The sequence below is a fragment of the Nicotiana tabacum genome, chromosome 7, assembly GCF_000715075.1.
Source record: "Nicotiana tabacum cultivar K326 chromosome 7, ASM71507v2, whole genome shotgun sequence".
Classification (NCBI taxonomy): Eukaryota; Viridiplantae; Streptophyta; class Magnoliopsida; order Solanales; family Solanaceae; genus Nicotiana; species Nicotiana tabacum.
The window spans coordinates 126,344,249-126,416,337 of NC_134086.1; the positions used below are offsets into that span (position 1 = coordinate 126,344,249).

Genomic DNA, 72,089 nt, shown 5'->3' on the forward strand with positions numbered 1-72,089 from the left:
TGCGAACTATACTTAGAAATGCACACTTCGGAGGTTGTCCAATCACTTCTTCCACAACGGAGGAAACTTGTACAAAAGAACTCCTGATTTGGGATTGCTAAGGTGTGTTGATGCAAAAGAAGCTTCTAAGCTACTTAAAGAGATACATGCTGGGACTTGTGGCCCGCATATGAATGGTTTTGTCTTGGCCAAGAAGATACTTAGGGACTGTTATTTTTTGATGACCAGGAAGACAGATTGCGTCCAGTATGTCCGAAAATGCTACCAATGTCAAGTACATGCCGATATGATAAAAGTGTCGTCAAATGAACTCAATGCAATAAGCTCACCTTCGACATTCGCCGCATGTGGAATGGATGTCATCGGTCCGATTGATCCCACTACTTCAAATGGGAACAGGTTTATTCTAGTGGTCATTGACTACTTCACAAAATGGGTAGAGGACGCATCCTACAAGGCAGTAACTAAGAAAGTCGTGGCAGATTTTGTCCGCGACCTGATTGTTTGCCGGTTTGGAGTTCCGGAATCAATCATCACTAACAATGCCTCCAGTCTCAACAGTGATCTGATGAAGACCATGTGTGAAACTTTCAAAATTAAGCACAAGAATTCTACAGCATACAGAACTCAAATGAATGGAGTTGTGGAAGCTACTAACAAGAATATCAAGAAGATACTAAGGAAGATGGTAGAAAACCTCAAACAATGGCACAAGAAGTTACCCTTTGCCCTGTTGGGATACCGCACTACAGTCCGTACATCAACTGGGGCGACTCTCTACTTACTAGTTTATGGTACCGAAGCTATCATCCCAGCCGAGGTAGAAATTCCTTCCTTAAGGATCATACAGGAAGCCGAACTCAGCGATGCAGAATGGATGAGGAGTCACTATGAGCAACTGTCCCTTATAGATGGAAAAAGAATGAATGCAGTATGTCACGGTCAGCTTTATCCGAACAGAATGTCTAGAGCTTTCAACAAAAGAGTCAAACCAAGACAATTCGCATCAGGACAATTGGTATTAAAGAAGATCTTCCCACATCAAGATAAAGCCAAAGGGAAATTCTCTCCCAACTGGCAAGGTCCATACATGGTTCACCGAGTGCTAACAGGAGGAGCACTCATACTTACAGAAATGGACAGAGAAGTCTAGCCAAAACCAATCAATTCAGACGCAGTCAAGAGATAGTATGTTTAGACTACCTACATTGCAAACTCAAGATGCATCGTATTTTGAGTTTGCAAGTGATCCCGGAGGTAACCATTTTTCAAACAGGAGCAACCTTTGCTCCGGTTTCCGCTCATACCATTTTCATATCGCCATTCATAACCGATTCTCATCAGTTACCCATCCTACCTCGTGATATCCAACTATCTGCCCTATAATACATCTGATACACTCCAGATCCATAATCATAACTCCATTCGACATTACCCTTCACAAAGGAACCTTTGTTGAAATTGGCTACCATTCCTATAATAACTCCATCGGCTTCATTCACCGGTGGATCCAGAACTACACATGGAATGATTCCTATAAAACCAAGGATAGGAAGGCAGCTCAAAGACAAAGGTTCGGCCTATATTTTCCAAAACGCCTGTTCGGTCAAAATTGGCCATCATTTCTTTACCCGAAAACTCTTTCATCTTTTTTGGGTAAAGAGGGGCAGCTGTTGATACCCAATTTTTTCCTATAATACTTTTTTAAGTGCATACATACCTTCAAAACTATACATTAGCATCAATTGATATTTTTCCATAATTTTTATATTTTTTAAAAATTAATTTATCCTGGTATTTTATTTACATAAATAATTACAAAATTGCATCACAAATGACTTTATAGCATTTCATGACTTAATGTTGCTATTTATAGTTATATTAAGTTCAAGTTATTTCACAAATGGCCAGATTCACACTTTTGGTTACAATTGCAATAGCTTTGCAATTATAGCTCATGCATACATTATCACATTATTTTAACAAAAAATAACTCATTGTATTTTCTAAATATGTAGTGATTGTTTTAAAACATTTCTATGCATGAAAATTATTTTTTATAATCTGTTAATTATTTTATAAAATATTTTTTTATAAATTGCTTGGGTATTTAATAAATAGCCCCTTTTATTTTCATATCTAACCTTTTTAAACCAGCCCAAAACCCCTCGAAAATTGGCCTAATTCCCTTAAGCCCAAATACACATCTGCCCGACCCAAGATCCTCATTCAATCGTGGTCGTTGATTATTTTGATCAACGGTCTACAAAAACCATTACCATAAGTAACCCTAAATGACCCCCCCCCCCCAAACCTCTCATTTCTCACCTCTCACCCGCCGTCATCATCTCCCTCTTCTCTCAAACTCTCTCGACCTAACCCTATTTCTAACACGCCGTCACCGGCGTGAATCTTCTCCTTATGAAGCTTTCATGGCTTCTCTGGCCAGTCATGACCATCTACGCGCAGTGGCTTTTTGATTATTTAGATCCTTGAGAAGATCTCAAAGAACCCAAGCAATTCTGGGTTCAAACTTCGCTCAATAGCCTGTCTCACGCCATTTTTCTCAACTATGAGTGAGAACTTCTCTTTATTTTGTTATGAATCTATGGTTTCATCTTTGTTATATTTTGTAAAAAAAACCTAGTCTACTACCTTCGATCATTTCCAGATCTGAATAGATCTGAGATGAATTGAGCACTATTACATGTTTTTCTCTGAAAATTTCTAGTTTTAATTGATTATTTTTGCTTTTCAATAAAAACTAGGGTTCATTACGAGTTGTTTTTTTCCAAAGGTTTTCTGACTTCTAAATGTTTAATTGATTCTCTTTTAATCTTCTTGACTGATTTGTGCAAATGATACTCAAACCCTAGTTGATTTCATGAGATACTTCGATTTTCTGATCTTTGCTTCGATTTTGAGTCTTTCAGTGTTACCAACTGTATTAATTCACCCTGTATTTTCTGACTTACACATTTTTCTTTATCAAATCCATTATTCTGTGGTTATTGCCCTAATTAATCTCTATAAGGTTTTGCATCTGTTTCCGGCTAATTTCTGTACTTTTTTGTAAAGTTTAACTTAGCTTATTTTCTATTTGTGGAAGTTGATATTTCTTTACAGAAATCAGTATTACTTTGAAATTCTGGTTGATTGATTTGCTCTTGATTGTTTCCTTGTTTATTACCTTATTTTTGTCATTCATGCCTTATTTAATTGTCTGTATAATTGTGGATCTTTGTTGATTCTTTACATAGTATGATTAGGGTCCTTTCCTTAATTAGGCCCATGTATTATCGTTTGATCAAGGAGTCTATTCTGAACTCCCTTATTTGGTTCAAACTCCTTGCCTTATTTAATCCCTATTATTACCGTTTGGCTAATTGCCCTTAATTAAGGGAGGTCTATGCTGAACTCATTTGTATGATTGTTTTCTGTGACCTCTTAATTGCTGGTTTCTGATTCCTTTATCTTATTTGCTCTACTCTTGAACTGCTATATAAGTACTCTTATTTTACCTCTCAACACACGAACACTAAGTTCAAAACACACACGAACACTCAAACTCTCTCTTCTTTCTCTGCTACTTGTGATAACGATTGATCTAGCCAGCTGAAAGTCAAGGCTAGGCATTGGAACTATACCTGCTTTAAATTCTGCACTTTCTTCTTTAACTGGCATGTCTCTAGTTAAATTTTGAAACTCAAACTCCATGTGTTCCATTCCTGCACTAGTTTAATTGGCTATGTTATTTAATTGTTTCCCTGTTTACTGCTTTATTTAGCATGTCTAAATTCTATCTTCTCTTGTTCAATGTGTAATCAGCATGTCTAAACTTCACTTGGTTATTTGATACTTGTCCAGCATGTTTACTTAGTCCTTGCTTACCCCCCCCCCCCAACTAGTGTGACCATGTTAGTACTTAGTCTCCTAATGCATTCGAATGGCCCTAATTGTATGTCCAATTCTGTTGAACACACCCTTGTCTTCAACATGATTCTGCTACATTCTTTCTCTATGTTTTAACTATCTATTACCATGACTGACTTGTTCAGTGGACTCCTAGTTGTTTTGTGCATTTGTTGTCCCAAATATTTTCCTGTTTATGTGGTTTCAATTCTATATGTTCCCAATCCATTTCACCCTTGTTTGTAAATCTGTTGGTTAAGTGCCTGTGAATTTGAGTATTCTATGATTAATAGGTTGTTTGCTGAATTTGCTCTCCTCAGAACTGATTTCAAAACTGTTTTTCTACTCTTAGTATTCTCCACAAACTGGTCACTCCTAGCATCTTCTTAAAATTGTTTTCCATTTCTGAAATTCTTTTCACTTCTAAGATTGTCTCTACACTATTTTTTACTACATCTTTCAAAATGATGTGAAGCACTCTCACTTTACTCTTAGACTATTAGGTTCTGCCCCTCTGGTGTGTGTACTGCTTAGGGATCCTTGAGATTCCTCTGAACTTTGGCACACCAGGGCTGGCCCTTCAACACTACACATAACCAATCCCTATTTGAGAAAAGGTCTTGGTATGAGCATTGTCCGGGATCCTTGAGGTCCTTAGGGAACTTTGACACACTAGGACACCCTGTTATCTATGAGACTTTTGGCATCTGAGATTGTGTTGAAGGCCTGGCATTCCCAGGTTTACTTTGGTCCTGATTCGGGCTCCCTATAGTATAGTTTCATTTATTTATGTAATTCATTTGATCCTGGTCTATAATAATATTCTTTGTAAACAGATATTGGGGTAATTAGTAAATGAGAGGGTTCCTATATGATTTTTGTATGAAACCGGGTAGAAATCCTACCTTAGGTTCATATTATGATTCGCAATAGAAATCATGCTTTAGGACTATATTGTGTTTATCTGCAAATTGGAATCATGCCTTAGGTTTGTGTTGTTTGCATTAGAAATCATGTCTTAGGATACTCACGTTTATTATCTTTGCATATTAGAAAACATGTTATAGTTCATCACTTCTTTTTTTTCTGATTCTACATAAGTTGTTATCACCAAACGGAATCCTGTCACTAAATTACTGTTGTAATCATGCTTAATAAAATGACCACCTCTCTCTGTGCATTAGAAATTTTGCCTTAGGACTATGTGTGCATTTGCTCTAAATCGTATCTACGTCGCTTAAATGAATAAAAAGGTTTTAAAATAGTCCAACACATAGATATCATGTCCTAGTATAAACATGCATGAAATCGGCTTTTGTAACATTAATCGCCTAGATCAGCATGCCTATAGGACTGGATAACTTCAAGTTGTTTTAATTAGTTCCCAGAATTATGATTGCATACAGACCTGCGCCTAGGCAAGCCTTAGGTAATTAATGGTCTAAAACTGTGAAATTATGCTCTGTTTTATGCGTGAAACTGCCCAGGTTTAACAGGTTTTAAAATCAGTAGGCAAACTAATTAGGATTCTGTCACTTCGCCTTAAAACAAATGTTGCATATTTTGTGTTTGTAAAGCTTATCTAGATACCATGTTCTAGGGCCTTCTAAAATTCTTTAAAAATCAGTTGTTTGAGACGTGCTACTTATTTATTTATGTGTGGAGGTAAACATGAGCCCCCTTAATTGCTTCCCCATTTGATAGTCCTATATGTTATTTGTTGTCGCTTAGATTTTACATTTTTAAATACCTTAGGAGGGTCTAGTACTACCCAAATTTAGAGGTCCTAAACACCTCCAGGACCACAACGAAGGGACGGGTAAGTCACGCTTAGAGTTTGTTAATTAAACTCGCTTATATAACCACTAAAGGGAGGGTAATGGGTAGTAAAAGGATATGATGACCTGTGCGCTAATGCCACGTATAACCCCTCTATTTGAGGAAGGCTTACCGGGTATTGTACATATGTGATCCTATATGCTAACCAACTTAGGACTTTCCTTCCATTATTTATATATGTGCTTCACCTGCCTAAACTTCCTTTATTTATATATATGCACTTAAACTGCCTAAACTTCTTTTATTTGCAAATGTGTGCTTAGACTGCTTACCTTTTAAATGACTAATTCACATAACTGAGTTTGGCCGGGACCCACCGTTGTGGACCTCGAGAGGTGCCTAACACCTTCCCCTCAAGGTTATTTCGAGCCCTTACCCTAATCTCTGGTAATGTAAACTAGTCATATTAATTGCTCCAGGTGCCATAACGCACCTTAATCCGTTAAGTGGCGACTCTTCAAATACCCAATTCCCAAAAGGAAACGAGTTGTTCCCAATGAATATCGAAACACCGAACTTCCACGAGGAAAAAGGGGGCGTGACAAAGACCTAATAGGCAACTCCCCGATTTCTAAAGGCCATGGCCACCCCACTTGGGGATTGTTATCTCGGGCAAGCCTGGATAAAATAAAACGAGAAAATGATCCCGATGGGAAGATCCTGAACTAAAGGACTACGACCAATTTAACATGGCTCGGAGACGTCGGAAACCCGTAACAAAAATAGGCCTTCAAATAGGAAAAATAATTCTTTCACAACCGGTTCTAAAAGGCTACTCTCAGCAGAATCTTAAACTTGAGATATTTTCGGGAGAAAATTTAGGTAACTTCGAACCTCGATAACGGCTTGACCCAGAAAGGAAATAAAGGCAAGATCTTGTTCGAACCCTCGAACACAACCTAATTATTCCAATCTTTGTGAGTACAATCAATAAAACAAAGGAAAAATTTTAAAGCCAAAAAGGGTAAAAGGCCTTATATATATATATATAAACAATACAAAGGCCAGATCGGCCAAATACAAAACTTATGACGACCAAAATAGCCTCGAAAAAGATACAAAAGAAAGCAAAAATACAAAGGAGTAAGGGCTACTTTTACTTTAAGTTCGAGAGACCATTCTCACTCGATTAGAAAGCTAAGGGCTACCTTATTTCGAGTTCAAGTGAAACCTCACTCGACTATTAAAGCCTAAGGGCTACTTTTATTTTCGAGTCCGAGAAACCACTCTCACTCGGCTATCAAGCTTAAGGGTTACCTTTATTCAAGTTCAAATAAATGATCTCACTTGGCACAAAACCGCCTAAGTTCGAATTCGAGCATTCAATCGAGGACTACCGATCAGAAATGGTCGAGGACAGTACTTACCATCGGCCCTTACCATCTCAAAGCTTCGAACGCGACATCATTACTTCATGTTAAGGCACTTTAACCTTTGTATAAATTAACGAAAGGCAATAGATTCGTAAACTATGGAAGAGAAAAAATTACATAAACGCCTTTTTACAAGGGCCATGTGGCCCGATCAAGAATTCTTTACAAAGGCCGATCGGCCTTAACATAAAACCAAAAATTACAAAGCCTAAGTAGCATGGTCCTTATCGAAGGAAGCATCTTCGCCCTCGGAGTCTTCTCCACCAGATTCTCTTAAACTCGCGGAGTCTTCCGCAGGAAAAGCCAGTTTTCAATCCCTTGTTTCTTCTGTTCTGGCAATCTCAATTTCAGCGGATATATCAAAACCCTGAGCACGGGTTCCCTCGAGGGCCTCCCTTCGAGATTGCCATTTCGCATGATCCACCATGCTCCTAGCCAGTGCCTAGGTAGCTTCAACATCGATCGTGTATTAGGTCGCATTAGCTTGGGCCTTGATGTTGGCCACTGCCGCCACAGATTTGGCCACTTCGAGTTCTTTGGCCTAGTTGGCTAAATTGGACTAAAGCCCCTTAATTTTCTTTGCTTGTACCGAGGCCTTCTCCCTTACAGCCTGAAGCTGAGACTCAGTCGACTCCAGATCTGCTTGGACGACCTCATTTTTTGAAGGTAAGATATCCATACACCCCTTGAACTTTTCAGCTTCGGCTCGTATTTCATCTATTTGTCTCTGATGGTCTTTGATATGTTCGAGCCTCTATCGAACATGCAGTATTAGATCATTAGTTTTTATCTCCAACTCATCTTCGCTATCATGAAGCACTCAGAATAGCTGCTCGGCCATCTCAATATGCTCATCTTGAGTCGTCAACAAATCTTCCTAAAGCTTCTCACCGAGAAGCTTGTAGGTATCTCTTTTCTCAATGAGGCCCCGAACTCAGCCTTGCGCTTCTCTTGGATTCAAAGGAAAGCCTCGTTATGCAATACTGAAGCCTACAAGTAAAGAAGAAAATATTAGAATTATCTACAATTCAAAGTTTCAAAAAAGATAATGGAATGGCCCTCAAACTTAGCCGATTCAGAGCGTGATGGGCCTCGTTGAACAAACAAGCATCTCCTACTACATCCATCATGGCTTGTTACTCTTTGGTCACCAAGCATCTCAGGTAGCTAGCGATCCCCATGGGAGGATCGAATACCCAGGTGTCCTCCGGGATAGTAAGCACCATGGTACGCCTACGATCGGGGTTAGCATAAGGGTCGAGAACCGGTCCACTAGTTTTGGGCTCGATGAAGACCCAGTGACATCCGATGACAGTGTTTTCTTCGGTACCGGTAAGCCACCAAAACTGGTGTTATCACCCCAAGATTCAAACTCCACCCCATCTAGGAAGGTGTGGATGTCAACTGTCCCATGAAGACCTTCACAAGGGTGACTTACCAAGTTAGCAGCTTCGTGGATCGTGCCGTCCGAAAATTGAGAGGACTCGAAGATATTAATCACTCTGAGATCGTCCCTCGGGACATCTTCAGCTATTCGAGAATCCTTTCCTCTGGTTCCCTCCTCGATCATCTCAGTTTGGGATGGAGCGGCCTCGATCTTTTCTGGCTCCGAAATTTCGGCCGAAGCTCCCTTGTCAAACTCCTCTGGTTCGGGGGACTTTTGTATCGAAGCACCAACACGCACACGGGCTATCACATCAGATCCTTATTCCTCTTCGAACTCATCCCTTAGTTGACGGATCGAGTCCGGATGCATAGCAATGGTGTCCCTCTTAGGCTTACGGGGCCTCCTCACCGGTCTTTTCTTTTTCGGAGCCGGAGGGCTTGGAGCCCTTTTCCTTTCTTCTCTTTGGCCTGCTTGGGGGCAGGTGGAGAGGGAAGTGCATCTTATTCAGCAGATATGGGCCTCATTGCTATATCTTTCCCGAGGCCTACAAAGGAAAAAAGACGAGTAAGCTCGATACGAGACCCGAACAATAACTATTCTAAGAAAGAAAATTACCATGGTTACGGGCCTCCCATTGACCCTTTAATAACTCTATCCAAGCATGCTTGGAGTATAACTTCTGCGATACTAAGCACTCAACCCATTGTCTGAGATCGGGGATTACTTCTGACAAATGGGCCACAACTACAACACAAAAAAACATAGATGAGTAAAGAAAATGAGAAGTAAAATGACAAAGTTAGTCATTCAAGGTGAAGTAATACTTACTATTCATGTTCCATTTTTTGGGAAACGGCATGTCTTCAACAGGGATTAGGTCTGAAGTTCTTATTCAGACAAATTGGCCCATCCAACCTTGGTTTTGGGTCTCGTCTATGCTCGAGAAGGGGGGCTTGGTGGCTCGGTGGTAAAAGCTTGATCAATCCTCCCCTACAAAGCCGAGGACTGTAGAGATGCATAAGGTGATCGAGGGTAAAAGGATACCCCTCGATCTTGTTTACAAAAAATCGGAGGAGGATCTTTATCCTCCAGAAAGATGCATGGATCTGGCCAAGGGTCACATCGTACCTCTTGTAGAAGGCAATGATGATGGGTTCTAAAGGATCCAATATGAAAGGGTAAGTGTAAGAACTTAGAAAGCCTTCCACATGGGTAGTGATCAATTCCTCAACGAGGGCACCACCACGTGCTTATCGATCCAATTGCAGTCTTTTTTAACTTGGTCGATGAGATCGTTGGCAATTGTGCATATGTACCTCAAGACCGGTTCATATCGATCCAGTACCGATGGTGTATTCTCTACCTTAAAATCAGTAGCAATGGGGCACTTTGCTGGAACAAAGTCCTCTAGGGGAGGTTCCACCACAGCTCCGTCGCCGGCATGCCTTGATGAAGAAGCGATTTCCTTTTGCAAAATAGTTTTTAAAGTCTTAGCTATTTTACTTTTACGAATAAAGAAGAATGGAAACTGAGAAGAAACACTTGGTATTTTATGATGAAACTAGCGAAAAAAACACCAGAGATCTTAAATACAAAGCTTTGGGGAAGGCAAAGGATTTTGAAGATTAGAGCAAAGAAGATTTGAAAGTTAAGTTTGGGCAAAAGAAGAAAAATACATTTATAGGTTTAAGATGACGGTTAAAATCCGGTAGTGGCCGACCGTCGACTAACACGCATTAAATGCCTAGGAAACTGTACCAACAAGACGTTTCGGTTACCTCTATTGCTTAGATCATGATGCTTGCATCATGGTGAAGATCGAGGGCTCAAATCGTTTCTTGTCATTACTCTCCAAAAAACGAGGGAACTATCTGTATACAATCAAAATCGGGTTTGCTCCTTTTTATGATTAATCGAGACTAGGGCATGACAGGCCAGGGTTCGATCTCATGTCATACTGGACCGAGACACGAAGTTATATGGCCAAGCTCGTGACTCAGGGACCGATCGAGATCGAGATCAGCCAAGATGGAGATCGAGCGGGATAGAGATCAAGCAAGATCGAGGGAAGCCTGCCGAGCCAAATAATGAAAAGCCAAGATATCCGCTATTAAGCGAGGATCACGGCTGAAATCTCGGCACATATCAAGAAGAGGCCGATTAACCAGCTAATCATAGGATTTCTTACCATATTTAGGATTGTATTAAGGGTAGGACTCCCCTACTATATAAAGGGGGTCTGATCATTCGTAAAGCTCATCATATTCACGCTACATAAGGCAATATACTCTCTTTCTCTTAAGCTCTCAATACTCTGTTACTATGTTCATATTTTCCAGTGAAATATTTGTTTGATTCGAAGGCGGCTTAGCTCGAGGACAAAGCTATACATTTCTTTTGGTTTGCTTTATATCTATTTGCAGTTAATTTTTATATTAATTTGCATTTTTTCTCAGTTTGCCAAGTAAAATCACGTATACTTAAAACCACAATATAAATTCAATTGTTATCCGTTTTTAGGGTAAACAGATATATTTGGTATAAATATTAGGTGCGTGTAAGTTTTTTACTGGGCTACAACCAAGACTCTGAAATGATATTCAGTCGTACAAATAATAAGGTTTTTCCTCCCATGCAGCAACATCATGTCGATTAATTGCAGATTCATATTATGTCTTTTGCCCGTGGATATAGTGAATTAATTATTAATTTTCAACGAGACAAAATGCATATAGAAATATTAACATGGCATTGAAAACATCGAAAGATAAGAAAGATTTTGACATGGGAATTACATGAGTTATATTTTAGAAATATATATTATGAAACATGTCAAATTTTGTCCATTGAAAATGTGGAAATTTGGAGGCAAATCGGAAATCAAAAGGAATTTGGAGGGAAACGAGAGATGCCAAATGGAACATGGTTAAAGAAAAATCTCAAAAGCCTGTGTGAAATAATGGCCTTTTATTTTGGCATTTAGTATAACCACTGAAATTGAAAGGACATAAGCATTAATAAGACAGATTTCCTAACCTAAATGAGTGGGAGCCGTGACTCGTGGGACAAAGCTAATACATCAATTCTCTCTAATCTCTATCTATAATTAAATTTCAAAATTGACTGCATGATACTCCCACTGATCCACTTTAATTAATTTTTTGGCCTTTTTTATGGTTCATAATATTTGATTTTTTCAGATATAAAAATGAATTAATTTTTTTTCTCCAAAATTATCCTTGGAGTAAAGAGCCGAGGAGTATTTGTTATATTTTCAATGAACAAATTAAGTTAATATGATTAATTTAATTGTGAATTAATACTAAAAAGTGAATTCCTTAATATGTATGAAAATATCTAAAAAATCATTTAAAGTGAATCGGATGAAATATGGATTAAAAAAGAAGTTGAAGCCAATACGTAGATTCTGGATAATAGATAGTATAAGTCAACATGCGGGAGTCGTCGCTTAATATTTGCCTTTTATGTTAGTTTAGAGAAATATATGTATGAAGGATTTCAAGGAAGTGCTAATTCTCCAATTATACAGTACAAACTATAAAGTCATGTTACATTAACTATCATGTCACCTTAATGATAATTAAATATAACTCTCCATAATTTCTGGATCTAATAACCTAATTAAGAAATACGATAACAAACATTGTATAACAAGTTAAATTGCATTGATCAAGTAACCATTAATTTACACTACCAATGAAGTTATGGGTTTTTTGGTTGCCGGATAGAGAAGAATTATTCATGTATTAAAATTAACATAACTTTATACATTGTTTGGTTATAAATTTTGTATAAAAGTAAAATAATCTCCACATAGAATCTAGCATAGGTTATATAATATTTGATTGGTTTTTTTCCCTACAGAGAATATAGCATAGTTAATGGAGTACAATGTTTGGTTCATATTATTCTTTTTCTTATAACGAATAAATATATAAGTTATGAGAGAATATATTATATATCATTTTATGCATGGTAGAATGTAACGATTTGATCGGTTGTTTTGAGCTCTAGCATGTCGTTCAGCGGTTTGAGGCCCTGAATAGCTTCACTTCAAGTATTATGACTTGCATGTGTGGTCGGAATTGAATTTCGGAAAGTTCAGAGTTGATTTGGAAAGAAAATTCTCATTTCGGAAGCTTTAAGTTGGAAGAATTGACTAAAGTGTGATTTTTGAGTAAAAGACCTCGGAATCGGGATTTGAAGGTTCCAATAGCTTCGTATGATAATTTTGGACTTGGGCATATATCCGGATCGGATTTTGGATGACCCAGGAGTGTTTCGGCACCTATTGTGGAAGTTGGCATTTTGGAAGAATTTCATAAATTTAGGTGAGGTGTATTTCAATGTTATCGATGTCCATTTGGGATTCCGAGTCTGAGAATAGCTCCGTATGGTGATTCTAGAATTAGGAGCGCGCCCGAAAGTAGATTTGGAGGTCTGTAAGTCATTCGGGGGTCATTTGGCGAAAGTTAGAAATTTGAAAGTTTTTGAAAAGTTTGACCGGGAGTAGACTTTTTGATATCAGGGCCAGATTCCGATTCTGAAAGTTGGAATAGGTAATAAAGAATGTGACTTGTGTGCAAAATTTGAGGTCAATTGGACGTGATTTGATAGGTTTCGACATCGAATGTGAAAGTTGGAAATTCTAAAGTTCATTAAGCTTGAATTGAGGTGCGATTCGTGATTTTGATATTGTTTGATTTGATTTGAGGCCTCGAACAAGTCTATATTATGTTATGGTACTGGTTTGTGTGATTGGACGGGGTCCCAGGGGCCTCATGTGTGTTTCGGAGGTATTTGGGTTGTATCGCGCTTTTATTTGATTTTTCAGCGTCGTTTCTTTGGGCATAAAGGGAACTATATTTAGAAACCAACCTTTTATTTGTGATTGGATTGAACCATTAGATCCGTATCGTAATTATGGAGTCATAGCAATAAGAATTGTCGAATTTCGATGTCATATGAGAGAGTTATGCCCATTCCGTGTCGGACAAAATTAATGGTTTTTGGTGCGAAGATTTATTCTTTGCGAACGCGAGAGAAGTTCTGCGAACGCGAAGAATGATTTTTTGGTTGACCGTCAACGCAAAAAATTGCTCTTCGCGAACGCGAAGTTCTCCCACAAAGGCGATAAATAAAAATCGCATGGACAATATTTTAAACCGAGAATTTTAGTATTTTGGGCATATCTTGAGTTCTAGAGCTCCGTTTGAGGTGATTTTCACGGTATTATTCTCGTCTCAACATGCGGGTAAATATATGACCTTCATTTTGATATTTCTCTATGATTATTTCTATTGATTTCTATTTTTATCCGTATTTGGATTGTAGAAATTCGGATTTTGAGCCCCAAAGTTGAAAATTGGTAAATCCTTGATTTGAGGGTCGATTCATGGACGAAACTGGATGAATTTCTGGATATACACCATACGAGTTATAGGTAATATTTATTTTTAATAATTTTTGAAATACGGGCATGTGGACCCGAAGGTTGACTTTATTAACTTTTCGAGTGGAGTTGGGAGTTGTTACAAATTGATTTATTATGAGTATTAGAGTATATTTTTATTTTTTGCACATTGCTTGGCTAGTTTGGAGCGACGGACACCGGTTTGAGGTGTTAGAGCGATCTTGGAGCCGGTTATGAAACTTCGAAGTGAGGTAAGTCTCCTTTCTAACATTGTAAGCGGGAATTTACCCTATAGGTGAAATGATTCGATTTGTACTTCTATTTGTGGGGGCTACGTACGCATGAGGTGACGAGAGTCAGTACGTAGCTACTATTCCATTTTATATCCGCATAGTTTTAGGTTTACACCATGCTTTGTGGACACTGTTACTTGATTATATTTGTTAATTGTATAAAATGGAACTAAGTTGAGGAATTTTAAGGATTTAAAAGTTTAGAGTTGAATTGTCTTTATTTTGAAAAGAATCAAGAAAGGGTTATGATTTAATGATAAATTTCTATTTGACCGCATCGCAAGTATGATCCGCGAGCATGGAAACTCCTTAAATTTATATTTGATCGCGTCGCATGTATGATCCGCGAGCGGGGAAATTCCTTAACCGCGTCGCATGTATGATTCGCGAGCGAGGTAAATAGATACATCTATGGTTTGCGTCATTCGACCCTCGGCAGTGCACAATTTAAATATTATGTTGGATCGGGTCGTATGACCTCGCATCATTTGGCATAACTTAATTGAATGTTTTGAAATTTTTGATAATTGATGTGGCCTCATTGGCCGGAGATATAAATTGTTAAAATATGAAAATAAATTTGGAAATCTCTTATTAACAAAAGAATTGTTTACCTGCTTCATGTTATTGAGTTTACAGTCGCTTTAAAGAAAATCATAATTTATCATATTATCGGTATCTTATTATTGGCCATAGTAAGTGTCGGAGTCGACCTCTTGTTACTACTTCTTCGAGATTAGACTGGATACTTATTGGGTACGCGTTATTTTCGTACTCATACTACACTTGCTATACATTTTGTTGTACAGGCACATGTACGTCTAGTGGCCTTGTGGGCGCAGCGACATGGTTGATATGGGGACTTAAGTGAGTTGCATCTTATGAGACGATCCGCAGCCAGCAGAGTCTCCTTCAGAGTACTTGTATTTTTCTTTTCTGTCCAAAGTTATATTCCGGACAGTTATTGTATTTTATTTTAATTCCTAGTAAATGCTCATGCACTTGTGACACCAGGTTCTGAGATGATTATGGTTAGAAAACATTATTATTATTCTGTAAAGTTCATCTTTTACTAGTTAAGTTGAAGAAAATTTATGATCTCAAAAATATAAAAATGAGAATTTAATTTAACTATTTAGTGTTGGCTTGCCTGATGGCGGTGTCCAGAGCTATGAAATAGAAGATGAAATAACTAATACATATATTAGTAATACTTGAATTAAAATACAAAATAACAAGAATACCTCTATTAAAGCTTGTACTTTTTTTTCGCTTAACAAATATATTTAAAATATACATATAATTTTAATAGAATAAACTAGACAAACAATAAATAATACTCACATCACATTTCTATATTACTAATTTCTACATAATAAGTATCCACATAACTAATTCACGTGTAACTAAATTATGTATAACCAATTCATGCATAAATAATACCTACATTATTAATCCATGCATAACTCTTGAACCAAGCTACACCTTAACTCGTGTTTGGTTAGTCTATATAGCAAATGAAACCCATAAATGTGAGTAATATACAGATGCGGACCTATGTTATCAAGTGAGGGATCATTGATATCCGAAAAGTTCGGTAAAATTTTCATGAATACATGTATATGTTTTTAGAAAATACTGATATATTAGTAGTGACATTCTGTATATAAAGCAGATTTTGGTTGAAAGTAAAAATGCACCCACAATCTTCAAATCATGGGTCCGCCTCTGATAATATATGTAGTAAAATTCTACAAAAATGTGAACAATACGTGATAAACTTTAGATTAATTTTTTTAATTAATAACGAAATTGTGTTGTGGTATTTTAATCCAATATTAATGACTGGTGTTTCATGTGTCTTACAACTTGTTTGGATGGTTGTTACCCATTGTATTGTATCGTATTGTTACTCTAAATACGATGTTTGTTTTGATTGTTACTTAAATTTTAGTATATCGTATCGTTAAATCGGTCGTTACATAACGACGAAATGTGCCACTTTATGTAACGACCGATTTGGTGTGGTTGCGTCGTTACCTTGTCTTTTTCTCTCAATCTCACCTCTTATTATTATTAAATAATTTTATTTTATCATTTACCCTATTTTTTATATAGTAATTTTACCTTGTATCATAATTTTTCGTTATAATATTACAAGTTTATTCCTCATATTGTTGGTGCTTGATATCATGAAACGATGGCAAACGATACAATCTATCCAAACATTATTTTTATCAAACGATACAGTAATACGATTACGATACGATACATTATAAAACAATGTGTAACAACCATCCAAACAAGCTGTTAGGGTCTACACGTTAGTATTTATGTTTAAATTTATAGAAGGCGATGTCCTTGCAAGTTGTCCCCATCATTATCTAACTCAATTTTGCAAATTTCACAATGTGTATATATTATCCAAATTAAACATCACCACCAGAATCACAAAAATGTGATACCCCATCGATGTAGCCTTACTAATTGAAATTCAAATAATTCAAAATCTCTACTATAATTCCATAACAAATAATATTTCAACAAGAATTTATTTTAGACGGTTGCAAAAAAATGCAATGATAAATATAATTAAATTGTGTATTAAATATACTCTATAAGATAAACTAATTTCTGAACTGGAAAAATGTATTGTCAATCACGACGGTTTGAATATAGTTTTGGTTTCCTTTTATCTTAGAAGAATTACAAGAAAATAATTTCTGGGCAAAGTTTGTTTGAACCAGTTTTGAGAAAATATTTGTAGACAACATTTTCTTTTCTAAAGCCTATCTTTTGGTTATAATTAAACTTTGTCCTTATTCAGACACTATACTTATTATTTTTAGCTTTCTTAAACGTTAAAAACTTTTTCTAATACTAGAGCCGTAAATGTATAAAAAACTCATTGAAGTAATTTTCTTTAAAATGTGCAAAATGACCATTGAGCAAATTAATTCAAATAAGATTACTTTCCATTCGATTTAAGTTATTACCATTATCAATGTAATTTTTTTTATTTTTAATGAATTTTAAGCTATAAAAGTAAATTAGTTATCATTTTTGTCAAATTATCAAATAATGTTTACTAAAAGATTCATTCCTATTTGTTCAAACCAAACACAGGAAATAGTTTCAGATTTCTTTTATATATGTAAAAGGCCCAACATTAGCGCTTGCTAGAATCCCCTCGACATATTATATACGAGAAATTATTCTTTTCCTTTTGCGCCAAATAGAAATATCTCGAAGAGAAAAAAGAACCAGAGAGATGGCGGAGTCAGGGTGGCGGCGATCGTCCACGTCAACTTTCCGGTGGCTACGAGTGAGTTTCTCACTTCCGACGTCGTTTATGCGGTGGCCAAGGCTGTTTACTTCGTATTTGACGCCGAATTGGAGTCCGAGAAGCCGGGACGGCGTCGTTTCGGCCTGGAGTGGCATCAGCTTCGCCTTCTCCCCTAGGTCATGGTCATGGCCGGACCTTGACTTGCCTTTCTCCATCGTTGATTCTATCGTCTGGTCTATCATCTCCGCCGTTGAATCTGTTGCTCTCGTCTCCATGCTCTGTTTCTTCTTCCTTTTCTGTGGCTGTACTATCTAAAATTACTCCTTGAAGTTTCTCATTTATATCTAACGTAGTTATAGAAGTTTCTACAGCGGGATAGCCGGAAAATTAGTCGGACGATGACCGGCTTTTGGACATTCCGGCTAGTAGTTTGATGATTGGGGGAGGAGGCTGAGGTCATATCCAGCACGCGAGAGGCACGTGGAGAGTGCCTTGTAGTGGTGAATTCAGCCGTGATTGGACTGGTGTACTGCTGCTCAGTGGCTGAGGGTAATTTTTGTCAATTAGGTAAGAGTACCCGGAGTACTCAATAACTTTTATTTTTTATTTTTTTCATTTCATTTTTAGCGAAGCTAGTACTCAACTCATTGTAAAATTATATAGGTCCCATTTCACTATATTTAGATACTCCTTTTTCTAATTTCCTCTGCCCTTTATATAAAAAAAATAGTGGTTTTCGGTATTCATAACATTCCCCCTATCAAATTAGTATTAGTTACTTTGACGGATATTTTTTTAGCATTAGTTACTTTTACAGAGTGAAATTGAAAAATTGATAAAGTAAATAATAACACTACTACCAAAATTATACATATTTCGTTACTCGTTGAAAATTTTCTTAAGAAAATTGTTTACAGTGGAGGAGTGTAACTTTACCAATTCAGTTCCAACTTTTAACAAGTTATAAAAGGCGTGGCCAATTTCAGGAAAAGCAAATAAATTTCCCACTAATGAAAAATAACTGAAAGAGGTTTGGAAAATTTTCCTATAATGTACTAATCAAGAAAGTGTTGTTTTTCTTTCCCTTTTCTCATTAGAAAAGGATGGAGAAGAGTAGTTTCAAATTCTACTATTTCCTGTTGAACGTTTGGAGAACTGAATGAACACCATTATCTCTATTATGTTTAATTTCCCTCAGTAATGATCGGAGGAAATGAAAGTGCATCGTTGTCAAATTAATGACTAACTAAAAGTCCTCCAAGTCTCCAAATAATTATTTCGACCGTTCCTCTTTTACAGATTACAAATTACAACTACTTTATGTATAAAGAGAACCTTTCAAGTCTAGACTAATATAAATACTTTTCCATGCTCGAATTGAAGGAATTTTGCTCTTTGATTCAAGACCAAGCTTTTAAACATCTATAGAGATGTTTTTAAAAGGAGAACAAGAGAACACTCTTTAGAAATAGAAATACTTTAATAATTACAGTATAACTTATTATTTCTTCAATATTAAATATGCAATCTGTTACTCCTTTTTTAATTTTTGATTGTAGGACAATAGGTTTGTGTGTATAATTAAACAATTTGTATTCAAGGTAGATATACATGGTGTTTGAAGCTCTAGAAATGATGTAATTTATTGGAATATCTACTATAGTATTAAATTAATTATGCAAGTAAACCAATCAGATTACTCAATTCACCATTCAAAATATAATTAGTATTTTTTCTACTACCTAACGAACAAAGTACATAAGCAGCTAATCCCCTGTGTGTATGTGTTTTTCTTTCATTGAATTGACTCATTGAGGAACTCCCGAATTTATTTATTTATTTTTGGTTCAGACAGTTGTATTTTCAGATACCAAAACAAGTGACAGCAACTAGCAATTATGCTCATGTTGTGGAGGATGCTCGCACATTTTTAACTTTGAATTGAACGTTAAAAGCTACCTATTGGAAATTATATTTTTATGGCTATGGGTTTTTCCATTATGGCATTTACGTCTAATTTACGTGAAAAGTTTCCCGTAGATTTGTAGAAGCTGGTCCCAGACGGCTTTGTACTAAATTGTTGCTCTATACCACATAGACTCACTATATTATTGACTGGTATACTACTATAAATTTAAATTTATAAGCGTATTGACTAGGTTCACTTTATTGTTTATTTAATGAAGAGACAACCAAACAAGTAAGGCACGCCATATTTTATTTATCGTAGTTTATTGTCATTGTTGTTTCACAACTTTGGGCAAAACCTCTTGCAAATCCTTCTTTTATTATCTTTAGTATGTGCAACTCTAAGACTGTGAATCAATAGAAGAAGCTGTCCGCCAATGCTTTTGGCGAACCTGAATTATTTGATAGATTTCTCAAGATAAATTTGTACTACCTATAGAACAAGATATACAAATACCAAAATGAATATATTAGCTTGGCCGCTTACCAACTATTTCACAAGAACTTAATTATGTGCTAAATAATGCATTGTATTTTATTATCGTCAACAACAGGGAAAGTTCATAACTGAATAATTTGTAAGTTCTTATTTTTGAGAAACCAAAGAAAGAAAAAAACTTATCATTTGGAAGTTGTAAGTTACCACCAGTATATTTCGAACAATGGATGTAAAAAGAACATACCCTTATGCTCTTGAATCCATTTGGTATAATTTCTCTTCATGAAACCGCCTTGAGTTTCAACTTTTTACTAGGAAAAGAAAGGGAATAGATCAGTGATATTAAAACCTGCTCAGATTATTGTATTCTTTTCTCTCCATTACCGCGAAATTAAATAATTTTTAGAGATTGGACTTAGATAACATTTAGCGGGAAAAATAACTTCAATTTGCAGTACTTATTATGGAGCATTGTCAAAGTAAATGATAGAAAGTAGACAATTTTGTGAGTGGTCTTGTCATTAGAATAGTAATTGCGCTAATTGAGCCGCAAAAAAGGCCAGCTAAGCTCCCCTAAAGGCTAAAACATTCCCCTAATTTCCAGAGTTTCCTCCTTTTTTATAGGATGCTATTCCCAATCATATCATCTTTTTCTTCCACAGAATTTTTTCCACTAGCAGTACATGTCAAACTAGAAAACACTATAGGTGGGGTGGCAGAACTAGTGCTCGAAAATTGCTTTCCCTTGCATGAATTTGGCAGATATTGGCCTGGTGGCCAAATCATATGAGCTTAACATTGCACTTGTCATAATCAATATTGAGCTAAAAGCCTTTTTAGGAAAGGACAGATGTATACACACAAGGATCAGCAGGATTCTGAGGTTGCATGGCTATTTTTCCAATGACAACGGACACTTGGTAAAATATGATAGCAGCGCCTTGCAAATAAAGATTCATTCGACCTATATAATTACATTTGAGGAAGACTAGTACACATTGTTGGGAACTACACAGATTCTCCAAAACTTACAACCCTGTTTGAGTATATCTCAGAACGGTCAATCCTTGAACCATTTACTGATGCATCTTGATCAACACTTCTAACTGAAGTCGCGTCCAGTTGCCTTCGTTTGGACCTAGACCTCACTGACTCTTCCTTTTCGTCAGCAAAAGAAAGGAATGTCTGGAGTCGTCCTGATCGCGAGCTTCCCCCAGAGGACTCAGACTCGGGATAATAGTGGCAATATTGGCATGCTATCATCACAAAATATATGAGCAGTGCCAGAAAACATGCTAATCCACATAGGAAGAATAAACCTGAGAAGCTTTTCAGTTGAAGCCTGTCCACTTCAAGCTTTGTATTCTGTGAAGTACAAGCAATTCCAGAAAGCCATTTATCATGGATCCTTTGAAGTTCCCCATTTTCTGATAGTTTCAAAATTGCAGTGGACATGTCAATCGCTAGAGGAGAGTCCCTAGGGAAAGCCTAGGAGAAAACAAAGAAATTGAAGGACATTATTCTCAAATGTAGACAGATCAATGCATAAAACCGTCATAACAAAATGGTTCTAGATTGAATAGTTTGATGTAATAGAAAAGGAAAGGTGTATGGGTCAAAATCCGACCAAGAAAATTCAGTACGGGAAGGTGTTCGTCGTGAAGATCGTAACTTGTCATGGGCAGCTCGGCCGAGTACGACCAGGAGGAGTTGTTGAAGAGTTCATTGAGGCCGAGTTCGGTGATAAGCAGAAGAGCCGTTGAGTGGCTCATCAAGGTCGAGGTCCAATAGCGAGGAACGGTAGCAGCGGTCAGTTTTGTTTTGGAATCTCTGAAAGGAATATGTGCTTGTACTTTCTAGGGTTCTTTGGGAATATCCCACTATTTAAATATAAATAGTGTAAGAATGATGAAATGAGGGAGGGGATTTTCGGTTGTAAGAAAGGCATTCAAAGAAAAATACAAAAAACCACTTTTAAGAGAGATTCCACCTTTTTGTGAATTATCCCATTTGTCATTTCCATCAAATCCAAGAAAGTGCGCAATATTCTTTAGCATTCGTATAATTCAACGCGGTCAGAAGATTCCTTAATATTTCCTCATATTTACATTTATTGCCATTTAATATAGTTATTGCTCATCATTGTTCTTCCCATCCACTCTTTGGCAACGTTATTTAATACCCTTTGTATTAAATTGGCTCAAACGTTATTCTATACTATTTATATAAGCATATGCTAGATCTAGAACTTATTATGTTTAACTAGGTTTTACCCATTACCTTTGTATTTAATTGGTTTAACAAAAGGCTTAACACTTTTTGGTCAAACAAAAGGAAAGGTAGTTATAACCAACACAATTAAGCCAAATACACAAACTTAACATCTTTTACTCTCAATTCTTTTCCTTTACGTTCTCATCGACCCCCTATAATTTGAAGGTAAAAAAATGGCAGCCCGATGCATTAAGCCTCCGCTATGCGCGGGGTCCGGGGAAGGGCCCGACCACAATGATCTATTGTACGCAGCCTTACCCTATATTTCTGCAAGAGGCTGTTTTCACGACTTGAACCCGTGACCTCCTGGTCACATGACAACAACTTTACCAGTTACACCAAGACTCTTCTTCTATAATTTGAAGGTACCAAAAGAAAAAATATATATTCAAGCCTAGACAAGGACAACTTCTGTGTGAAGCAAGCACCATGTTATGTCAAGAGTGATATCCTAATCTCCTCTCCTTCCAAATATCAAGCTAACAGTATGATTCACCTTCAGAAGCATGTTTCAAGCAGAACTTATAACTAAGGAACAATGGGAAAAAATCATGCATCAGTGAAAAGTATATTTTGTTGGCCTATTTGCAAGCTTTAGATGTAGAGACTTCTACTTCTCATGCATTACCACATTCGTTAGTTGGTTAGGTTGAATTCACAGGATTCATAATTTCATCATCTCTTTACGTTGCTAACAAATATTGGTAGCTCTTAGTTTGGTCATGGTGTGAGATAAATTCATAAAAAGCAGGTTCACATGTACAAGAAAAAGGTGAAGTTGACAGAGAGCTACTTACAAACCCCCATCCATTTTTTGTGAACTCTTGGCCTAGAATACTGAATTGGCAACGCGTTGAGAGGAAAAGCTCCATATAGGCGCGCTCATCTACTATAGCTGCAACTCCCCCATGACTAGGACCATCTTTTAAAGCTTTAGCATAATCTTCGGGCAGGTTAAGAGGAACAAGTCTAGATTCATGAATGCCAAGTTCTTCAATCAGATAGTTACGGGCAAATGAACCTAATTGATAACCAATGGGGTCCTTTGTATTTACTAAACTTTCAATTCCTGTAATTGGTGAAGAAAGCTTCTGCACTGTAAGAATTGAGGTGAGGCTAGCAGTGTAGCTCGAGTTAATTATCAAAATCACAAATAGCCATATAAGGAGGACAATGCGGCCACGGGTGCTAACAGTGTTTTCTCCTGCATGCAAAAGTGATCTTTGTCAAAGGAAGCTCATTCAAGTGCAAGTGCAAAAATAACTCAACTAGCATGAGTTACTTACTGTGGGCATTAAAGAGAGTTAAAAAGCTGAACCTGCAAAAAGAGTTTTACATAGGAAAAGGTCAAAACTTTATGTATAAAGATAGATAGCAGAATTTGACATACAGAATGAACTGGCAAGTGGAAGACTAGATAATAGAAGAAAGTTAGAGAGAGTAGAGAATACATGACAGACTTGTTCGTCAAGTTAATGTATGTTAATTTATTAGTTAAGTGCTATTGGAACAGAAAAAAAGCTCAACTGCATATTTTTCTCACAATCAAGATCCTGATATTATATGTACGTGCACAAGTAGTTGTCAACTCACCAGAGAACAGTGACAACCTGCTTACTCGGAGGTCCACGAAAATCATCATTCAATCTGTGTTCCAAAATCCAAATTACAGTGCCCACGACTAAGAAAAAAACACCAGTGATACACCACATCCTAGGAGTAAATGGCCTGAGAAAAGCCCAAGCATTAGCATTCTGCTGCTTAACTGGTGCCACTACAACTAACCCAGATTCAATGTATGGTTGAGTGAAATCAACCATTTTTGTCCGATTAGTTGTAATTGCTATGTCGCCTATGGCAGCGTCATAAACCTGAAATGAAAGACCAAGTATGCACAGTTAGAAAACACATTGCTAAACTGACACTAGAGTAGAACATTGGTAGTCTTATACTCACTCCTGCTGTGATTAAGCGCACTAGCTCTGTATCTTCTGGATTGTTATGGCCATCCCCAAAGGCAAGAAGCTTGTAAGGGACAGCATAAGGCAATAAGTTTATGGCTGTAGTGAAGACTTCAATACAGTATCCTCTGAATGAGTCAGTAGTGCCTGGTACCTTGCCAACAAATTCACGAAAGCTAGCTCGGTTAGGGACTGCAATTTTCAGTTGTCTCCCATTGTTTGGAAAAACCCATCCACGAGGTTTCTCTGTTGTTTGTCCGGGCCATTTATACTATGTAGTTGCTGATTTGAAGAGGAACGATTTGGCTGCTTAGAGTAGAGTGTTTCAGGAGGCACAATTGATAAACCAGAGTAATTACACCAATAACCAACTTTCCTAAAACCTGTACCAACAACATTAATGACTTCAAAAGCAGGGCGGAATAGATTTCTATCAGAAGTGAAACCATATGGTCCTGTTACACCTGTCATATTGACCTTATATATGTCGTCAAGCAATAGCTTCCCTCCATCAAAGATGCTCATAGAATCAAGATTCAAACTTCCACTATTTTGTTCAGTTAGCCTTGGATCCTTAGAAAATGAAATGTTTCCCCCTTGGTTAAAGAATTCGTTTATGGCACGAGCAAGTAGCCACACAGTATCATAGGCATAGAGCGCGCAAGTTGACATTCCACCAGTAACTCCTGCCTTCCCTGTCAAATTGCTCCACCGCGAGACAAACTTCTTTTTCAGTTCTGAATCTGGAGTGTGTATACGCAAAGTGATTGCCCCGTCAAGATTCTCTTTTTTATCGGGAGAAAGGGGACCGTCAGTGTCAAGGATAGTCGAGAGCCAATGCGTAGCAATGCAAACATATCCATTATCTATCATCCCTAAATATCGAGCCATAGAGAATATGTCCAGACCCTTTGAAGGATAAGTGTGAACAACCATTATTCGAGATTCTCTCAAAGCAACCTGAACCAAGACATCGAACATCGTCTCTTGTCCAGCTGATCTGCTAATGCAGCGATACCATTTCTTCCAAAATCATCATCAATATATATAGCAATCACTTCTCTCCATTCGTAGTGATCAATTATTTCAGCTATTGCAGCCATCTGAAACATATCACTTGGGGAAGTTCTCACAAAAAACGGGTACTGAAGTGAAGAAAGAGTGGGGTCTGTGGCTGCAAAAGATAATAGAGGAACCTGAAGCTCATTCGCGTTGTTTGATACCACATGAGCTATAACAGAAGATTGGGGGCCAATAATGGCCATAATATCCGTTTCCATGAAGCGGATAGCTGTTATATAAAGATGAAACGGTTCACATAAAACTCAAAAGAGTACTGAAACTATAAAAATCCAGTACACAAAAACCAAAAGAATATAATAGATGTTGCAAAAGGGCTTACCCTCAACTATTCCAAGAAATCCACTGGATTTACTATCCAATAATATCACATTCAACTTAGTTCCTCCAAGAACAGATGGATTGGAATTAATATCTTCCACGGCAGCTTCCACGCAGCTTCCACAGCAACTTTTGTAATTTTTCCGACAGCGGTATTGAAACTTAGCATACAACCAACGTTCACAATTTTAGGCCTTCAGAAAGAGTTGAATTAGTCCCCTCTGAAGAATATCCATTTTAGAGAACTATCAATATCAATGTCCAAAATAGCCTCATTGTGAAATTGGGAATGAAAAGGTGCAACCTTGACCCTGCTAAGGCACATATAGGAACAATTTACTAAATTAACCACAACTCTTTCATTAACAGAAATAGTACATAGTAAGTAATAATATTAAGAATTCAAAACACACCCTCAAATTGCTGATTAAAGAAGGTTAAAGCATGCTAATTTACAGAAACTGATAGGGAGTCCAAGAAAACTCCAAATAAACCAAGAAAAACAGTAATAGTTAATACTGTAGAAGCATATTAAAAAGGAAATAGAGGAAGTAGGTAGCTTCAGTTTCAGACTAGAAGGACATGAACAGTATTTTCCCACCTACGAATAGGTGAGTGTGAAATGAGAGATATTCCATGAAAGGAGATAATGGAGCAGACAAACAGAATACTTTTAACTCCAAAGTCAAATATAAGCAAGAAGAAAAGCAGAGCAAAATCTTGAGAAAATATGGGTGGTGGGACAAGAAATTTTACTTATAGAAAATCAAATAATCAGCCAGACAAACGCCATGACAAGGGGAAAAAGAAAGAAAGAAGGAGAAACAGAAGAAGGGAACAAAAAGCTGTGGGATTCTGGTCTTCCCCACTAAAGAATAAAGGTAAAGCAAATAAATGCAACTATGCAAATCTTGAGTTTCAGCTAAAGAGAAAAAGTGTTACTTTATGTTCTTTTTCTCTCTCGTTTTTCTTACCTACTGTACCACCTAGTTCATGTATGGCGTACAATATCTGAATTTGCTAATTTGGTTGGAAGTAAAAGATAATTGGAGAGTGAAACCAGGTTATCACTGCCAAAGAGGAAAATTGGATCGGATATCCACTAGTGGCAATCCTAATTACTTGCTAACAGCAATGTCTGGTTTTAAATCCTTCTTCTTCTTCTTCCCAGAAGAAGTACTCTGGGGTTGCTAGTAGTGTAAAAGAGAAAAGATAAAGAGATCCCAGTACAGACATTGTTCTTTATTTCGAAAGGGGATAACTTGAGGAGCCAATTCTGTGAATTTGATGGTTACTTGTCTGACTGTTGTTCTTTTTACTCTCAGGTTTTTGATGGGCATGGTGGAGTTGATGCTGCATCATTCACTCAAAAGAATCTCCTTAAATTTATTGTAGATGATTCCCATTTCCCATCGATGGTAAAATAAGCTGTCAGGAATGCTTTTGCAAAAGCCGATAATGCGCTAGCTGATACGAAGTCTCTTGATAGTACCTCTGGAACAACTGCTCTAGTCGCACTTATTTTAGGACGGTAAGACATTGATCTCTGCTTCTGTGTAGTTCAGTAGTAAGTTCTAATTCTTCATGTCGGAAGGGAGCAACAAGTAATGAGTCCATCACTGTCCCTAAACATTGTTTATGCAAAATTATGAATATTTTGGACTATTGTTTGTGTTCTGATCAAATGGTAGATACCTTTGTACTGAAAGGAAAGACATCATCGAAACCTAAACACAAAGTTTATCAGATTGGCGAATGTCTATAATGAAATAGAGGCAAGTTGAAAAATTGGAAGATAAAATGATGCTAAAATCATTGCAGCCGAAAATCATATCGCTATACTTGTTTTTCCTTAGCTTCGTAAGGGACGGACACATGTTAGTCCACTTTTCTTTTGGCATATCGATTTTGCAACTTTTTCTAGGGGTTCTCCAAATTTCTTTTTAGTTTACAGCTGACAAGGCTTTTATTTGATTCGAGATGAGAGTAGTTTGAACACGTGCAATAGGCCCTTATGGCCGAGTAAATGGATTACTGCTTTGAAATGTAAGTCCATCGTGTAAAAGTGATCTTCCTATTGATTTCGGCCTTCAAATTACATTCCATGTAAGGGCAAACCTTTCGTTTTAGATATGATTTTCATTTACAAGGACAACTTTGGACCTGCATCTATGTATTTATTACATTTATCTTTCCTGCGTATCCCACATAGTTGTCTCAAATTGTAACTTGCACTCATTTATTTGTTATATTTTCTTTTGTAATACACAGGACCATGCTAATAGCTAATGCTGGGGACTCTCGAGCTGTACTAGGGAAGCGCGGAAGAGCAATTGAATTGTCAAAAGACCACAAGCCAAATGCTACTTCCGAGAAATTGAGAATTGAAAAACTAGGGGGAACAATATTAGATGGCTACCTCAACGGCCAGCTATCAGTTGCACGAGCACTGGGTGACTGGCACATAAAGGGCGCCAAAGGTTCAAAGGGCCCCTTAAGCTCAGAGCCAGAGTTCGAAGAAGTGGTCCTGACAGAAGAGGATGAGTTCTTAATAATTGGCTGCGATGGCTTATGGGATGTCATGAGCAGCCAATATGCAGTAACAATTGTAAGAAAGGAGCTCATGCTGCATAATGATCCTGAGAAATGCTCAAAATTTCTTGTCAAGGAGGCACTAAAGTGTAACAGCTGTGATAATCTAACCGCTCTTGTAATCTGCTTCTCTCATGATCCGCCACCTCGAATTGAAATACCAAGAACTACAAGGAGAAGAAGTATATCAGCTGAAGGACTGGATCTTCTAAAGGGGGTGTTAAGTGACATATGAAAAGGAGAGTTTGGCAACTTTTTGTAGAGATAAATTAGCATACACCATAGGTCAGCAATTTTTCTGAGTTTCTGCTGTCCATGGTACTTACTGATTGTTGGTGAGTAACATGGAGCTCCTGTAACCTTGGAGCCTCCACGAACTCGATGTTTATCCTTTTTCTGTTACTATTCTTTGAATGTTATGTGCTGATTATCATTATAAGATGCAAGATGCATTCATAGCCAAAGGGGTTCAGTCTGGCCTTGTGAAGGGACTGACCATAATCTATGAAATGAATGGATTGTGTTTTCCAGTTTTCCTCCCCTCCAGAATTCAAAAGAAGAAAAAGTCAATAGTTTCCTTTCTCTACAAAATGATTGTAACGCTGAGCATTACTCGTGCAAACAAGATGGATGTTCTTGGTATGTCACTTTTGTTACATTGCTTCTATGTTTGATTCACTTGCCAAAAAGGGAACAGAGCATTTGGTTTTCAAGAATTTAGCCTTAGCATGAGCTATAGCCTATAGGGTACTCCATCCTCCTTCCGCAAAAGCTCAAAAGCACAAGCATAACAAATTCCTCAAATCTACTCACTTGTACCAGTGGATTTTCTGCAGATGCACATACTTGAGTAATGAAGCCTCAGCCTGCTAGTAATTTTATAAATCATTCCTACTTTTGACATTTTTTAGATTATGTTGAATTGTATCAAATCCATTTTTGGTTTTGAAAAGAGTAGTTCTTGATAAAACTGCGAGAGTTTTTCTTTTTATTTTAACTGAACACAAAGGAACAATATTTGTCGACATAACTAGAATGACCACATGAGATCCTTTCTCTCCCACTTGATACTTTAGAATGCACCATGCTTATTGAGATAAACATGCTTGCACATCTTTTTGAACTTGAATTAAAATTTAAGAAAACTCAGACGCTACAGAATAATTCAAAGAATAATTGGTCAAGAAAGCATTATAACTTTTTAGGATTCTCTTCTTTTCAAACAACATACTATTAAAGTAATATGGAAATAATGGAATAATAGAAGTAACAAAAGAGCTTGTAATCTTTAAAATGAACCCTATCTTGGAAAAATGACAAAGTATAGTCGCTCTCAAAATAACAGCCGAGAAAACTATTATATATATATATATATATATATATATATATATATATATATATATATGTTATATACAAAAAATATACAAATTTTATGCACTTTTTTACCTATCGAATGTAAATAATTTCGGTCGCACGCTAAAAGTGATGCTTGCCTTATCATCTTTTATAAGGTACTTCAGCTAGCTAAATGAAATAGCAGCTCAAAACACTTCATCTATTATTACGCAAATAGCCGGTCAGGTTCAATGTTTATTTTTTCTAGCCAGTATATATTATTTATACATAGTTGTATATATAATATACATGAATTTATATATATATATATATATATATATATATATATATATATTATTTTTTAATTTAAGAGATTAGGTGAGTGATGGCTATTTGGGTTAATTCTTCAAAATGAAAGCCCATGACATGATGGCCCAGAAGTTCAGGCCCAAATTTAAAATTGCACAAACTAGATTCTCCAGTCACCGGCGCAGCAAACATCAGTAGCCCCTACTCTACAGCAAAACCCCAATTTACGCCGCCACATTTTGCAGCATGGCGACGCTAAAAGAGATCTTAACACGCCGCCCTATCTCAGCCACGATCCGTCTCACCGTCGATGCGGGTGCAGCTAAGCCCGGACCACCAGTAGGCCCCGCCCTGGGTCAATACAAACTCAACTCCATGGCTTTCTGCAAGGACTTCAATGCTCGGACCCAGAAGTTCAAGAGCGGTACACCCATGGCCGTAACCATTACGGCGTTCAAGGATGGTACTTTCGAGTTCACCGTTAAGTCTCCTTCAGTTACTTGGTACCTAAAGCAGGCTGCTGGAATTGAGCTGGGAAGTGGCCGCCCTGGTCATGTAACGGCGTCAACTCTAACCCTAAAGCACGTTTATGAAATTGCTAAAATCAAACAGAGTGATCCGTTTTGCCAGTACATGCCCTTGGAGTCGATTTGTAAGTCTATTATTGGGACGGCGAATTCTATGGGGATTAAAGTGCAGAAAGAGCTGGATTAAATGAAACTATTGAACGGTATTTTTGCTATTTCTGTAGTTTTGTACTAAGATTTGGAAATGAAGAGTAGTAAAGTTGGTTGAAGTAATGATTTTGCTGTTTAAGGAAGCATGATATGAATTATGAATGTTTTCTTAGCAATAAAGTTAGTTTTTTTAAGTCCATTAGAGTTGTTTGATCAAGATTAATGCTTTTTGATACCGTTATTGTGAATCAAGAAGAATGAGCTAACCTATGTGGATTCTACTGCCTCTCTTTTTCTATTTGTGTGTGTAAGCATTAGTTATCATAGGTAGAGCCGAGGATGGAAAATTAGACTGATCATTTTTGCTATTGATACAAGGTCTGTTACCATGGTAGTAATCCTTATATGGTGCAATCTTGGTTTAGGGAAATGTTCCTTTATAGGTTAGAGAATGGATGGCTGCGGTAAGAAGGATGTAGCCAACGAATAGCGGTTACTAAAATGGTGTTATGTCAGATTGATTCATACTTGGTGCATGTTGTCACAACTTATTCTGGATTTTTGAATTGTATGTTCAAGTAACTGTCTGTTTTTGCCTGTTGCTCTGGATACTTCTGACAGAATTGGATTATACAGGGAATATTAGCACGACTCCTGCTGAATGATGACACCCACGAAAAGGGAAAAGGTTCAAAAGTTAGCCTGTGTTTGTCACAGAATAAGACAGGTTCTGTAGTGTTTTCTCACGGATTCTTTTCTTTGAAATTTAGCTCGTTTATTTGATAAGTTTGCTGAGTTCTCTGCTGTTAGTTTTGGCGTTCATCTAGAAAGCACTCCGTGCAATTTTTTAGTCAAGTCTTCCTTTTCTACATTTGCCGTTTCACAATTTTTTTTACTCTTCCATTGGAGGTAGTCTCTAATCTTAGTCTTATAAAATAGACCATATCTTTAATGCCCTAATGTAAGTATAGATTCCATAGCCACCTCTTGCATCGAGTTGGGAGCTTGGTGTCTGTCTTATCTTTAATTATCAGTCCCTCTTAGCATCCTTAAGCTGTTGAAACCATAGCTGCCTGTGTATTTTCTTTGCCATATCCTATTCTTTTCCTCATTTTATGCATCTAAGTTTCCTGACAGGAGATTGTAAGCCAGTTGTCAGGTTTGATCATTGATTGCCATTTTCCGTAAATGTTGTTCTTTAACTATTTACTAGAGTACTTGAAAAGCCCTTACTGAGAACTTCTGCTTAAGTGTAGTAGGCATCTACCTAGTAGGTTCTTGCTTTTCTTTTATCCTTGTTACCTTAAGTCTTAACAGCTCTGTAATTTGAGCGATCATTGTTGCATATCTAGAGCTAAATGAGATAGATCTGGCATTGCTGGTTGTACATATAGAGCATTGCAAATTGTAACCCCTCTCTCTCTCTCTCTCTCTATATATATATATATATATATATGACTGCAAATGGTTAGTGTTGAGTTCTCACTACACTTTCGTTCATCTTAGTGTCGGGCTTTATCTACTGGTTATTATTGTGCTTTTTTTTTTTTTTGTATATAGTAGTAATAGAGAAAAATGAAAAATCAAATCTCAGGAGTATGCTTTTGGATATTCAGTGAGTTGCTGTGAGTCATCTCGAATGCTTTTTTCTTTTTGAAAAATATCACTGAAGCTTCTTTTTTGTTTTCACCATCAAAATTTCAGATATATTTCCTGATAAGTTCCTGTAAAGTACAACACTAGTACAAGTGTACAATACTATGGTTCTTATGTTACCTGCCAATGCAGTTGTGAATTGGAGAGTCCAAATGGATTGACATATCTGTACAAGATATCCTGCGAACTTTTGAGCACACAAATGAGTAGTAGGTTAAACATATATACATAATTAGTGTTTACCTTATCAATAAAATACATAAATACATAGTTAGATTCATTAATTTGCGTATTAGGCAGAAGAACATCATGGAAGATTACAATAAAAGTGAATTTCAAGTGATATACATATAATTGACACCCTTTCGCCAGAAAATTAAGTTATGTAGATAAGTAAAAATTCTTTATATATTAATTTTGTATATCTAATTTCTTATATTTAGACTCTCATTGGTGAAAATTCTGGACTCTTTGTGTATTAGGTCTTTATAACCATTTTTTAATCCTACGGTGCAACGTATCCACACTCCACAGTGAAGCTGGTGTTGCTTTCTTGTTCCTACCACAATTTTTTTAGCATTTTACTTATTTTAATTATAATTGTTGGTAGACGAAAAGTAATGTGGTCAACGTCGACTAGTAAACAGTAGGGATCATAGTCGGGGAGTCAACAATGGTCGAGGTCAAGTATCAAGAGCAGTAGTAACGGAGGTGGTACTTCGCTGTTAGATTTCGCTAAGGCTTTTGTGCTGGTGACTGTGAACTCGACTTTTCCAAAGAGGGAGGAACATCTAGTAACTTTCCAAAGTTCGGCGGTGAAGACTCGGATAAATTACCTTCTCTTCAGAAGGTGTGATAGAGGGTTGTGCAAGGATTGCAAGGTTATCCCGGGAGAGACCCTCGCGACTCAGCATAGGCTCTTAGTAATGGACATCGGCATTATGATAAAGAGGAAGAAGAGGTATGCTCGTGGTCGACCGAGGATTAGATGGGGAGCTTTAACCAATGATAAAGCCCAGGAGTTGGAGGGGAGGTTATCCGCTATGGGAGCTTGGAGGAGTAGTGGAGACGCGAGCACTATGTGGTCAACGACGGCGAACTACGTGAAGGAGGCGGCGAGAGAGGTGCTAGGGATATCGAAGGGTTTTCTGGAGGCATCAAGGCGACTGGTGGTGGAATGACGTAGTCCAAGGTAAAGTAGAGGCGAAAAAGGTAGCGAACGCAAAGTTGGCAGGGAGCACAAGCGAGAAGGAGAGGAAAGAGAATAGAGAGAGGTACAAGGTAGCGAGGAAGGAGGCAAAGCTGGCGGTCACGGAGGCTAAGAATGCAGTGTTTGCTCGTCTATACGAGGAATTAGGGGAGAAAGGCGGGGACATGAAGTTGTTTCGGCTGGCTAAAGCGAGGGAGAGGAAGGCCTCAGATCTGGACCAAGTAAGGTGCATTAAAGACGAGGATGGTAGAGTATTGATGGGAGAGTCCCAGATTTAGCAGAGATGACAGACGTACTTCTATGGTATTCTAAACGAGGAGGGGGACCGGGATATAGCGCTAGGGGATTTGGGGCATTCAGAGAGTCTCCGAGATATTAGGTATTGCAGGCGCATTAAGGTGGAGGAGGTCGTGGGGGCTTTGCGTAAGATGAGTAGGGGTAGAGCGACCGGGCCAGACGAAATTTCGATTGGGTTTTATAAGTGTGTGGGTAGAGTAGGATTGGAGTGGCTGACTGGGTTGTTCAATGTAATTTTTAGGACGAAGAGGATGTCGGAGGAGTGGAGGTCGAGTACAGTGGTTCTGTTGTACAAGAACAAAGGTGATATCCAGTGTTGTAACAATTATAAGGGTATCAAGTTACTAAGCCATACCATGAAAGTCTAGGATAGGGTGGTGAAGGTGATGGTGAGGGTGAGGAAGACGACGTCTATATCCGACAATCACTTTGGGTTCATGTAGGGTCGCTCCACTACGGAAGCTATCCACCTTATTAGGAGGTTGGTAGAACATTACATGTATAAGAAGAAGGATCTGCACTTGGTGTTTATTGACTTAGAGAAATCGTATGACAAGGTCCCTAGAGAGGTGCTCTGGAGATGTCTTGAAGCAAAGGGCGTGCCGGTAGCCTACATAAGAGCGATCAAGGACATGTATGATGGAGCTAAGACTAAGGTTAGGACTGTGGGAGGCGACTCAGAGCATTTTTCGGTTGTTATGGGATTACACCAAGGCTCCACGCTTAGCCCGTTCTTATTTGCTTTGGTGATGGATGCACTGACACACCATATTTAAGGGGATGTGTCATGGTATATGTTATTTACTGATGACATAGTCCTAATTGATGAGACGAGGGTCGGTGTTGACGAGAGATTGGAGGTTTGGAGACAGACCCTCGAGTCTAAGGGTTTCAAATTGAGCAGGTCTAAGACAGAGTACCTGGAGTGCAAGTTTAGCGCTGAGTCGAGGGAAGTAGGCAGGGACGTGAGGCTTGGATCACAAGTCATCCCCAAGAGAGATAACTTCAAGTACCTTGGGTCGGTGATTCTGGGGGACGGAGATATCGACGAGGTTGTCACTCACCTTATAGGGGCGGGCTGGATGAAATGGAGGCTTGCATCTGGAGTCTTGTGTGACAAGAAAGTGTCACTGATACTCAAAGCTAAGTTTTCTAGAGCTGTGGTTAGACCGGCCATGTTGTATGGGGCAGAGTGTTGGCCGGTTAAGAACTCTCATATCCAGAGGATGAAGGTAGCAGAGATGAGGATGCTGAGGTGGATACGCGGGCACACTAGGATAGACAAGATTAGGAATAAAGATATTCGGAAGAAGGTGAGCGTGACCCCTGTGGATGACAAGATGTGGGAAGCGAGACTCAGATGGTTCGGGCACGTGCGGAGGAGAAGCCTTGATGCTCCGGTGAGGAGGTGTAAGCGGTTGACCGTGGTGGGTACGAGAAGAGGTAGACGACGGCCTAAGAAGTATTGGGGAGAGGTGATCAGGCAGGACATGGTACGACTGCAGATTTCCGAGGACATGGTCCTTGATAGGAAGGTCTGGAGGTTAGGCATTAGGGTTGTAGGTTAGGGGTAGTAGAGCTTTCCTTACTTCAAAATCGGGGTAAGGCGGGGTTGGATTAGGGTTGATCTTAGATTGCTTGCAGTTTATGTTGAGTCCACGCTATCCCTGCTGTTTATCTTAGCCCCGGGCCTTAGATACTTGTTACTGTTATTGCATGTCATTTATCTTTTGGTTGTTATGCTTCTGTTATTATTACGGTTTCTACTGGAGTTACTAATGAATTTTCTTTTCTTATTTTTTATTTCCGTCTTTCTGAGCCGAGGGTCTATCGGAAATAGCCTATCTGCCCTATCGGGAAAGGGGTAAGGTCTGTGTACACATTATCCTCCCCAGACCCCACTTTGTGGAACTTTACTAGGTAATTGTTGTTGTTGTTGTTGTTGTTGTTGTTGTTGTTGTTATTCTCTATACTTGTATTTTTAGGGTTGACAGGGGGTATGTCCCATATAGATAGAAAAAGAGATAAGTGGAAATGAGGGAAATCTTGATTTTGATAAGAACACTTTTTGAGAAGAAGACTCTCTCTCTAGAAAAGAGACAAACATTATCTTTCTAATAAGATTCTTCCTTCCATTATTCCATACTTTTCCATTCGATCCAATCCAAGAATAGTTCTAATATTCTAGGATTTGTCTATCACTCATCATTATCAGAAAGACGAATCATCCACCTCATTCAATATTGAGTGAATCTTCCTCCTTATTTATGTTAATACCATTTATTGTCATTTATTGAATAATATTCTCTTACCATCACTAAGACTTTTCGGAATTGTAAATGTATACTGCATTTAATCCCTTACCAATATTATCTTGCAACATTCATGCTAGCTAGTTATAAATCTAGAGATATTATAATTAACTTGGTTTAACTCCTTGTTACATAAAATTAATTAGTTTAACCAAGAAGTTACAACTTTTTGGTCAAACACCTGCCACACATTTTTAGCATTTTACTTATTTTTAATTAATGGTAGACAAGTCACTGTTAGCGAAACCTTTATAGACCATTTTAATAGAGTGAAAGCAACATTCTGTTTTTATTTCAACCTCAAACCTAAGAGAAAGACGAAAAAAAGAAAAGAAAAGAGAGAGAGAGAGAGGAAATCTCCTGCGATTTTTGGTTATGTACCACTTACCTTTCTGATGTTTCCTATATTACAGAAATCTCTATTATTTATTTAAATTTGTCTAAATTAAGGCCCTGTTTTCTAAGGGTGTATGATAATAGGTGAATTTAACTATATTCAGGCCCTAAATAACCGCCTTCTTGCATAGTTTTAATAATAAAAGTGATAACAAAATGCTCTTATTAGTGCTTTTCATGATTTGCAGGTTATATATGACTAGGGAAGGCTAGGGAGCACTTTTGGAGTCAAAAAAATGAAGAAAGAGAGGCCAACCGTGAAATGTCCCAAGTGAACCACGCAAAAATAGGCTGAAGAATCAGAAAAATGACTCTGCCGCGGTTCCACCGCGACCGCGGCAGAACCGCGGTGAAGGATGCTCGCGGATAGAAGGAGATTCAGAGGAGTTTTTTGGCCGCGTTTCCACCGCGACCGCGGCAGAACCGCGGCAGGCGCGAGAAAAGTGCAGGGACTAAAGTGCAAACACGGGATTTTTAGCCCTAAAACCTATTTTAAACATTAGACTTCGCCCAAGAGAGGCATGTATTATTTTGGAGAGTATCTTGGCAAGAAAAACAATTGTGAGAGATCACCCAAAACATCTTTCTTCTTTTCTTTGATTTTGATTGCTAGTTTATGATGGATCTTATCTTAGTTTGTTTACCCATAGTTATGAGTAGCTAAATCTTTTGTCTAAGGTTTTGATGGAACCTATTGGGGGATGAACTTCTTGTTTATGTGAATACAAATTGCTAGTTTCAATCTTTATTTATTCAACTATGTTCTTGTTGTAGTTAATTGATAGGATCCTCAATTAGCTGTGCCTATTTAGTGTGCATAACTCGGGAGAGAGTGCATATTTAGGTTATTGTTGAATAACACCACTCCTAAAGTATAAGAGGAATCTATAACTGCGGGTTTAAAGGCGGGATTAGGGATAACGAAGCCTTGGGTGCAATCTTAAGTGAACTGTGTTAATTAAAGCTAGCTAGTGTATCTCGGGAGAGTGCAATAGTATATTACTGTGATTACTCGGGAGAGATTTATGGTAAGACGAGCGTTCATGATTGATAGAGAAGTGTTGGTACATTTGTATGAAGCATAAACAGAAGGGATTCCATCAATAGGGGAAATCTTTACCTTAGCTTTATCTCATCATTGTTTACAACCTTAGCGTTTTAGTTTACAGCCTGTTTAATTTACTTGCAATCTTAGTTACTAAAGAAACCATCAACTTGTGACTCAAACATTTGGGAAGCTGGTTCTGAAGAGTTTAGTGGGTCTAAAGATTGTGATTGATAGGTTAACTCTATGTGGGATTCGACTCCGGACTTGTAAACCGGATTATATTTACAATGACCGCATTGTCCTTTTTATAAGGCATAGTTGGGCGTGATCAAATTTTGGCGCCGTTGTCGGGGAGTTAACGGAATTATCAATTACCATTGATAGAAATACAAAAATTCTTAGTGTAGGCAGTTTCTCTACACCCAATTTTTGATTGAAACTTTTGACGGTTGTTGACTTGGTTGCACAGGTGTATGCCTAGAAACTCTACCAGGACTCGAGAACTACTTGAAGGACTCTCAGACCCTGAGAAAATATTCAGGGCATTGAACCGTGCCAACAGAAGACTTCAACCACCTCAACAAACATACAAATTCGAAACTGACATGGGAGACGCAATCGACCCCAACGGAAACGGCAGGCATGAGCAAGTCAACTTGAATGTCAGAGAAGCGGCACCTCTGGTGCCCGAGGGTGCACTGTATGACTAGGCACATCCCACAACTGACAATTTGGCTACTGCCATAGTTGTGCCCGCAATACAAGCTGAGTTGTTCCAGATCACAAATAACATGCTGCACTTGTTGCAAAACAAGGGACTCTTCTCTAGGACACAACTTGAAGATCCTCAGCAACACCTGAAGAACTTCCTGCCAATCTGCAAGACCCAGAGGCAGCCCAATGTCACTCCAGAGGCTATCAGGCTATTATTGTTCTCATTCTCCGTGACAGGAGTTGCACAGGTTTGGCTAAACTCTCTCCCCATAAATTCTATAGCAACATGGGATGAGTTAGTCAAGCAGTTTCATAACAAGTTTCATCCACCCAACAAAACTGCCCAACAAATTGATGAGATCGTGAGCTTCAAGCAGAAGCCGATGGAGACACTGCATGAAACATGGGGCAGGTTCAAAGGAATGTTGGTTATGTGTCCACATCATGGTATTCCAGAACAGATGTTGGGACAACAATTTTATATGAGACTGTCAGATGGGTTGAAGAATATTGTGGATGCCTCAGCTGGTGGGGCATTCCTGAGCAAGACATGGAGTGAAGGTCAGAGTTTACTAGATAAAATGGCACAGAATTCGGGATGGACATCCAGGAATGCACCCATCACTCCAGTGGTGCACTCAGTGCCTCTTGATCCTTCAAACACTATGGCTAAAAATATGGCGACTCTCCTGACACAAATGAGCATCCTCACCAAAAAGGTGGAGGAATCAGAGCAGAAGCAGCAGGTACACATAGTAGATACTACCAATGGGGGCCTATGCACATCTTGCATTAGTCAGCCAATTGGTAATCCTTGGAATACAGAGCTTGATCATCATCAGCAGCACCCTGCAGATACCCAAATCAATCCTAAAGATTAGGGCCCGAAGCAGCTGATGGCGGTGAGTCTCCGTAACGGCAGGGATCTCGACGAAGAGCAAGAGAGAGCTCGTGACAATATACAGGCTGAGACACTCATTCAGGTACCCGTTGAGTTGGATAAATCCACAAGGTTGACAGATGTGACAGTCCAGCCTGCTCAGGAAGAAAAGAATACTCAGCAGGAGACCGAGAAAGTTGCTGAAGCAGTTGAAGAGCTGGTAGTGGAGATAGTAGCCGAGAAAGAAAAGTCCCAAGTGATTGGGAAGAAAAGACCTCCTCCACCATTTCCACAGAGGTTAGCCAAGCATCAAAAGGAGGAGCAGTACAAAAAGTTCTTTGAGATGCTCAAGCAAATTCAGGTAAATATTCCATTGATTGAAGCCTTAAAGGAGATGCCTAGATACGCAAAAATGTTGAAAGACTTAATGTCCCGGAAATTTGATTTCCAAGACTTGGCTACGGTGGCACTTACTCAGACGTGCAGTGCAGTGGTAACTAGACTTGTTGCTGAAAATCTCTCTGATCCAGGGAGTTTTACTATTCCATGTACAATTGGAAACTTTGTTTTTGCGAAAGAACTCTGTGATTTAGGGGCCAGCATTAATCTTATGCCCCTGGTCATTTATAAGATGTTGGGCATAGGGAGAGCTAGACCCACCTCTATGTTGCTACAGCTGGCTGACGGGACTGTGAAGTGTCCATTTGGGATCCTGGATGATGTACTTATTCAGGTGGGGAAATTCGTGTTCCCTGCAGATTTTGTAATATTGGATTGCAAGGTGGATGAAGAAATTCCTATCATCTTAGGAAGACCTTTCTTGGCCACAGGGAGAGCTCTTATTGATTGTGAGACCGGGGAGCTTAAGATGAGGCTCAATGACGAAGAGATTATATTCAATGTGCAGAAATCTATGAGGCGCCCAAGTGAGTTCGCAAATTGCTCTCTTATTGATGCCGTGGATGTAATCGTATAGTCTGATGATGAAGTGTTGACGATTGAGGATCCCCTCGCTGCATGTTTGATGAATTTGGAGGAAGTGAACGGTGAGGACTTGGCAGAATGGGTGTTGGCATTGGAAGGTAGAGGGTTCTGGGATAGAGAACTAGAGTTTGAGCCCCTACACTTAGGAAAGAGACTCCTCCAGCTAAGCCATCCATTGAAGAACCACCGAAGCTGGAACTAAAGCCACTGCCAACCCACCTCAGGTATGAATTTCTGGGACCTGACTCCACTCTACCTGTTATTATCTCATCTGGTTTGTTAGATGTGCAGGTCCAACAACTTCTACAGGTATTGAAGGAGTACAAATCTGCCATTGGGTAGACCATGGCAGACATCAAGGGGATTAGCCCCGCTTACTGCATGCATAAAATTCTGCTGGAAGAAGGGCACAAACCTTCCAAGGAACATCAGAGGAGGCTGAATCCAAATATGAAGGAAGTGTGAAGAAAGAGGTGATAAAGTGGTTAGATGCGGGAATTATTTTCCCAATCTCTGACAGCAACTGGGTGAGCCCAGTTCAATGTGTGCCTAAAAAGGGTGGCATGACGGTTGTGAAGAATGACAACAATGAACTAATCTCAACGAGAACCGTCATAGGCTGGAGAATTTGCATGGATTATCGAAAGTTGAATCTAGCCACCCGGAAAGACCACTTCCCACTTCCCTTCATTGATCAAATGTTGGATGGATTGGCAGGGAGGTCACACTTTTGTTTTCTGGATGGGTACTCAGGGTACAATCAGATCTCCATTGCACCTGAGGACCGAGAGAAGACCTCCTTCACATGCCCTTATGGTATTTATACCTTCAGGAGGATGCCCTTTGGCCTATGCAATGCACCCGCCACATTCCAACGGTGCATGATGGCCATATTCACTGACATGGTTGAGGATATAATAGAGGTGTTCATGGATGACTTTCCAGTGGTGGGGAGTTCATTTGATGAGTGCCTGGTGAATTTGACACGTGTGCTGAAACGGTGCATCGAGACTAATCTGGTGTTGAACTGGGAGAAGTACCATTTTATGGTACAAGAAGACATAGTCTTGGGGCACCGGGTGTCTAGCAAGGGAATAGCGGTAGATCGAGCAAAGGTTGATGTAATAGCAAAGCTGCCTCTACCAACTTCGGTCAAAGCAATCATAAGTTTTCTTGGACATGCCGGTTTCTACCGGCGGTTCATAAAAGACCTTTTCAAAATCACCAACCCTCTCTATAAGTTATTAGAGAAAGATCACCCGTTTGTGTTTTCTGATGATTGCAGGGTAGCGTTTGAGGAGTTGAAGCAGAAGCTGGTCACAACACCCATCATTGTTGCCCCCAACTGGGAGCAACCGTTCGAACTAATGTGTGACGCTAGTGACTACGCAGTGGGGGCAGTGCTGGGCCAGCGGAAGGAAAAATTGATGCACCCAATCTACTATGTCAGTCGAACGCTGGGTGGAGCTCAACTGAACTATACGGTGGCTGAAAATAGATGCTAGCTATGGTGTTCGCATTCGACAAGTTTCGGCCCTACCTAATAGGATCAAAGGTAATTGTATACACTGACAATGCTGCTCTCAGGTACGTAATAGAAAAGAAAGACTCTAGCCACGCCTGATTCATTGGGTGTTGTTGCTGCAAGAGTTCGATCTTGAAATACGTGACCGCAAAGGCACTGAGAATCAAATCGCTGATCACCTATCACGACTTGAGGGAGCTGAAAATGTAATTGAAGTTGAGGAAATTCTGGAAACTTTTCCAGACGAGCAACTGCTTGCCATCACTCATCAGGAAGCGCCATGGTATATTGACTTGGCCAATTACCTGGCCAGTAGTATAGTTCCTCACGACCTTTCATCGGTCCAGAGGAAGCAATTTTTTCGTGAAAGCCGCTTGTACTATTGGGACGAGCCCTATCTCTTTAGAATATGCCTGAATAACATGATCCGGAGATGCGTCTCCGAGATAGAACAATATTCTATTTTGCAGGCTTGTCATGCATCGGCTTATGGTGGACACTTTGGAGGGATCAGGACAGCAGCAAAGGTGCTAGAGGCCGGATTTTTCTGGCCGACTGTGTTTAAAGATGCCCACTCATGGGTGAAGGGTTGTAATGAATGTCAATGCACCGGGAACATTTCCCGGCGCCACGAGATGCCCATGAACCCAATTTAGGAGATAGAAGTGTTCGACGTCTGGGGGATTGATTTTATGGGTCCCTTCGTCAGCTCTTATGGTAATAAGTACATCCTTGTTGTTGTAGACTATGTATCCAAGTGGGTGGAAGCTGTAGAATTGCCCACCAACGATGCGAAAGTGGTGGTGGGGTTTCTAAAGAAGAACATATTCACCCACTTCGGGACACCACGAGCGATTATCAGCGACAGAGGCACTCACTTCTGCAATAGAGCCTTCGAGAAGTTGCTTACAAAATACGATGTGCGCCACAAGGTGGCTACTCCTTACCAGACTAGTGGACAGGTTGAGGTATCCAACAGGGAAATCAAGAGTGTGTTAATGAAAACTGTGAACGCTACGAGAACTGATTGGGCGAGGAAGTTAGATGATGCACTCTGGGCCTACATGACAGCTTTCAAGACACCAATTGGTATGTCACCATACAAGTTAGTGTTTGGGAAGGCCTGTCACCTACTTGTAGAACTTGAGCATAGAGCGTGGTGGGCACTGAAACAACTAAATTTAGACATGGAAGCTACGGGCACGTCAAGATTCACAGAACTGCATGAGCTTGAGGAGTTCCGGTATCTTGCTTTTGAGAGCACAAGGCTGTACAAAGAGAGAATGAAGAGGCTACACGATCAAAACATCGTTGAGCGGAACTTCAAACCTAGGAACATGGTATTGCTATACAACTCAAGACTGAGGTTGTTCCCGGGTAAGCTGAAGTCACGATGGTCTGGACCATTTCGAGTAGTTGAAGTTTTCCCGTCAGGAGCGGTTGAAGTTGCCACTGAGAATGACTCTCGTACATTTAGAGTCAATGGTCATAGATTGAAGTTGTATATGGGTATGAGCGAGCCTAAGGAAGGGGCTGAACTGCATCTGACTGAACCACAGAGGTCGAGCGAGCCTTAAATGCGCTCTTCCTGCGTAGTGCAGCGACGTTAAATCAGGCGCTACGTGGGAGGCAACCCGCAAAATTGTTGTAAGTGTAACATAAAAAAAAACGTCATAATCAGAGACGCGGTCAGACCGCGGTCAAACCACAGTATTGACCCTTCTCTGAACCCAGGCCATCGCGGTTACACCGAGATCGCGGTAAAACCGCGGCCAGGGAGACCCTCTGAACTTGGTCTACCACGGTCCTACCGCGACCGCGACAGAACCGCGACAGACGTAGACGGGGTCCAGGTAAATTTTTCATTTTAATTTTTTTCTCTTTTCAGCTTTTACCCAAAATACCCCCCACCTACCACTAAACCCCCCCCAATTCGCTCAGATTCAGCAAAACACCCCCCACTCCCTTCTCTCTAATTTCTCTCCCACTTCTCTCTATCTTCTCTCTTCTCTTCTCATCTTCACATCACTCCATTATCATCCTCCCCTACTATCCACCTTCTTCATCCACTTTCCCTCAACCAAACAAGTAAGTTGCTCTTTCTCTCTCTCTCTCTATTTCATCTTCTAACTTAGTATAATTTAGCATAATTGTATTTAGTTTAACCCTAGGTAGGGTTAGTATAACTTTTGTCAATTTTTGCTTTCTTTTATGGTTTTTATTATTATATGGTACTGTTGTGATATTGTTTGGTGTCATAGTGTGTGGGCCTTCATGGTGTTTACGATGTTTTAGCCTAGAAATCATTTTTTTGGGGTGTAGTTGTTATTATGCACCATGTGGGTCAAAATATTGGAGTTTTCGTGATATTATGGGGCGGGTTATACCCACTCCTAATTAGGGGGTGTTATACTTGGTGATTGGGGGTGTTGTCACTGTTTGATAATATCTGCAGGAGTAGTGTGGGGTGGTGTAGGCCGAATGTTGTACGTAGTTCTGTTGTGAGGCCTCTGTGGAGATTGTAACCTTCCCTACCTTGCTTGTGTGGCTAGTCTGCCAAGAAGAACTCAATGGGGATGGTGTTTTGGTGCCATCAGGTGGCGAAGACTAAGTACCCATCTGACGGACACTAATTAGGATGAATTTGATGGTTATGAATTTTCCTGACTCATTGCAGGTATTATAGCCCATAAAAAGCAAAAGAGAGGGGCTGTCACATCCCAACAGCCGACATATGACGAGTCCAGGTTTGAATCGGAACGAGCGGAGGACAATTTTCATGCCAAGGCTGGTAAGAACTTCATTCATGAGTTGCAAATTGACCGGGCAGACCTCCGCGTGGAACAGGAGGAAATGTATGAAGAAATTTGAAGGCAAGAAATGGAATTCCTCTTTGATGACCCCGGCCCAGCAAACCGGATGATGGTTAGGGAGTTCTACGCGAACTGCCCAGCACATATGCTGCGGGAGGTGACTGTGCGAGGCACAGAGGTAGATGCCTCAATTGAAATATCCGCCAGGTATTGAGGCTACCCCGGTTCACGGGCGATATTGACTACTACCACGACAGACCAGGTGTCACGTGGGAAGTTATGACTGATGTACTTTGTGCTGGTGGGCGACCAACCTGGATCAAGGACCACATCACCCTGAACTCCAACTCTTTCATGCACTTGGCTAAGTGTTGGTTGACTGTCATCTGCAGCCGGTTCATGCCCTCCAGCAATACCACAGACGTGAACTTCAGCAGAGCCCTATTGACTTGGTGCTTCGTGACGAAGAAGGATTTTGATGCAGCACAGGTAATTGGTGACGAAATGGTCCTGCGGGGACCGCTACTGTCAAAGGGATTTTACTTCCCTTCCTTGGTGACTGCACTGTGCTTGCGGAGGAGGGTCCCCACTGATCCTGCTGATGGAGCATTGGCACCTGAAGCACCATTCTGAGCTTCACGCATCAGAGTGGGCAGGGGAACACGTACAACAATTGTGATAGATACTGAGGCTGATGACCCAGTTCCTCTTGCACCGTCCAGGAGATCTAATGACAGTGTCGGACCCTCTCGGCACCCCCATACTGGGGCAAGCTTTGCCAGATCTCAGTCTACCAGGCCGATGCTGCGTTCCATGAAGGAAGAGGTCGCGGATCTCCGCACCTCAGTGGATGGCCTATACACACGGATGGATGCCATGTCTCATAGGCAGGCCCGGTCTGAGAACAGGTTCATGGCCTGGTTCCGTGTTTTGGGGAGAGCTTGCCATGTCGACCCCAGCACAGTCTCCGACTCTGATTGAGTCTCAGGGAAGTCTTTTTATCCTTTTGCTCTTTACTTTTTTGATATGACATGGGGACATGCCATGATTTTAAGTGTGGGGTGGGAGACTTGCTCTAGTTATATGTGTACTGTACATAGACATTGTGTGTGTTGTAGCATGAAATTGATGTTGTTGTATATAATTGACTGTAATTATATTAGGAGTCTGACTTGGCCCAACGACGGACACTTGTCGACGGGTCTCTTGAGGGTCCAAGTCGAATATATTTATAAAAAAAAAAAAAATTAAGGTAGAGGACTCTTCCTGAGGACGGACCACTGGGACAGTACTCTTGAGGGAAGTAGTCCATGAAGATTTTTTTTATTTTTTTTATTTTTCTTTTTAGGTAGTGTAGTAAGTCCCCTTTGATTTTTCTTTTGGCCACGGTTCTTTTCCAAGGGTTTTTCTTGAACCGGGGTAGGTAGATTTTTCTTTTGTAGTTAAGACTAAGATGGGTAAAGGCTAGAATGCTACCTCTGATATACACACCTGCAACCAACTAAAATGAACTTGAGAGTGTGACGTCTAGGCTCAGTTGTTGACTTGTAAATCTATGCCTTAATTTTGCACATCTTGCTTTGCTTGAACGCTCGTATGAGTGTATTGATAGACTGATCCTGAACGAGTTACATGCTAAGTGTGTGTGAGATTTTACTTGCATTCTGTGCATGCATATGATACCTAGAACTTTCCCTGTGTGTTTGCAAAGCGAAATAGAAGCTGTTGGGTTTTAAAGATGATTGAGGCATTTCTTTGTGTAAGCCTACATATAATGGTGAATCCACATGTCTATATTGCCATACTTAACCCCTTTGAGCCTGAAGCCTGTTTTCTGATAACCCTATAATGACCTATATCCCTGTGTTTGAATAGCTGATGGTTTGAACATATACCTCCGAAAAGCACTTGAATCACTAAAGAACATACAAAAGTCAAAGTGTGGGGTGGTAATGAGTTAGCGAAAAAAAATGGGGAATCAGGAATGAATTATTTGAATGGTGCACTGGTACCTTAAAAAAAAAAACAGTTGCACCTAAAGGAAAGTAGGGGTCACTTGTGAAACAAAAATGTGGAGGAATGATTAGGCTGAGCAGGGAAATCGAGATAAAAGAAAGTGTGTATTAATAGTGCTTAGGGAGGTTAGTCACTACATCCAAATGTATCCTACCCGTCCCTTAGCCTACATTACAACCAAATAAAGACCTCTTGATCTTTGACTAAAACAACTCGATTAGTAGAGTACTACACTAGGGGCAAGCTTATGGTGTGTCTGTGCGGCATGTGAATGTTCTTTGCTGAGAGTGAGTGAATTCTTTCTATCTTCAGTTCCTTGTGTTTGAATTTTATGCATGTGGAACTTCTATCAGACTTTTGATGTGAGGGAATGTGACTCGGGAATAAGGCTGCTTGGTGGGCAGGGCCTGAACCGGACCGGGCCCGCGGTCCTAACGGGCCTGGTGGGCCGGTTCTGGTGTGACGGGCCGGTCTTGTAGTATTAGCCCACGAGCCCGGGACCGTTTAGCCCGGGACCGTCAGACGGGCCTGGGCTGGTCCTGGCGGGCCTAACGGGCCCAACGGCTATTTTTTTTTTTTAAAAAAAATTAAAACTCTCCAACGGCCATATTTAAAATCTAGCCGTTTGGGCTGAAAATATGACCGTTTTTAAGTTTAAAAAATGGCCATTTGTCCCCCAAACTTTATTTTAACCCCAAACTTTATATAATTACATTTTTCCCCATTTCTCAACTATAAATACCCCCTCATTCTTTCATTTTTATTCACCAATTCATCAATATCTCTCAATCTCTCTCAATCTCTCTACTACAATTACTTAATTTATTGTTTAAATTTCGTGAAAAATTGTGAAGTTGTTGAATTGAAGTTTTCAAGTGTTCAACAATTTTCAATTTTCAAGAAGTTGTTCGGCAATCCGGTAAACTCGTTTCAACTCTTACGTTTTAAGAATATATTTTTGTGTGGTTTAGTTTGCATAATTATAATTAATATGGCATTTACTTTGAAAAAAATGTTTGGTAAAGGAAAAGATAAAACCGGTGAAAGTAGTGGCCAACCAACTACCCTTCCCCCGGCTCCCCGACCTAGAAAAGATAAGCAAGTTGAAAGTAGTCGCCAACCTAGACGTCCTCCTCCTTCCGTAATTCTTGATAGTGATCACCCTTGTTTTCAATTTACCGATAGTGAATTTTACCATAATGTTGCACCAGGTGAAAGATTAGATGATGAAATTATGAATGCTCTTTATCCTTGTAAGCACGTGATTTTTGCTTTGCGAGCAATCGCTCCAAAAGAAAATAAAAATAGTGACAAATGGTTTCGCTGTACAATTGTTCGAGTTTTCGTGACATGTGTTGTTAGTTATTTGTGGATCTGTCCATTTTTGCATTTAATCATTAACAAACAAAATACAAAATATGTATGTTAGGATGATTAAACCATAATTCGGTCAGTAAAAGAAAATTCAAAAAATATATATATGTGCATCGTTCGTTCTAGGCTTTTAGTTAACTTACTTAAATATTTTTGTGATAATTGTGTTAAAATGTTGCATTGTTGTTTAGTTTTAATTTTGTTATTTTATTATTTTGTTATTTTTATTTTGTTTTAAAATAAAAATGAAATTAGAAAACAAAGAGTGAAGGAAATCGGTTTGGGCCCAAAAGAAATGAAACAAAAACAGGCCCAACCAGCACTCAGACCCAGTCCAAATCCGGCTGCCCAAGCACCAGTTCAAACGACGCCGTATAAAGGCGTTCGATCTGAGCCATTCGTCCAGGCCAATCCAACGGCTCAGGACCCCTTTCAGCAACCCGTGTTCAAACCCGACCCAATAACCAGTCTGACCCAACCCCTCACTTAAACCAAACGACCCCGTTTAACTACCAAACGACCCCGTCTCATTTCTCAGCATCAGATCTAAGCCGTTGAGATCATCTGATCTAACGGCTCAGATCCAATCAGCCTCCCCGTATATAAACCTCCTATCATACCCCCGCGCCCCCTATTCGAACCCACCCCTCACTCGTCTCCTTCCCCAAACTGAAACCCCAAACCCTAGCAAGCCGCCCTAGTCTCCCTCGCCATTAAAGCCGGCGGCACGAACGCCGGTGACCACCTCCTGAACACCCTAAGACCCCCTCACTCTCCTGAACATGGATCTGGTACCCCCTAGCCTCGAATCACCTTCCTTCGTCTCGAATCTTCATTTGAAGATTTGAGTCGAACCCGGACCTATGCCAAACCACCCCATCTTCATACCAGACACTCCCCTGACCTTCTTCGTGACCAAACCAAGCTTGGTTTGGTCAAAATCTACCCACAACTCCCAAAAAATCAGATCTGAAGATCCAAAACCTAGAACACTAATAGCCTTGGAATCCGGCCGGTCTTAATAAGGGTTTGAGGTTTAATGGATCTTAACCAAGGTGTTCTCATGTAAGAACACCCTGGTTAAAATTTGTTCGGCCTCAAATGGTCAGAGTTGAGTCGGATTTGGGTCTGTTTGATTTAAACATTTTTCGGTAAGTTTTCTTTCCCTTTTCGTTTATATTAATTGCTGATTAAGTCATTAGCATTACTTTGTGGTAATTGTTTGTTATTTTCTGATAGTTTCTTAATTTCTTTCCTCTCAGTAAAGACCTTTTATTTGGTCGATTGTTTCTGTATATGATTTAAATGCATCCTATGATAAGCATGTCCGATTAGTATAGTCGTCGCATGAATAACTTATATAGGCCTCAGTAATTGAACAAAAGTTGTTTGATACCCTTTAGGTCCTTGAACGTATTGTTTATATGAGCGACTAATTATTACCTGTTATAATTAGTATAGTCGACTCGATAAATGTCGTCGATTAATTTTCTATAACTAATAAATCGAATGAGCTAATAATGTCGCATGACTAATTGAACTTTGCCACTGACTGAATGCCCCAGCATTGTTTGAAATGGTTTGTTTGCATTGTAAAACTGACTGAAAAGTTTCAGTCCAGGCAGTCTTGAATTTGAACTTTCATCAGTTCAAAAATGCCCTGATACTGCAATAGGCAGGGCAGTAATAATCAAGGGTTGACAAGGGTATTCTGGGGTGTTAAAAAAGGACAGAAAGATTAGTTTAAATGGGCTGACAAGTAGGGCACTAATTTGGGATTAAACTAATACCAATGGGGAACAAGACACAAGAGTATGGGGCTTAAAATGAATAATAAAATGATGCCATAACTCTTGATTAAACAAAAACCAGGCGTGGGGAACAAAGGGGCTGGCACCAAAGATGCCTAGGTATGGGCTTAAAGGGTATGGGTATTCTGCCAATTGGCAGGGGAGGCATCTTAACTGCACTGGTTCATTTGGCTTATAAATAGGCCATTTGAGAACTTAAAAGGGGCTGGAATTTTAGTCTTCAGAAAAGGAGAAAACAAAAGGTTGGAAAACTTTTAGTCTGAAGAGAGGCCTAGTGAGTTCAAAGAAAACTGAAAAACATAAGGTAGTTTCCAATAAACATTGTAACCAAACACTGCCTGAAAGTTGTATAAGAGTTCCTATTGGTCAAGCTGTCTTGGCCAGGTTCTGTTGCTTGCAGTGACTGAGTCGTTTGTGGTTGTTGAACTGGTGGTTTTACTGCATTAAACCCTCAGTTATTGCTATTATTTCCTTACTCTTTCTTGGGATTGCTGATTTGGTACTCGACTATTTGCTGGTTCTCTTTGTTTTGGGAAATATTGTTGTTTTTCTGTGGATTGTTGGACACCACTGGGATTGTTCATCTGTTGTTCGACTCTTTGCTGAGCTTCATCATTATTGGCTAGTTGTTTGTTGCTGTGTTGTTGCTGTGAATCTGTTGTTGCTGTTGTTTGCTGTGTGCTACTCAGCTGATCCTTTTCCTTCTTCTTCTGTTCCTCTACATCAGGTACACAACCAAGGCACTATCAAATGTAATTGGAACATTGAGCATGAATGCAAAAAAGAAAAAGACTTGAAGTTGATTTTCATACGTATATTGTTATATTAGATATCATGTATTGTATGATAATTTTCATTCTTGTGTTGACAATCGAAGCAGCCTGTACGCCTAGTGTATATCAATATAAGTTAGCTAAATGGTAGCTTACATATGTATGCTGATAGGTGATAATATGCTCAATGAGATAGGTTGCATCTCAGATTTTAGTTTACTTTGCAGTATATGTTGTAATGTATGCCAAGTATGAAAACTGTACATCATGGATTAAGTTCTTCCTTTTCGGATTGATGGTCTCATATAACTAGTGAACCACCTGTTAAGACAAAGAACACCAAACTTGCAATCTCAACCTCATAAAGGTCGAGTTCAGGCCAAAACAGGCCAAACCGGCCTGCTTCGAGCAAGCAGTGGCCCAAGTCTGGCCAATCACGCTTGGGCTGGATTTGGGCCCGTGGTTATTTGTTCGGCTGACTGTGCATGCAGCCTCGTTTCTGATTTTAAGCATTTCTGAATATTGTTACAAACAACTTGCAAGCATGTAATTAATTAGGACTATCTACTGTTTTCAATTGATAAGGACAAACAAGACAAGAAACGTAGTTGCTATAGGATATCCTTTTAAAATAAGAACGAGATGAGCCTCGACGGAAATAAACAAAACGCGCAGATGCGGGGCCCTTGTTAGATGTATATCATCGAAGAATTTAGTTTCCAGGACGGGTTGTTTAGCAAATCTCACAACCCTCCTAAAATAACAATACGTTAGACTCTTTAAGACGCGCCTTAATAAATCTTACCTTCCTAAACTCGGGTGCACATTTATGTGACCCAAATCCAATTCTCAACGGAGTCGAAATGTGTTTCTAATCACGGGTACATGGATTGTGACGTGGTTCGAGATGCGTGTCCATGACGTTACAAATTCATTTTAAAAAAAAAAAGAATGAGATGAGCCTCGCCAAATAAAATACAAATTGCGGGGCCCTCAGTAAATATCTGCTTTAAAATTATTTGGACTTCGGGAGGGACCGTTTAGTAAAATTTCACGGTCTTACCCAAAATAAATACGCTAGTCACTTTAGGCGCGCCTTTAATAATTTAATTTCCTTAAACTCGGGTGCACATTGATGTGACCCAAATCCAAATCTCAACGGAGTCAAAGTGTGTCGACGACCACGGGTACATTGATTGTAACGCGGTTCGAGATATATTTTCACAACGTTGCAATTCTTGATAAAAAAAAAAGAAACAATAAATGATAAAAGCGGTTAAAAGTTAAATTTTGCACATAAGTTCACACTTGTTAAAATTAGATAATCAAGCCGAATATAACAATTGAGCGACCGTGCTAGAACCACGGAACTCGGGAATGCCTAACACCTTCTCCCGGGTTAACAGAATTCCTTATCTGGATTTCTGGTACGCAGACTGTAATATAGAGTCATTCTTTTCCTCGATTCGGGATTAAAATTGGTGACTTGGGACACCCTAAATCTCCCAAGTGGCGACTCTGAAATAAATAAACCAATCCCGTTTCGATTGTCCTTTAATTGGAAAAAACTCCCCCTGCGCCCCCTCGGGCGCGGAAAAAGTAGGTGTGACAGCTCTGGCGACTCTGCTGGGGATTTGGCACCCAGAACCACTGGTTCAGGGTTAAGAATTCGAGCTTAGAATAATTGTTATTATTTGGCTTTATTTATTATCTGATTATTACATGTTCTGAGCCTAATGTGCTAAATGCTGCTTTTATCGCTTTGATATTATTTGAACTGTATATAAACTGTGCCGAAACCTTTCTCTTCTTACCTCCGAGGATGTGCTCACTGGTTGAGACTCCCTATTCTGTTAGTGTCATACCCTAAATAAAAGAGGCTCGGAAAGTTTCTAAGCCGGCTGGCCTTTTGGTTCCCGAAAAGGAGCTCCTTCCTCAACTCGAGTTGTCCGCTCGGGTACACTGTCTAGAACACCGACCCAGGTTTTGAACATAGAATAACGTGACTTCATGCCGGATCCCTAGTAGGAACGCTTATTTGCATCATGTTGCATATGACTTAGGGGACTCAACACAGGGGTTGGGTCCGTCTAGGACTAGCGACCTGATATGAAAAGGCCATTCTGATGCATCCTATTATTTTCCGTGCATTTATTTGTCTCATGCCCGCATGCTGACCGGTGTTTGAATATTTGGAATATTGTGAAAAAAAAAGGAAATAACGGTTAGGAATTGATTGTTTATTTTTGAAAAAAAAAAACAAATACTGTCAAAACTCTGCCGAAATTTTGAAAAGTCATTGTTCTGTTTTGTTTTACAAAAAATAAAATATAAATAGAAATATATAGTTTGTCTTGCCACAAAAATAAAAAATTTAAAAAAAGGAATCTTATTTTTAAAATGGTTTTCTTTATGAAAATTCGAATAATAATAAAAAAAAAGGGAGTCTTATTTTGTCTTTACTTTTATTATTTGTTGCAAATATATGTATATATATATATATATATATATATGAAAAATTCAAAAAGTCTTTCTTTACTTCAAAAAATGTATATATATCTTTATTTGTTGCAAAAGTATTTGTCTCGCCAAAGGTCTAGAAAAGTTCTTTTAGGCTCCCAGTTTTCGAAACAAAAATCCAAAAATATTTTCCGTTATTGACTTCTTTAGAAAGTTTTTTTTTATATATATACGAAAATTCAAAATTCAAAAAAAATCGCATATACTTTTGTTTTTATCAGAATAAGTGTCGTTTGTTAAAATCTTATTAATAAATGTGCAGAATGAGCACGACTCCGAATGAACCCTTTTCAATCATGAGTAAAATCCCCCTCCAATTGCGGCTCTGGTGGAATGATTTAGGCAAAGAAGGGCATGACGAAATCAAGAAGTATCTGAAAGGCCTCACGAGTTTGTTGGATATCAGGCCACGAGGAGATATCATAAGGGCACTAGTTCCCCACTGGGATCCTGCGCACAATGTCTTCCGTTTCTCAGATTTTGAACTTACCCCAACTTTAGAAGAAATAGCAGGGTATATCGGCAGCGCTGAGACTCCTTTGAGGCACAAATATCTGATTGCTCCAAGAGCTGTAGCAATACACCGGTTTCTGGACTCCTTAAAGATAGTCAGAACAATTCATAACCCTGACTTGGCAAAAGGTTTTTGCAGCATGAGTTTCATATATCAAAGATATGGTCATATAGGAGGATTCGACAAGCCAGAAAACCAGTTGTGCAGCAAAGGTAATCGCCAAAAGTGGGAAGAACATAGACGGATTGCTTTCATGATAACTTTCTTAGGACTACTAGTATTCCCAAGAAAAGACGGGAATATTGACATAAAGATAGCAGGGGTCGTCAGTACGTTGCTCACACAGAGTGATAGTACGTTGGCGCCCATGATAGTATCTGATATGTTCCGGGCTCTCACTTCTTGCAAAGCCGGAGGAAGCTTTTTTGAGGGTTGCAATTTGTTGTTGCAAATGTGGATGACCGAACACCTATGTCACCGAGCCCAGTTTCTGAGCCATGGATCCGCTGGAAAGACCTGCATAGAGGAGTTCTATACCAGAGTTAATAAGACCTACCTACCAGAAGGAGTCACAGCATGGACCTCATATTTCCATACCCTCAACGCCGGTCAAATACAGTGGGCGCTAGGGTGGTTACCGATCGACGAAGTCATATACATGCCAGCAGCCAGACCCCATTTTCTCTTAATGGGACTCAAGAGCATTCAACCATACGCGCCGCATCGGGTTTTAAGGAAACTGGGGAGGTATCAGATAGTGCCGAAAGATGAGGATCTAAGCACCCAGGTGATCGAGATCAGTCCCGACGGCCAGTTTCCTGAAGCAAGGGTGCGTCAAATTTGGAGCCAATGTCAATACTTAGAAGCAAATACTTGTGTAATGAATCGGGCAAAAGGGGAAGTTTCGCCCGAGTATCAGGCCTGGTACAAAGGGGAGACATCATCTGGAAGACCGACCAAAAGACCTCACCTGCAAGAATTTGCCAAATCTTCACAAGAGCAGTGGGGCTGGTTGGCCAAAGAGCGGGAATATCTTGCCGAAGCAGGCAAACTGAAGCAACAAGTTCAGGATATGAGGTTTGAGTGCCAATTACAGTCTGCTGCCCACAAGGGAGAAAAGAACAGATTAATCAGAGAAGGCGAGATCCTCAAAGCTCAGATCCGGAGAATGAAAAAGGAGGCTAATAGCCAGCTGAGAAGCCGGGCAGATAAAAGATTGATAGCAGGGTTAAAGGATCAGGTTGCGGAATGCCAGGAAGATTTGGAAAGAGCCAAGGCCAGCACAGCAAGATTGCGGACTAAGTGGGCAAAGGGTGCGATAGCTCGGAGGCAGCGCCTGCAACGAGTCATAAGGGATTATGAACTGAGCATCGGGACATTAAGGGAAACGAATGGCTCTCTTCAAGAGAGGGTCTTCAAGCAAACATGAGATGCCCAAGCCGACAGAAGGCAATGTTACGATGCAATGACCAGAATGGAAAGGCAAATGGAGATGTTCCAGGACCAGCTTGCCAGCAATGCACAAACACTACGATTGAAGAACCGACAGATAAGGTAGTTGTTCGCGGAAAGGGACAACATTCGGGGAAAGATCGGCGACATTGGGCATTACATCTACATGAGATGCCTGGCATGCGAGCAAAAGCCTCGGAAGACCCTCCTTGTTTCCATCATGGGTTGCGTCCACCGAATCATGAATGAGCTGAAAAACCTGCAGAGGGACCTCACACCAAGGGCCGCGGAAAGGCCGAATGATGCCTCGCGGGTCCCTAAGTTGGAAAATTAATCTTTGGTTGAGTCCTGTTTATTTGGCTTTGTCGCTTTTCCATATGTTGTTTTCCTTTATTTTAGTCAAAACGGGTTAAGAACTGTGGAGTCTGTACTATTGCTATTCCTTGCTTGAAGTAATTTGTAATAGCAAAATTTTGAGAATGAATTTAATGATTTCACAAGAATTGTATGTTTCTTTACTTTAAGGCAGAACTACGCCTGGTCTGATTCACGCGGGGACGTGATACGTAGGCAATCCCCATAAGATTCGACCGCTTTTAATAAATGAAGAGAAGAAAATGTAAATAAAATAAAATGCAGGGTTTCACAAAATACTTTAAAGAGACGAATGAGCAAACCGGGATGACGCATGTTGTTTGAAGCAAAGCATGTAGAAACGGTTAACTGCCTAGGTGCATTGCATCCTCTATGTGTTATGATCAAATCTGTTAAGCTCTAACGCTAACAAAGTTTGTTGTTGTCTACATCAGATAGTTAGTTGTTAAAGAATTCTGGCAACACATTCATACCAAACCAGATCCAAAGGACCGGTAGCAACAAGCATGACTACTTCGGAGAATAGCAATGAGGAAGAAAGGCCGATGAGCCAGTTGTTAAAAGAAGCGATGGAAAAGATTGAAAGGATGGGACTAGAAATGAATGCGATGCAACTAGCCCTAGCCAAAACACAAAAGAGCCCTGAAACACTGGGACACATGCCGGAGTACCCTCACTTTGGCCCTTCCACAAGCCGCCCAAATCCCCTCTATCATCAAGAAAGAATCCCTCATGATTCCCAAGCTCCACCACCCCATCAACCTCTCCCAACACCCAATATTCCCATTTTTGTGGGACCTACATCAGCCCCTTTACAGAGAACGACCAGTGAGCCATTGTTTCAGGCTCACGATACACAATACTATCCCCCTGAGCCTACATTCCATGCACCCGAACCACAGGCTTACAATCCACATTTGGAAGTGCCGGCAGAGGTTGAGAAGCCGGTTAAGGCCCCTGAACATGATGAAGTGTTGAGAAAGTTCAAAAGCCTGGAGCAATCCTTCAGGAACTTGCACGGGCTGGGCAATCAAGTCAGCGTGGCATACAAAGATCTGTGCCCTTTCCCAGACGTCCAACTCCCGGCTGGGTTCAAGATGCCCAAGTTTGATTTATATGAAGGGCACGGTGATCCCATGGCACATTTGCGGGGATTCTGTAGAAAAATGAGAGGGGCAGGAGGCAAGGATGAGCTTTTGATAGCTTATTTCGGCCAAAGTCTGAGCGGATCTGCACTGGAATGGTATACCAGGCAGGATTTTAGCAGGTGGTACACGTGGGATGATCTGGCGCAGGCTTTTGCAGGTCATTTCCAATACAATCTGGAGATAGTCCCTGACCGTCTCACGTTATTGAGAACTGGGAAGAAACCCGGGGAAAGTTTTTGCGAGTTCGGGTTCCGCTGGAGAGAACAAGCAGCTAGAGTCGATCCTCCCATGAGAGAGGGAGAGATGGTGGACTATTTTTTGCAGACATTGGATCCAACCTACTTTGGTCACTTGGTGACAACGGTTGGAAAATCTTTCAACGAGGTGGTCAAAATAGGGGTCATGATAGAAGAAGGTTTGAGGTCGGACAAGATCTTGAACTATTCGGCACTTAAGGCCACAACCCAGGCTATTCAAAGCGGCACGGGAGGTGCGCTGAGAAGAAAGAAAGAAGAGGTTGCCACGATCGAGGCAGGCAGTTGGTCCAGGGCTGGCAGGCCGCACTACAACCAACCTAGGCCTCACCGGTCGAACTACCCATACAACCCACCACAAAATTTCTATCCACCTCGAGAACCACACTGTTCCGTGCACCAAGCCCAGGTATACACTCAGCCTCCGGTTCGCCCACAATGGCACGCACCGGCTCCCCAGAATATATATGCACCACCACAAAACACCTACCCTCCACCAAGGGCATATAGAAACCCTTCAGGGGCAGGCTTCCGGGGAAATCCAGATGCTAGGAATGACAGGTTGCGGAAGTAGAGAACCTTCACGGAGCTGGGAGAAACCTACACCGCTTTGTTCCACAAGCTGCGGCAATTGGGTTTGGTTAGTCCTGTCCAGACTCGAGAACCAAATCCCCCACCTCAGAATTTGGATCGATCAATCAGTTGTGAATACTGTTCAGGGATGCTCGGGCACGATACCGAGAAGTGCTGGAAGTTAAGGCATGCCATACAGGATCTTATTGACACCAATAAGATCGAGGTCCAGACACCGGAGGCTCCTAACATCAACCAAAACCCACTGCCAGCGCACCACGAAACTCACATGATTGAGTTGGTGTGTGAGGAGGAGAATTAAGAAAACCCTCACAAACAGTGATGATGATCCAAGCCGCCCCGAAAGAAGTCTTAACCAGTGGAGGAACGAGTGTACAGTCGCAGGGAGAAGGCGTCAAGCCGGTAGTGATATTGGGGAAGAGCCCGTCCATCATAGCAAGCAAACCCGAGCCAAGCAAGTTGGTAATACCAGGGATCCTGCCCACACCGGCAGTCGTGTTGAAAGGGGTATGTAGAGAACGGGTGACCATAAAGCCTGTGGTCCAACTGCCGATGATTGACAGCAGGGCTGTGCCTTGGAAATATTGAAAAGGCAGTGGTGACGTACCAAGGAAAACAGGTGGAAGAAGTCAGTTGTGAAGCGCAAGGGCTGACTCGATCAGGTCGATGTTTTGCTCCGGTGGAGCTAAGAAAAACCAACCCAGTGGCAACCAAGAAGCCAGTGTCCGAAGAAGAGGCTGAAGAATTCCTGAGGAAGATGAAAGTACAAGACTATTCTGTGGTTGAGCAGCTGAGAAAAACACCTGCCCAGATCTCACTATTGTCATTACTCCTCCATTCTGAGGAACATCGTCGGGCCCTGTTGAAGATATTGAACGAGGCTCATGTACCCAGTGAGATTTCTGTAAACCACCTGGAAACCATTGCCAGCAAGATTTTCGAGGTGAACAGGGTAACATTCTCAGATGATGACCTGCCGGTGGAAGGTACGGAGCATAACAAAGCTCTATACCTAGCTGTCAAATGTGAAGACTCGGTGGTAACTCGAGTATTGGTGGATAACGGCTCAAGCGCCAATATTTGTCCATTATCCACTCTGGACCAGTTAAAGATCGACCGCGGAAGAATCCGGAAGAATAGCATCTGTGTCCGGGGGTTTGACGGAAACGGAACAGCCACTGTGGGGGATGTTGTACTTGAACTGACCATTGGGCCAGTCCTGTTTACCATGGAATTCCAGGTGTTAGATGCCACAGTTTCTTATAACCTGCTGTTAGGACGACCCTGGATTCACGCAGCCAAAGCGGTGCCTTCCACCCTACATCAGACGGTGAAGTTCGAGTGGGAAAGACAAGAGGTCGTGTTACACGGCGAGGATACAACATGCACCATGGGCGGAACCATTGTACCTTTCATAGAGACCGCTGATGACAAAGGTCCTTGGGTCTACCAGATTTTCGATACAGGGTCGGCCAACAAAATTTCTGAAGGAGAAATCATCCCGCACCCTAGGGTAGCTGCCGCAACAGTCATGATGGTCTCAGAAATGCTGGGTAATGGATTTGTGCCGGGAAAAGGCCTAGGAGTCGAGCTTCAAGGGATTGTCCAACCTGTCTCCCTTCCTAAAAATCTGGAAACTTTCGGATTGGGGTTCAAACCAACCGCAGCAGATAGGAAGCAAGCGCGAAAAATGAAGAAGAGGGTCTGGTTTTTGCCTAAACCAGTGCCACGCCTCTCAAGGTCTTTTGTCAAAGCAAGTGCCAAGGGGTCACCGGTCCCAAAGATTCGAGGACCTTTGATCGGTATAAATGAAGACTTGAATCAGATTTTTGAGAGACTATTCGCGGATGTCAGTATGGTGGAAGCTGGAGAAGGTTCCAGCAGAGCAGAGATACAATTTGTGGGGCCTGAGGCCAAGACCAACAATTGGACGGTTACTCCTCTTCCTATCCGAGGGGAGTCTTGGTAGTAGGCTTTGATTAATGTTTTGTTTGTTTGTTTGATCGGATTATTCAAGGGTGTAATCCAAATTTTACTTTCGTGTTTGTAAAAGTGTGAACCCTTTTTATCCCGCAAATTTAATAAAGTTCTTTTCTTTTGTCCCATTTTAATTTTGTTTTGTTCTTTTTCTTTCTGAACAGTTCTCTTTTTATTGGTTCTAATGACATGGCATGCACAACGGATCTTTGACCTAGTCTAATAAATCAATCTGAAACCGACTCAGTGATGCAAAAGGTCGTTTGTGACGATGAATCTGAATGTGACGAAGGTGAAGCCTTCGAAGAAATAAACCGAGAACTGTGCCAATTTGAAGAGAAACCCAAGCCTAACCTAAATGACACCGAGGCTGTGAATCTAGGAGATGTTGATAACGTCCAAGAGACCAAAATTAGCATCCACATTGAGCCGAATGTCAGAGCAGAATTGATCAAAACTCTCAGGGAATTCAAAGATGTTTTTGCCTGGTCATATGATGATATGCCTGGATTAAGCACCAATTTAGTGGTTCACAAATTGCCCACTGACCCGGCATACCCTCCGGTCAAGCAAAAACTAAGGAAATTTAAAATAGAAATGAGTGTAAAGATCAAAGAAGAAGTGATTAAGCAGTTGCAATCGAAGGTCATTCGGGTCACTCGATATCCCGAGTGGTTGGCCAATGTGGTACTAGTCCCAAAGAAGGATGGAAAAATCAGGGTGTGCGTTGACTACCGCAACCTCAACAAAGCAAGTCCCAAGGACAATTTTCCGCTGCCCAACATTCATATCTTGATCGACAATTGCGCAGGGCGCGAGATTGGATCCTTTGTGGATTGCTATGCGGGTTATCATCAGATCCTAATGGACGAGGAGGATGCTGAGAAGACAGCGTTTATTATGCCATGGGGAACCTACTGCTATCGGGTAATGCCGTTCGGATTAAAGAACGCCGGGGCAACGTACATGCGAGCAATGACTGCTGTGTTTCACGACATGATACACAAAGAAATCGAGGTGTACGTCGATGATGTGATCATCAAATCTTGGCGTCAGGAGGACCATGTGGCAGACCTGAGGAGATTTTTCCAAAGACTCCGAAGGTATGATATCAAGCTTAACCCGGCCAAATGCGCATTCGGGGTTCCATCAGGAAAGTTGCTAGGATTCATCGTCAGTCGACGGGGGATTGAGTTAAACCCATCCAAAATTGAATCCATCCGAGATTTGCCACCGCCGAGGAACAAAACAGAGGTAATGAGTTTGCTGGGTAGACTCAATTACATCAGCAGATTCATCGCTCAACTCACAGCAACTTGTGAGCCCATATTTCGGCTGCTGAGAAAGGATGCTGCGGTAGGTTGGACAGCAGAGTGTCAGGAGGCTTTCGACCAAATCAAAGGGTATCTGTCTAATCCACCCGTATTGGTCCCGCCTAAGCCCGGGAAACCCCTAATCCTTTACCTGACGGTCTTGGAAAATTCATTTGGTTGTGTACTGGGGCAACATGATGACACAGGAAGGAAGGAGCAGGCCATCTACTATCTTAGCAAGAAATTCACAGTACATGAGGTCAAGTACACTCAACTCGAGAAAACATGCTGCGCCCTAACTTGGGTAGCTCAGAAGTTGAAGCACTACCTGTCTTCATATACTACTTATCTCATATCCCGCTTGGACCCATTAAAGTATATCTTTCAGAAACCTATGCCCACGGGAAGGTTGGCAAAGTGGCAAATTCTGCTCACAGAGTTTGATATCATCTACGTAACGAGGACGGCCATGAAAGCCCAGGCACTGGCAGACCATTTGGCAGAGAATCCCGTTGATGAAAAATATGAGCCCTTAAGAACGTATTTTCCTGACGAAGAGGTGATGCATACGAATGAGTTGGAATTACCTGAGGAACCGGGTTGGAAGCTTTTCTTCGATGGAGCTGCAAACGCAAAAGGGGTTGGAATAGGAGCAGTACTCATTTTTGAAACAGGACGGCATTATCCTGTTACGGCTCTGCTACGCTTCTATTGCACCAACAATATGGCCGAGTATAAGGCTTGCATTCTGGGTCTGCGCTTGGCTGCTGACATGGATGTCTGAGACGTCTTGGTCTTGGGAGACTCGGACCTCTTGGTACATCAAATTCAGGGTGAATGGGAAACACGAGATCTAAAGCTCATACCATACCGACAATGCTTGCATGATCTGAGCAAGCAGTTTCGATCGGTGAAGTTCAAACACATCCCGAGAGTTCACAATGAGGTTGCGGATGCCTTAGCCACCTTAGCATCAATGATGCACCACCCTAACAAAATGTATGTTGATCCTCTACACATCCAGGTCCGTGATCAGCACGCCTACTGCAATGCCATAGAAGAAGAAGCAGATGGCGAACCCTGGTTTCATGATATCAAGGAATACCTCAGAATGGGGATATATCCAGAACATGCCTCTGGAGACCAAAAAAGAGCCCTTCGGCGTTTGTCGAATGGTTTCTTCCTCAGTGGAGGAGTATTGTACAAAAGAACCCCGGATTTGGGATTGTTGAGATGCATAGATGCCAGTCAAGCAACGACGGTTATGGCAGAGGTACATGCTGGAGTTTGTGGGCCACACATGAGCGGATATGTATTGGCAAGAAAGATCCTTCGAACAGGGTGTTATTGGCTCACCATGGAACACGACTGTATCACTTTTGTGAGGAAATGCCATCAGTGCCAGATACATGGAGATTTGATTCATTCTCCGCCAACAGAGTTACATACGATGTCAGCACCCTGGCCGTTTGTGGCATGGGGCATGGATGTCATTGGGCCCATCGAGCCGGCAGCATCCAACGGTCATAGGTTCATTCTAGTGACCATTGATTACTTCACCAAATGGGTTGAGGCTAAAACCTTCAAATCAGTAACCAAGAAGGCAGTGGTGGACTTTGTTCACTCCCATATCATCTGCAGATTTGGGATCCCAAAAGTGATCATCACGGATAACGGTGCGAATCTTAATAGCAGCTTGATGAGAGAGGTATGCCAACAATTCAAGATTACACACCGCAATTCCACCCCATATCGTCCTAAGGCAAATGGAGCAGTCGAAGCAGCTAATAAGAATATCAAGAAGATACTGCGAAAGATGGTGGAAGGATCCAGACAATGGCACGAGAAATTACCCTTTGCTTTGTTGGGTTACCGCACCACCGTCCGAACTTCCATAGGCACAACTCCTTATTTGTTGGTGTATGGAACTGAGGCCGTGATACCAGCGGAGGTCGAAATTCCGTCCCTCCGAATTGCTGCTGAAGCCGGGATTGATGACGATGAATGGGTCAAAGCTCGATTGGAACAGTTGAGCCTGATAGATGAGAAAAGATTGGCAGCAGTGTGCCATGGTCAGCTGTACCAGAAGAGAATGGCAAGAGCGTATAATAAGAAGGTGCGCCCCAGGAAGTTTGAAGTAGGGCAGTTGGTATTAAAGAAGATCCTCCCACATCAGGTCGAGGCAAAAGGCAAATTCGCCCCAAATTGGCAAGGGCCTTATATCGTGACCAGAGTATTGTCCAACGGTGCTTTGTGTTTGACAGATGTCGAAGGTAGATGTGTCGACATGGCTATCAATTCAGATGCAGTCAAGAGATATTATGCGTAACTTCTTTAATTATGGCAATTTTGGTCTATTTGTTTGTATTTGGCATTTGTTGGATAATGAGATGACGGAGGCAATTCTTTCTTCTATCCAAACACTGTTTAACCCTTGCTCCCCCCTTTGAGCCTTAAGTAATTCTTTCATACCCCTCTTTTGGAATAACTAATGGAAAAGACATGAAAAAGAGAGAAGAAAAAGAAAAAAAGGAAAGATGAAAAAAAAAAAGAAAAAAAAAGAAAAGAAGAAGATAAAATCACAAGAAATACAAAGCAGTGGGAACTACGTTTGACCTGATTCCTCAAAGAGGATACGTAGGCGCCTCACGGCTCGGTCATAGTATGCATCATAGTGAATATAGGATGCATAATGTACATAGTGTGCATAATAGGCACAATGTGCGTAACGCACATAGCTCAACATAAGCGTAAAAAATAAATTCCCCAAGCAAGAAAACTGGGGCAGAGGTTATGTTTTAAGTCCAACAAAGGTTTGATTCCAAAAGTTGTAGCACATCACCCTTCAAATTGTTTTCATAGCCTTTCTTTAACCCCACACCAAAACCAACATCAACATCCAAAAGACCTCCCGATCAATGTTCGAGAGATGCCAAGTCCGGCGAATAAGGCCGAGAATAATACACTGATCCCCAGCAAAGAAGAGGATCGTAAGACTGGAAATGAATTGATGGTCAAGGGAATCTCCAGATCTACAACGCCCCGATTTCCCGAAAGAAATAAAATGAGAGAGTCTTATCGGTGAAAACCTTCACAGGCACCGAGAGGCGATGTAAGATGAGGGATATGAAATGAGAGAGTCTTATTGGTGAAAACCTTCACATGCACCGTAAGGCGCCGGGAGATGAGAGAAACGAGAGAGTCTCATTAGTGAAAACCCCTCGAAGGGCACTATGAGGCGACAAGATAGATCAGCAAAAGCTACAAGATCCGAAACGGACACTCCTTTATCATCCCCAGCAAGTCAGACCATCGGGCGAATCGATTGATACAAATAGACTGAGTCGGGAATCTATGGTGCACGTCATGCTCACGGGACCAGTCGTATCCTCCAGATAAGTTCTTTTGAGTTTCGTCTCCCACCAAAATGTTCGTTCAGAAAGATTTTCTCCTTTTTCTAGCTTTTATTTCTTTTTTCTAAAATGTGTCTTGAAAGGATTTTTCAAAGCTTACTACCAGAAACCGGAGGGGAATTCATCCAATGCAGGATAATACAAACAGTCCTAAAGGCCGGTCCCAGGCAATGTAGTGATCATACCCGACACTGTCGGAGGAAGTAAGCTCATAAAGGGAGTGGTTTCAGGAGTTAAAAGCAGACTCCCACAGCACGTGCTTAAAGAGAGAGCAGAAAAGGGGATTAATTGAAAGCCAACCCCCAGCAGGCTAGAGACACCCCCCCAGCAGGCAACTCTACCCGTTAATCGATTATGGGGACATAGAGCAAGAAAAGGGGAAGAGAGAAAAATTGCTCGCCGGAAAGGCACCCTCTACCACCACGATTAAAACTGACTAAATCCTTTTGTCTGTTGCAGGAAAGCAAAGGATTGATAAGGGCAGCAAAACGCGACGCCAGGGAAATCACCAAAGAACCGGGGCAGAAGATTTTCTGCCAATTGTCGAAAATTTTCTCGGAAAAAACGGGGAAACAGTTTGAATACATTTAAGTTCTAGGTCGCCCACCAGTATAATGCGGGAATACTTTTAAGTTCTAGGTCGCCCACCAGTATAATGCGGGAATACATTTAAGTTCTAGGTCGCCCACCAGTATAATGCGGGAATACTTTTAAGTTCTAGGTCGCCCACCAGTATAATGCGGGAATACTTTTAAGTTCTAGGTCGCCCACCAGTATAATGCGGGAATACATTTAAGTTCTAGGTCGCCCACCAGTATAATGCGGGAATACTTTTAAGTTCTAGGTCGCCCACCAGTATAATGCGGGAATACTTTTAAGTTCTAGGTCGCCCACCAGTATAATGCGGGAATACTTTTAAGTTCTAGGTCGCCCACCAGTATAATGCGGGAATACTTTTAAGTTCTAGGTCGCCCACCAGTATAATGCGGGAATACTTTTAAGTTCTAGGTCGCCCACCAGTATAATGCGGGAATACTTTTAAGTTCTAGATCGCCCACCAGTATAATGCGGGAATACTTTTAAGTTCTAGGTCGCCCACCAGTATAATGCGGGAATACTTTTAAGTTCTAGGTCGCCCACCAGTATAATGCGGGAATACTTTTAAGTTCTAGGTCGCCCACCAGTATAATGCGGGAATACATTTAAGTTCTAGGTCGCCCACCAGTATAATACGGGAATACTTTTAAGTTCTAGGTCGCCCACCAGTATAATGCGGGAATACTTTTAAGTTCTAGGTCGCCCACCAGTATAATGCGGGAATACATTTAAGTTCTAGGTCGCCCACCAGTATAATGCGGGAATACATTTAAGTTCTAGGTCTCCCACCAGTATAATGCGGGAATACATTTAAGTTCTAGGTCGCCCACCAGTATAATGCGGGAATACATTTAAGTTCTAGATCGCCCACCAGTATAATGCGGGAATACTTTTAAGTTCTAGGTCGCCCACCAGTATAATGCGGGAATACTTTTAAGTTCTAGGTCGCCCACCAGTATAATGCGGGAATACTTTTAAGTTCTAGGTCGCCCACCAGTATAATGCGAGAATACATTTAAGTTCTAGGTCGCCCACCAGTATAATGCGGGAATACTTTTAAGTTCTAGGTCGCCCACCAGTATAATGCGGGAATACTTTTAAGTTCTAGGTCGCCCACCAGTATAATGCGGGAATACATTTAAGTTCTAGGTCGCCCACCAGTATAATGCGGGAATACTTTAAGTTCTAGGTCGCCCACCAGTATAATGCGGGAATACATTTCAGCTCTAGATTTTGGAACCAGTAACCTCACCTGAAGACGGAAGGTTACAACAGAGAGCCCCAAGCAGGAAAAACAATAAAATCCCCAGTGCCAAGAAGCAGAAGGCTGCAAAAGCAAGCGCACATTCAAAAGGAAGAAGGAACACGTCTCAGAAGAAGCAGTTGGAGAACGCTATGGCATGCCCAACATAACAATTCTGATGAAAAGCCATACCACTGAAGAAACCATTGAAAGATTTAAAGAAGAAAGCCATGTTCCCAGCAAATCAAGCAAAGTGATGAGAACTGACATTCAGAAAAGGTGAAGAACCAGCATCATCTCCAAGATCACAAAATAAAGGCATCAGAGGAAAGCGTTAGCCGACAAGAAAGCAAGACAACAAGAACAAGTTGGAGATAGACGAGATCGCATACTCTAGCTTAACTACTTGTTTTTTTTCTCTCTTCAAGATCAATGTAACAAGGAGATCAGTGAGCGGTAGCATCCTACAGCAGCATGCAACAGAGCACAACAGCAGCAGGCACTACAGTCACACGGTAGTCCCAGCTACCAAAATTTCCTGAACTACATTGACCTGATTCCTGTTCAGCCCAGGATATGTAGGAAACCTCTGAAGCAAAGGTTCGGTCAAATCTTTTCCAAAAAATGCTTCACACGGAGTATTCGGACGGGCAAAAATCGCTCGCTTTATCTTTGCGCGAAAACCCTTCGTGTCTTCGTGCAAAGAGGGGCAGCTGTAAGCACGTGATTTTTGCTTTGCGAGCAATCGCTCCAAAAGAAAATAAAAATAGTGACAAATGGTTTCGCTGTACAATTGTTCGAGTTTTCGTGACATGTGTTGTTAGTTATTTGTGGATCTGTCCATTTTTGCATTTAATCATTAACAAACAAAATACAAAATATGTATGTTAGGATGATTAAACCATAATTCGGTCAGTAAAAGAAAATTCAAAAAAAATATATATGTGCATCGTTCGTTCTAGGCTTTTAGTTAACTTACTTAAATATTTTTGTGATAATTGTGTTAAAATGTTGCATTGTTGTTTAGTTTTAATTTTGTTATTTTATTATTTTGTTATTTTTATTTTGTTTTAAAAGAAAAATGAAATTAGAAAACAAAGAGTGAAGGAAATCGATTTGGGCCCAAAAGAAATGAAACAAAAACAGGCCCAACCAGCACTCAGACCCAGTCCAAATCCGGCTGCCCAAGCACCAGTTCAAACGACGCCGTATAAAGGCGTTCGATCTGAGCCATTTGTCCAGGCCAATCCAACGGCTCAGGACCCCTTTCAGCAACCCGTGTTCAAACCCGACCGAATAACCAGTCTGACCCAACCCCTCACTTAAACCAAACGACCCCGTTTAACTACCAAACAACCCCGTCTCATTTCTCAGCATCAGATCTAAGCCGTTGAGATCATCTGATCTAACGGCTCAGATCCAATCAACCTCCCCGTATATAAACCTCCTATCATACCCCCGCGCCCCCTATTCGAACCCCCTCACTCGTCTCCTTCCCCGAACCCTGAAACCCCCAAACCCTAACGCCGCCCTAGTCTCCCTCGCCATTAAAGCCGGCGGCACGAACGCCGGTGACCACCTCCTGAACACCCTAAGACCCCCTCACTCTCCTGAACATGGATCTGGTACCCCCTAGCCTCGAATCACCTTCCTTCGTCTCGAATCTTCATTTGAAGATTTGAGTCGAACCCGGACCTATGCCAAACCACCCCATCTTCATACCAGACACTCCCCTGACCTTCTTCGTGACCAAACCAAGCTTGGTTTGGTCCGAATCTACCCACAACTCCCAAAAATCAGATCTGAAGATCCAAAACCTAGAACACTAATAGCCTTGGAATCCGGCCGGTCTTAATAAGGGTTTGAGGTTTAATGGATCTTAACCAAGGTGTTCTCATGTAAGAACACCCTGGTTAAAATTTGTTCGGCCTCAAATGGTCAGAGTTGAGTCGGATTTGGGTCTGTTTGATTTAAACATTTTTCGGTAAGTTTTCTTTCCCTTTTCGTTTATATTAATTGCTGATTAAGTCATTAGCATTACTTTGTGGTAATTGTTTGTTATTTTCTGATAGTTTCTTAATTTTTTTCCTCTCAGTAAAGACCTTTTATTTGGTCGATTGTTTCTGTATATGATTTAAATGCATCTTATGATAAGCATGTCCGATTAGTATAGTCGTCGCATGAATAACTTATATAGGCCTCAGTAATTGAACAAAAGTTGTCTGATACCCTTTAGGTCCTTGAACGTATTGTTTATATGAGCGACTAATTATTACCTGTTATAATTAGTATAGTCGACTCGATAAATGTCGTCGATTAGTTTTCTATAACTAATAAATCGAATGAGCTAATAATGTCGCATGACTAATTGAACTTTGCCACTGACTGAATGCCCCAGCATTGTTTGAAATGGTTTGTTTGCATTGTAAAACTGACTGAAAAGGTTCAGTCCAGGCAGTCTTGAATTTGAACTTTCATCAGTTCAAAAATGCCCTGATGCTGCAATAGGCAGGGCAGTAATAATCAAGGGTTAACAAGGGTATTCTGGGGTGTTAAAAAGGACAGAAAGATTAGTTTAAATGAGCTGACAAGTAGGGCACTAATTTGGGATTAAACTAATACCAATGGGGAACAAGACACAAGAGTATGGGGCTTAAAATGAATAATAAAATGATGCATATAACTCTTGATTAAACAAAAACCAGGCGTGGGGAACAAAGGGGCTGGCACCAAAGATGCTTAGGCATGGGCTTAAAGGGTATGGGTATTCTGCCAATTGGCAGGGGAGGCATCTTAACTGCACTGGTTCATTTGGCTTATAAATAGGCCATTTGAGAACTTAAAAGGGGCTGGACTTTTAGTCTTCAGAAAAGGAGAAAACAAAAGGTTGGAAAACTTTTAGTCTGAAGAGAGGCCTAGTGAGTTCAAAGAAAACTGAAAAACATAAGGTAGTTTCCAATAAACATTGTAACCAAACACTGCCTGAAAGTTGTATAAGAGTGCCTATTGGTCAAGCTGTCTTGGCCAGGTTCTGTTGCTTGCAGTGACTGAGTCGTTTGTGGTTGTTGAACTGGTGGTTTTACTGCATTAAACCCTCAGTTATTGCTATTATTTCCTTACTCTTTCTTGGGATTGCTGGTTTGGTACTCGACTATTTGCTGGTTCTCTTTGTTTTGGGAAATATTGTTGTTTGTCTGTGGACTGTTGGACACCACTGGGATTGTTCATCTGTTGTTCGACTCTTTGCTGAGCTTCATCATTATTGGCTGGTTGTTTGTTGTTGTGTTGTTGCTGTGAATCTGCTGTTGCTGTTGTTTGATGTGTGCTACTCAGCTGATCCTTTTCCTTCTTCTTCTGTTCCTCTACATCAGGTACACAACCAAGGCACTATCAAATGTAATTGGAACATTGAGCATGAATGCAAAAAAGAAAAAGACTTGAAGTTGATTTTCATACGTATATTGTTATATTAGATATCATGTATTGTATGATAATTTTCATTCTTGTGTTGACAATCGAAGCAGCCTGTACGCCTAGTGTATATCAATATAAGTTAGCTAAATGGTAGCTTACATATGTATGCTGATAGGTGATAATATGCTCAATGAGATAGGTTGCATCTCAGATTTTAGTTTACTTTGCAGTATATGTTGTAATGTATGCCAAGTATGAAAACTGTACATCATGGATTAAGTTCTTTATTTTCGGATTGATGGTCTCATATAACTAGTGAACCACCTGTTAAGACAAAGAACACCAAACTTGCAATCTCAACCTCATAAAGGTCGAGTTCAGGCCAAAACAGGCCAAACCGGCCTGCTTCGAGCAAGCAGTGGCCCAGGTCTGGCCAATCACGCTTGGGCTGGATTTGGGCCCGTGGTTATTTGTTCGGCTGACTGTGCATGCAGCCTCGTTTCTGATTTTAAGCATTTCTGAATATTGTTACAAACAACTTACAAGCATGTAATTAATTAGGACTATCTACTGTTTTCAATTGATAAGGACAAACAAGACAAGAAACGTAGTTGCTATAGGATATCCTTTTAAAATAAGAACGAGATGAGCCTCGACGGAAATAAACAAAACGCGCAGATGCGGGGCCCTTGTTAGATGTATATTATCGAAGCATTTAGTTTCCAGGACGGGTTGTTTAGCAAATCTCACAACCCTCCTAAAATAACAATACGTTAGACTTTTTAAGACGCGCCTTAATAAATCTTACCTTCCTAAACTCGGGTGCACATTTATGTGACCCAAATCCAATTCTCAACGGAGTCGAAATGTGTTTCTAATCACGGGTACATTGATTGTGACGTGATTCGAGATGCGTGTCCATGACGTTACAAATTCATTTAAAAAAAAATAAGAATGAGATGAGCCTCGCCAAATAAAATACAAATTGCGGGGCCCTCAGTAAATATCTGCTTTAAAATTATTTGGACTTCGGGAGGGACCGTTTAGTAAAATTTCACGGTCTTACCCAAAATAAATACGCTAGTCACTTTAGGCGCGCCTTTAATAATTTAATTTCCTTAAACTCGGGTGCACATTGATGTGACCCAAATCCAAATCTCAACGGAGTCAAAGTGTGTCGACGACCACGGGTACATTGATTGTAACGCGGTTCGAGATACATTTTCACAACGTTGCAATTCTTGATAAAAAACAGTAAATGATAAAAGATAAAAGTGATCAAAAGTTTCAAATTTTGCGCATAAGTTCACACTCGTATAAAATTAGATAATCAAGCCGAATATAACAATTGAGCGACCGTGCTAGAACCACGGAACTCGGGAATGCCTAACACCTTCTCCCGGGTTAACAGAATTCCTTATCCGGATTTCTGGTACGCAGACTGTAATATAGAGTCATTCTTTTCCTCGATTCGGGATTAAAATTGGTGACTTGGGACACCCTAAATCTCCCAAGTGGCGACTCTGAAATAAATAAACCAATCTCGTTTCGATTGTCCTTTAATTGGAAAAAACTCCCCCTGCGCCCCCTCGGGCGCGGAAAAAGGAGGTGTGACAATCCTAATGAAGCCATCTTAGAAAATAATGAGGAAAATGAGGATGATGATGAAACCCAAGCACCGGATTTAGATGATACACCTACTAGTCCTCTTAATAACCCAACTGATGCACCGGTCGACCCACCTGTAGAAACTCCTACTTTTGATAGAGAAACTGCTAAACGCCTAGAAACATCATTAGTTTGAATTTTTTTTACTCAAGTAAGAGAACAAAATAAGGCTAAGTGTAAAACTTGTGGGAAATTAATGGTGCATAAATATACTGGAGACCGTAGCGGCACTGGTAGTTTGACTAGGCACATAAAAACACACCCTAGAGATAAGGCTAGATTTTTTCAAATGAAAGCACAACTAGAGGGGACAAGTGTAGATTCTGCGGTTAACCCTAGTACAGGTTCAAATCTAGTTCAACCAGGAATTAACACTGTCACCGGAGGTATTTTATATTACGATCCAAATAGAGATCGTGAAGAATTAGCAAAGATGATTACTGTTATGTGCTTACCTTATACTTTTGCATCTAATTCTAATTGGGTTCATTATATTAGAAGAGTTTTTAATCCTACTTATAAAGGTTGGTCTCGCGCAACAGTTAAGAGTGATATTTATAAATTCAAACATGAATATGAACAATATTTGCGGTATTTATTTACTCATATACCTAATCGGATTTCTATTACTACTGATATTGGTAGAAGTGGTAATGATTGTGATTATCTAACTGTTACAAGTCATTGGATAGATGAGGAATGGATAATGCAAAAACGCATAATTGCATATAGAATAATTAATTCGCGTCACACAGGTAAGTTTATAGCTAACACTGTTGCAGATATTTGTAGATATTTTTGCTTTAGCGATAAAATAATGGCAATTTCATGGATAATGCTTCTAGTAACACTAGTGCTATAGGCATGCTTACAACAACACTAAATCCTGCATTTACTAATATTTTTCATGTTAGATGTATTTGTCATATTTATCATTTAATTGTCGGTGATGGTATGCGAATATTAAACATAGAAATTGAAAAGGTTAGAATGGCTCTTAATTGGCTTTTTTATTCAAACCGTAGAAGTAGACTTAGAGAGTATTTTAAAAAATGTGATGAATATGGCCTTAGAGAAAGAAGGGTTCCTAAACCTTGCCCGGCTAGATGGAATTGTATGTACGAAAGTTTAGTAGTAGCATATGAATATAGAAACTCAATTAATGCAACGTTTAATTCTCTGGTAGGTGGTGAGGATGATGATGAAATGCTTACTACTCAAGATTGGACGAATGTTAAAATTCTTTTAGATTTTTTAGAACATTTTCAAATTGCTACAAATGCATTTTCTGGGCAATATTATCCTACTATTTCAAACT

At 40.3% G+C, this 72,089-nt stretch overlaps 1 protein-coding gene, 1 long non-coding RNA gene and 2 pseudogenes across 2 annotated transcripts; 3 read left to right on the plus strand and 1 right to left on the minus strand.

Annotated features, from left to right (window-relative positions):
* Window positions 1–17,418: 17,418 nt before the first annotated feature.
* Window positions 17,419–25,751, minus strand: LOC107805363 (glutamate receptor 3.6-like; annotated as a pseudogene).
* Window positions 25,752–26,297: 546 nt separating this feature from the next.
* Window positions 26,298–29,199, plus strand: LOC107764753 (putative protein phosphatase 2C 47; annotated as a pseudogene).
* Window positions 29,200–29,963: 764 nt separating this feature from the next.
* On the plus strand, window positions 29,964–30,679 carry LOC107805365 (large ribosomal subunit protein uL11m-like). Its single transcript, XM_016629396.2, has one exon. It carries the CDS (start codon window positions 30,050–30,052, stop codon window positions 30,515–30,517), a length of 468 nt encoding a protein of 155 aa, XP_016484882.1. The 5' UTR covers window positions 29,964–30,049; the 3' UTR covers window positions 30,518–30,679.
* Window positions 30,680–32,754: 2,075 nt separating this feature from the next.
* On the plus strand, window positions 32,755–37,108 carry LOC107805362 (uncharacterized). The gene is made up of 2 exons (XR_001652408.2): window positions 32,755–35,563; window positions 36,540–37,108. It is a non-coding gene; the product is annotated as an uncharacterized LOC107805362 (long non-coding RNA).
* Window positions 37,109–72,089: the final 34,981 nt, after the last annotated feature.

What these genes read in the sequence shown, in the direction of transcription:
- LOC107805365 (XM_016629396.2), top strand. Translation starts at nt 30,050, where the DNA reads ATGGCGACGCTAAAAGAGATCTTAACACGCCGCCCTATCTCAGCCACG.